Genomic DNA, 72089 nt, shown 5'->3' with positions numbered 1-72089 from the left:
ACGTATGGCCCTTAATCTATCGCCAAGAACGCCTGCCCATATGTTGGTTGAGAATGGGTTCTGATGTCTTGTTTCTTCAAGTGCATGGGAATATTCATCAGCCCATACATGCTGATTACGAAAATTCACAACATTATCTGTGCTGAATCCTGCTCATAGCCGCAACTTTTCGTTTCAGCATTCCTTGCGACGTGTCAGTATTCCATGCCAGGGGTGTCAACTACGGTATGATTATCTGGTAGCCTGCTGTATTTTAGGGCAGAAAAATGCATTGCCATAAATGGACGTCACATTGTGCACCTCATATGAACAAGTGTTCAGATCTCAGAAAGTATGTGTTGTAGAACCCTTGTTTATTATACATTTTTTTCTTGTTTTGATGCATACTATCACCTCCTAAAGTATTGGATACTTTTTTTAACACCTTGTATATAACTAAATTTCTTATTTCATTGTTAAAACTTTTATCATTTTCAAAATAATATATATATATATATATATATATATATATATATATATATATATGGTATACCCCCGGAATAAGGGTATATGGTGCATGGTTTCCCTATGTACTTATACCCTTATTCCGGGAGGTATTCAATTATTATCTTTGCTGTGGTTGTATCTAATCCTTTAATAGCAAAAGCATTTTGCTTTCTGTACAGAAATTTTCGTATTTTATTCTTTCCTTTGGGGGTATATTTTATTTACTTTAAAAATATTTGTTTGTAATCCGTCTTCAGTGCTTGTTAATTTATTAAATTTATAAAAAAAATGTCTACCACAATTTCAATCGGATATGAGACCATTCAAAGACACTTGCCATCAAAAGGAATGAAGCGGGAAGCTCAAATGCATATATGACTGTACAGAAATTAATATATGCTACAATATATGTAAACATACAATCACATTGTCTATAAACACTAACAGATTTTCTTCCTAAGCTTACCGGTACCTTAATCCAAATCAATGCTATAAATTTACCTCTCATAACCAATGAAAGTAATTACGATTGCAGCACGAAAAATGTTAATTTCATAAAACAATAAGATGGCAAAAGAATTCCGTGTTTTCTCTTGTTGAGCGTTGTTAATTCTTTAATTATTCTTGAACTATGAGTTTGCCCTAAAGTGGAGAATTAAGCACAGCAGCTTTCAACCGTGCCGTTACGATGATAGCTATTTCGAAATAAGTGCACGATGTCGGCAACACATAGGCATGACCATGGATGGCCAACTCGTGCTCACGAAGTGTTAAAAACCTTGATGTAAAGAAAGACAGACGTAGCCAGCCGCAGCAGTTACAAGTGGTTTGTAGTTGGGCTATATAATCATTTCACTGCCATGGTGACTTGAGGCGGCTCATGAAGATGGTCATGATGTCTAATCCATGATTAATTGTATTTTAGAATGATGCAGGGTAGAATAATTTTATTACAATATTTTTATATCACAGACTAAAATTCTAAACATACACATTAAAATTCTATTGTTGCCAAGCTTTCTTAATTAGAATGCTGTATTATGTAGCCTAGTACTTAAAGCATAAATTGAACACAATCCTTTCAAGCTACAACAAATAAACCGGTAACTTCAGCACTTATTTATTATTACACTATTTGTTAATATGTCTTATATGAAACATAAAACGTGAGAATTACAAGTGTTCATACATTAAAGAGTATTCCTCTATTTTCAGAAGATGTTATCCTACATTCCTAAACAGTTACAAATTCAAGGAAGTAATTGTTTTAGATACCACGAAAATGAAATAAACTTACTAGAAGCAAATATGATTACTAGACATGAGAAAAATAAGCGTAGTTTTGGAAATTCTGACTTAGATAGTATATCGAGCAGTTAGATTCTTGATTTAACCGAAACTGTAAGTGTCGTGCTGTTCTGTAGATTTATCAATTCAAGCTCCAAACCTTCAGGAGCTTTTATAGTCTGAAAGCCAAAAGAATTGCAGAAACACTGCATTTCTTGTTCATTGTCACTATCACCCCAAACCACCAGTATATTCTGTTGTAAGGTCTTGGAGAAGAGCCTTATATTTGATAAGATTTTCTTCATCACTCTTCACGGCAGTTTTTAGTGAAGGAAAGTGGAAAGTTGTTTATGTTCCGCTTGATATTGCCAGATTTTAAATATATCTACCAGTACAAATACTCTTAGCTGGTGGACTATATGTCGCGCAATTCTATAAATTGCATGTACAACGTGCGGATGACGTGTGATATCGGTCTCACCTTGTTGATATCCCATTTTAGAGTACTTCATGTTAAGAAAAAAGCATTGATTTTATAGGCCTTGCTTAGTACATTGTAGAAGCTATGTTGTATGTAGGTGTTTCTATCGAAACTGACCATTTGATGGAAGAGCTCCATATGCTCAATGCTTTTTTCTTAACGTGGAATCCCTTATAATGCTTTCTCTCTTGCAGATCCATACAGTATTACTTTACCAAAACTTCGCCATATCTATGTGTAAAATGTCTTCTGATATTAAAATGTTAAGCGTAAGAAATCGTAGCAGAACATAATATAACATATATATTCTTTACCTTCCTTCTTAGCAAAAAGTACTTTTTTCCCACTCGTCAATGAAAGGCAAAAGATCTGATCGAATTTTACTATTTCACTCATAACGAGCCGCCACTTACTGCTGACTCGAGCGAACTTACGTCTTACAAGACCCGCGTACAGACACTACAGCTGGAACAGAGTTCGTTCTGCCTGACTGAGGTTGTGTTGACTGTTTCAGAGTACGAGTTGCCCACCCATGAGCATGACGTTTATTTGTCGCATCGTTTTTTTAGTTGGTATTTAACGACACTGTATCAACTGCGAGGTTACTTAGCGTCGATGAGATTGGTAATAGCGAGATGGTATTTGATGAAATGAGGCCGAGGATTCGCCATAGATTACCTGGCATTCACCTTACGGTTGGGGAAAACCTCAGAAAAAACCCAACCAGGTAATCATCCCAAGCGGGGATCGAACCCTCTCACGAGCGCAACTTCAGACTGGTAGGCAAGCGCCTTAACCGACTGAGCCACGCCGGTGGCTCTGTGATATTGTAGCCAGAATAAATTTCTTCTCTCTCTCTCTCCCCCTGTCGTTTTTAACAGTACTGAGAGATGGATCGACTGTTTGCGACAAAGCTAGTAAGGGTTTGATGAGGAAATATATTAGTGTCAATTAATTAGACGCACTATTAGTGATAAGGTTAAACAGATTATGATGAGATAGATTAGTGACAGTGCTTCACACAAAAATGACACAAGTGAATATTAGGTCCTATGTCGTTTCTCAAATTATTCGATTTCAACGATATTCTCTAGATATCATGTTTTCCTTCGTTTTGCTGTGGTAACATGAATTCCTGTGCAATAAAAATCCGCCGTTATACTCCATAAATCTTTGACTTGACTAGTGCAATAAATTATTAAAGAATATAGTCACCAATTTTAATAGCAATATTTCGATTCTCTTTTGTTTGACATGGCTCGGTACGGACCAGTGACTAGTGGTCAGCGTAGTCGGCGCTGCAGTACTGTCGGGATTATTCACTTGTTCCTCAGATTGTAAACCTAAGTAATTTCGCGTAGAAGCATGTCATTATCAGACTGAATTGCCGCATGTTTGGATATCCCTGTTCACGTGCTGCTTTTACACACTTGAAATAGTAAGGCGAGCCCTCGCAGCGGACACGGGCAGGTACTTACATCCTCACGCCCTGAGAAATCCACTACCTCAATGCTTCACTGGCTGCAGGTCGTTAGGTTTCAGTGGTGTAGAGCGGTACAAGTTGATAGAGGAGGATGCAGAAGATAGAAAACACACGAACTACAGACAAGCATATTTCGCTTACATGTCGATTTAGGCACCAGACTACTGCCACAATCTAATATATACAGTCGACTTATTTTAAATATATTGTATGGTTTTTTGTATACGTTGAACGCAAATATATTCTAATTTTAATTCACTGTTGTTTTTCAGATTGCAATCGCCTCTTTTAAAGTTTAATTAGGTTTATTCCAAAATATCATTCTCCTGCTCACAAAACCAAAGTTTGGGGTGAATAATACATACCGCCTATACTTGTTAGGTATGAGGAATTAGGAAATAGTACTAATTACCCAGGAACAAAAATCATGATACATATTGCTATCGTTAAGCTCTTCTAAAGTATGAAAAATGTACTTACATAATTTATCTAAATTTTTCCACAGGTATGAATCATGCGGTATCAAATTAGGACAGAGATTTCAAGACTTTTATATTAGAACCCGAAGTGGTTATTTTCTTATTCTAATCTAAAACAGACTGGCTATATTTTCTTTCAGTTATTAGTTTTATCACGATACCTCCATTCTGGTTGGATGATCGTCCACCTCCGCTTCGGCATGTGGGCGTGAGGCCAGCAGCCGACTGGTCGGTCTAGGCCCTTCACGGGTTGTAGCGCCACGGATTATTATTATTATTATTATTATTATTATTATTATTATTATTAGTTTTATCGTTGTTAGTTAAGGAATGGGGATGCCGGAATTTTTCTTCTCCTCTACAATTATCAGTTTTCACATCAATATCACTCGCAAATAATAGCTGTTCGTACTCATGGACATTCACACTGAATAACTGATTGTCAGCAGGAACTTAGAAAATTCGCTTTAGCGCTAGGCTAGATTACAGTTTAACCGAATTTGAAATAAAAATACGTTGATTTTCTTCCTCGAAAATATGAATAAATGTGTTTTATTACTACAATTCTTTTCGCGTGTTTCACAAGCAACACTTTATTACGTAATCATGAAGAGCATGTTTTGCGGGGGCAGCAACGGTTTTTGTGGCATACTTGCAGGGCGTTAGAGAGACGTTCAATGTTTACATTTAACTGATGAAAAGAGAATTACTAATTAAACATTCCTTCGTGATAGTCTAGGTTACCCTTTCATCATAGTCATCCACATCATAACTTGCGGAGACTACTGTGCAATATATTTCTAACAGACCAGCTACTGGGTTTCGCAATGAAAACACTCTACAGAAAAATAAATAAAACGTATAGAAATGGCTACGATTGCTACAGTATACATGTAATGTACTCCAAAATAATTTGATAATGAAATGACGTATGTGAATCCAGTTATAAACAGAACAATATCTCGAATTTATTTAAAATAATTTAAAAAATTTATGTGGAATTAATATGAATTGAGAAAACTCAGAACATTTAATCAATTACGAGTACTTATGGGTTTTAAGGAACCTGGAGGTTCATTGCCGCCCTCACATAAGCCTCATTTAATCACTTTATATACTATAATATTTAACAAATGGCACGATTCATATTCGTGTGTAAATTATATAAGTAAAATCGTACATTTCTCCAATGAATAAATTCCCAAGTCATTTTCAGCTGAAAAGGCAATAATAAAGAAAATGTTTCTAAAAATATAAAATTAGCAGATGTAAAATAACACTTGACGTTCGCATAGACATTGAAAATAAACATTTTTAATGTAGAAGAAATTCACTCTATTTTATGTTATAGTAAATAATTATGTACTGTACTTATTGTGTCTGTGTCAGTAATAAGGATTACTTCTTTGAAGTGTATTTAAATAAAATTAGAGACCGTGATTTTCGGAATGTCCAATCTTGATATACCTACAACGGTGTTGTGTCTGACTTATTTTATATTTATTATCTGTTCAGTCTTTAAAAATTTGCATTTAGTAGATTATTACTATTATCATCATCATCATCATCATCACCATCATCATCAGGAGCAGCAGCGGCAGCATTATGTTTGCTTTAATTAAAATTTTCAGTTCGTAATATTATTCTATACGGAAAATGTTTCTGTTGAATTTTAAACAGTAATAGACATTGACTACACCTTTTCCAGGTGTATTTCAGAAAGCATCATTTGTATTTCAGATTAATCAACTGTGCTTCAGAAAACATCATTTGTATTTCAGACTCGTCAATTGTATTTCAGAGAGCTCATTTCTATTTCAGATTCGTCAATTATAAATTCAGAGTGTCATTTGTATTTCACGTTTTTCAATTGTATTTCAGAACTCGTCAATTGTATTTTAGATAATTTATTGAATCATTTGTTTTTGTTATGGAAACTATGTAATTATTTCCCATGAGTTTGCAATTACAAGTTTATTAGGCTTCATTTTGTCTTTGTTTTCCTGTACTTTACAATTTATTTTCTCAATATATACCATTGAAAAACAGTGAATTACAAACTACAGTTCCGTACAGTATGAGTGTTGTAATTTTTAAAATAGGGTACTTATGAAGTGAGACTGAAATACAATTGATAACTTCTGAAATACAATCACTAATATGAAGCTTTTATCATCTAGTCTTCTGTCAAAAAATCTGAAAGTTATAATTTATAAAACAGTCATATTACCTGTTGTTCTGTATGGTTGTGAAACTTGGACTCTCACTTTGAGAGAGGATCAGAGATTAAGGGTGTTTGAGAATAAGGTTCTTAGGAAAATATTTGGGGCTAAGAGGGATGAAGTTACAGGAGAATGGAGAAAGTTACACAACGCAGAGCTGCACGCATTGTACACTTCACCTGACATAATTAGGAACATAAAATCCAGACGTTTGAGATGGGCAGGACATGTAGCACGTATGGGCGATTCCAGAAATGCATAACGAGTGTTAGTTGGGAGGTCGGAGGGAAAAAGACCATTGGGGAGGCCGAGACGTAGGTGGGAAGATAATATTAAAATGGATTTGAGGGAGGTGGGATATAATGGTAGAGACTGGATTAATCTTGCTCAGGATAGGGACCAATGGCGGGCTTATGTGAGGGCGGCAATGAACCTCCGGGTTCCTTAAAAGCCAGTAAGTAGGCCTAAGTAAGTAAGTAATATGAAATACAAATGACGCTTTCTGAAATACAATTGACGGGTTCTGAAATACAAATGACGCTTTCTGAAATACAATTGACGGGTTCTGAAATACAATTGATGAATCTGAAATACAAATGACGCTTTCTGAAATTAAATTGACCAGTTCTGAAATACATGTGGAAAAGTTGTGGTTGCAGAATTTCCGTTTCCTATGTTAGCACAATGCAAGATTGCTGTTCTCAGTAATACAAAATAAACATAATATAGCTATAGGATGTAGATATTCATTGGCTATGAAAAACTGATAGAATTGAATCCAACGTAAGCTATTATTGTTATTACTTTTATTATTATTATTATTATTAATTATTTGTTGCATCTTATAATAATATTACGTTTCCTCTGTTTATATTTAAACTTCATTTATTGTCGTGGGAAATCTAGGACATGTGGATATATTTTCAAACATAAAACGTAATTTATACTGCTGTGAGAAAAACACAGTACATATACGTTCCATAATACGAGTAAATCATATAATGAAATTATGAAATGATTAGCCTAAAAGTGTCCCGTTAAGGACAAAGGCCTCCTCCTATAGAGGGAGAGCTCTATTTGTCATAGCGGTGAGCTACTCCGCGTAAGAGAATTTTAGAAGCTTGGAATTGTTCACTTGGTTCACATTTTGCACTGTTGGATATTGTTCGCTTGTTTCTGTCGCACTGGTTTTAGTCGCTGTTCACTTGTCTCTATGTCTTGCTCTGCTTGACCAATGGCTTCCTACACGTTCACTGAAGAGGTCGGCCCATCTTCTTCTTGGTCTTCCACGTGATCTGTTGCCAATACGGGCATCCCATAGTGTGACTGTCTGCGTCCATCTTCCGTCTCTAAGTCGTGCAACATGGCCTCCCCACTTCCATTTGGTGTTGGTGGCTTGCAGTGCTGGATCTTTAATTGCTGACATCTTTTGTAGCACTTCGTGTGGAATTCTGTCCCTCAGTGATAAGCCTAGTACCCTTCTCAGCATCTTCCTTTTGTATATTTGGAGACTGTTACGAAGTTAGGCAGTGAGAGACCATGTCTGACACCCATATAACAGTACAGGAGTTACGCAGGTCTCCAATATTTCCATTCTGAGTTTCTTGCTGAGTAGACATAAAATACTGCAACATTTTAACTCTACATCTAAGGTGTAGTGTCCAATATTCGTCCCCGTCCCCTTGCCTAAATTCGTCCCCCACAGTATTTCGCCCATAATGTGTCGCACCCTGGTGATGGTATTTACAGACTATCCCTCTTTATGCAGTAGCAAGCGTGCTTTCAGTTGGAGCGAGTGTTATTGTCTGTTTAGTTGTTATTTAAATTTCAAATATCTGGAAGGTGGAAGACTATTCTTCTTATATATTCTCAGCAGTGTTTCACAACCTAAGGTACGTTTTTTCATAACATTTTTTGCTTCTATATATAGAGTAAAGTGTGTAGTGTAAGAATATATATTAAACGGATTGGACATTACAGCGTGCTTAGAATAACATGCCCCAATACGTTTGTGGTGTACATGCCTATATTTCGTCCCGCAGGGTGTGTCTAAATTTCGTCCCCGGGACGGAATTCGGAATGCTATTCCATATCATGTAATTTCAAGGCTGTTGTCATTTATATTTCTGGTGGGTTTCAGAAGGGAAAACGGAAACTTTGGAGCAAGGAGGAAATTATATAAACCATAAAAGCTGTTAGGGAGAAAAAGGTGGGCTACAAATTGCATCTAATCGACATTAACCCACCCAAGTGATAGAATATCTGGAAACTGAATCTGAAACTTAAGATTCTGTGATCAGTCCAAAAGATATTCGGAAAGTTTCAGTGATAGAGCCATCGTCTTCCAATAGGTGTGGCACAGCACTTCTAGTAGCGAGTACACCCCATAACAATAATGTTCAGACAGCAGCAGAAAAGAAAAGCTAATAAGTATGAAAACCAAAAGCGAAAGGAGACGAGAAGAAATCTTAATGTCGACTTCTGCACCACTATCGCTTCACAACCTGCGGCCTGTTTCAACTAGAAAAAATGTACCGAAACAAACAAACAATAAAATTTCCTGCGAGTCTTCTAACGACGGAGGAAGTGATGATGAAGACAATGATGATGAAGATGCACGAGTTCTTAAAGTACGTTCCAAAAGGGATGTAGTAAGTAAGCGGGAAGATATTTAGAAACCATTTTTGTTGCATTGTATTCCCCACACTTCAATTACTTCTCAACATAGTCTCCACCATTATTGTGGCATTTGTCGAGTCGTGGCACAAGTCTTTCTATCCTCCCATTGTAGAATTGCGATGCGAACCACTCCCGCACTGCTGTTTTCACTTCATCGTCGCCATCAAAACGTTGACCACCGAGGAACTTCTTGAGGTGCAGTAAGAGATGAAAGTCACTCGGAGCCAAATCCGGGCTGTAGGGGGGAATGGTCAATTTGTTCTCAGCCTAATTTCGAGATGAGATTTTGGGTGTCACGAGCTGTGTGTTGCCGAGCGTTGTCATGAAACAACACAACTCCGTCGGTCAGCATCCCACGTCTTTTGTTCTGAATTGTGCGACGGAGCTTCTTCAAGGTCTGACAATAGGTTTCACCCCGAGGCAAGAATTCGATGATTAGGACTCCTTTTCTGTCCCAAAAAACAGTGCACATGATCTTGCGTGTTGACATGGTTTGCTTGAATTTTTTTTTCCTTGGCGATGCAGTGTGCCTCCATTCCATGGACTGCTGCTTCGATTCAGGTGTCATGTGAGACACCCAAGTCTCGTCACCTGTCACGATATGGTCAAGAAACTCATCGCCTTGCTCACTGTAACGTGTGAGAAAGCTCAATGCACTGGAAGCTCGTTTGGTTTTGTGTTCCTCGGTGAGCATCTTGGGTACCCATCGTGAGCACAATGTTCGATATCGTAATCGATCTGTCACAATTTTGTAGAGAACACTTCGCAACATTTGTGGAAAATTCAAGGAAATCGAAGAAATTGTGAACCTTCTGTCCTCATGAATTTTTTCATCAACGGCACGCACCAAACATCATTGATCAAAGGTGGCCGACCAATACGCTGCTCGTCATGCACAGAGACGCGGCACTCGTTGAACTTCCTAACCCATCTCCTGACCATTCCATCACTAATGGCATCATCACCATACACCTCACAGAAGTTGATGATGAATGTCAGCTGGTTTGATGTTTCTCGCATTCAAGAAACGGATAACAGACCGTATCTCACAGACGGCAGGGTGATCGAGCACTTTAAACATTTAAACTGATCACAACTCACCACACACACTTACTGAAGCTCTGAAACTGGATGCATAGCTTGTCTGAGGACTGAAGAAGAAAACGCACATGCGCAAAATAACGATTGCAGTGATGCGACGGCTATAATTGAAAACGGAACTTACTTAAAGAACACACCTTGTAGTATGCCCGTTTTGTGGGAAAAAAAAATTGTATACCAAAAACAAGGACAGGAATTGATAAAATGCACGCAATGCTGACGAAATGTGTCCAACTTGTGAACGCAAAAAATTTATTTGTGACTTGTGTCTGAATGGGTGAAACATCAAATTGAATGGTTTTAGTTCTATTGGACGCATCTTAGGTTAGTGTTAAACTCTGTAATTTTGTTTTGAAAGTGCTAAGAAACTTAAGAAAATAACAAAGGAAGAATTTTTTTTTTCACAAAATGTAATTTAAATAATTTTCTAAAAGCTCTCTCACGTACTTTCAATAAATATTAGTTATTAATATACATCCTTGATGTTCTGTGTTTTCATTTCATTGTACTATTGAAGTAATTGTCATTCAATATGTTAAAAAGTATAGAGGACGAAATTTAGACCGCTCTATTGGAATGTCAAAAATTGCACAATTTCATTCTTCATGTTTTATATTCTATTTGCTTCCAAATTTATGAATTTCGAATTCTGTGCCTTGTAGTTAAATGTTGAAAGTTCTTAACTAGATTCGATTCAAGTCTTCAACTTCAATGGTCTATGAATGGTGAGACAAAACTAAACGGGGACGATAATTGGGCACCCTACCTTACCGATACTGAATTTAAAAAATATCCTAACTCCGAATCATTAAAGATAGCAATAAAATAATCACAATTATACAAGAAAATCCTTTGTCACAAATCCTACTTGTAGCATTTCGAGAAACTTTCTACACAATGTCAAAATATATTTAGGCCTATATACCGGTAGATATGTTTTTACCTGATAGTATAAACTGCATTCTGTAAACATAAGACAGAATACACAGACATTAACAATCTCCTTTATTTAGATGAAAATAATAATAATAATAATAATAATAATAATAATAATAAAAGTAATAATAGTAATAATAATAGTCTTATTTTGTCTTCATAGAAATTTCATATATGCCCTTCATTTTGTGTCTCTATGTGGCGTTTTCAGCTGTGCTCTTCCACAGTGCATATAGCAAGAAGAACACTTGTTAATATTTCAAGTTTTTTCGTAATTTTCTTATAATAAGGTAGGAAGAATGAAATAACATTTTGTCTTGTTTGAAATAAGATGTAATAAAAGTGACGATTATTTTGTTTCTCATACAATGAAATGTGTACTGCACATTACAATCGATTTTCTTAAAATATTTGACACATTCGCAGAACAATTCTTTTTACTGTGTAATTACGCTAACAATAGTTCACTACCCATATATACTAAATATTTCATTAAAGAAATCATTTAATTAATGTGCAAAAGAATCTGCAACATTTTTAGAGTGCAATGGAACTCCGTCAGGGGATGAAAAAACAACTTACTCTCAAGTTCGTTAGTATTATATATCCTGTTCTATTAACTGTCTTTATTGAGAGCTGGACAAGATCATTTGACAACGTGTCTGCGTGACGTTTCTTGAGGACGTCAGTCAATGTCAAACTACTCGTGCTGCACATGTCTGTGTCAAGGTGATGTAATCGACGGAGTTTTATTAGTATTCGGAACGTATGTGTTTGAATTCAGAGCGACACAGCAAAATTCAAATCAGAATGATTTGGTTACGGAATGAAACATGATTCATTGGAACTGGGCGTGATTTAGTGTGACACTGTCAGGTAACAGGACGTGACACATTTCAAGATGCCAATCAAGGTTCAGCGAAAAATCGGTGGCATGAAGCAATTCTGTGGTAACATAAATGATAACGTGCATGGATGTGCACAGAATAAAGCTCTTAACTGGTACCGCATGCTTCCGAGTAGATTGTCTGATTCAAATCAGGACTGTATAAATGCAGTTAGGTCTGATAATGGAAAATGGCAATGTGGGATAGAAGTCTCGGTGAACTGCCGTTTCATCTACGATTCTTTACTTCAGTTATTAAGCATAAAACTTAACTTCACCGCAAAAAGAATTGCATACCAATTAAGGAAAACTATATTATTTTGAAATGATAAATATATAGATAACAATAGTAGCCTATATTGTAATATAAGTGTTGAAAGGCACTCATTGGCAATCCGACTGTGGTTGCAACCGAGTTTTACCGAGAGCTGTATATCACGCGAGGCTCGCAATGAGCCATTCAAGACGTACGTTACATACTACTTCTATACAGGGACATCATTTTATTTTTACTTCAATATTTATTGTACCCGAGTTATTGAATGTACTTCACTCCCACCTCTTCTACTAGTAAACTTCCAACCGTTCACCACACAGAACCAAGGCCGCGTATGCAGTCAAAGTCGCCTTATGGTCACAGTAAGCAGTACTGAGTTAGTGAGTATAGTACGTTCCAGAAATATGTTAGCGTTTCCCAGTGACGAAAGAGCTTTCAAAATTGAATCATATTTTCGCACAGGTACTGTCGTCCGTTTGCCTGCGTCGCATCCCGATTTCCCCTCTGCTCGCCCATCTGGGCTGGCTTATCTCTTTTACTGAAAACATTATTTTCTGTTAGGAATTGGTCGTCTACGTAATATTATACAACTGTTTAAAATAACTTAAATAAAAGGGCCGCGTTAAGTAATTAGCTGTCACGTGATTTCCCTCTTTCTACGACCCTGCGACAAAACCACTTGCATGTCTGATAGCATGTAGATAGCATGTCTGAGTAATTTTATCTTTTCGGATCAGGGGAAGTGAAGATGGAATTTACAGTACGTAAGGAATTTTTTTATAGAGTAGGTACAGAATTATTTGACCATGAGTTACTAGTACGAAGGACGAAATTGGTAATTGGAATTAAGTACAATAGTCTATAGTGCGATAATATGCTCAAAAGAACTGAAGCCTGTATCGAAATGAACGGCCACTGTTTTAAAAACTATGTTTACATATCCATATTATAATTATTTTTCAATTTAACTTCATTCTGTCTATTGTACGCTAATGTGCTATAGACAGTATAATGTACACTGCATAATGAATACGTCCGAATGGATAGCTCAGTTCGTGAGTAAAACCACTTAATGTTAATACAGTACTGTATTTTGATTAAAGAAAAACCTAATGAAAGTTATCAAACTCAAAATCGTGATATTTCCTAGTTTACGTAAATGGATGATAAGCGTGGTTATTGTAGAACTGTTGGAGAAAGCAGAATTCTTAAATTTTCGACCAAGTTAATCAGTAGAACTAAGTGAAGTAATACTCCGCAATAAAATCTCTTGCCTCCTGGTGAAATGAAAATTGATTTTCTTAGTTTCTGTCGTCTTTTTCTTATCACAGCTTGTGAAAAATATAACAATACTTCATATGCATTGTTAAAACGACATCTAAAGGTAAGGAAAATGTATGCTTTCACAGACTGTAGAGGCCCAAAGGATAGCAGGAGGTCAAAGCGCCATCTGTACATATAATCGACACCAAAATGGCAGTATCAATCTTAATAACTTCCATATTTATTTCTTTGGAGGCTTTATAAACCCGAGGGGATTACTGAGCCCGTAAGAATTAGATTATTAGAGAAAATCCACGACACTATCGGGAATCGAACCCGCGATCTTCCAGCCTCCAGCCTTATGCCTTAACCGTAACGCTACGTTGGTAGTAGTGACTGAGGAGATAAGATTGCCATAAAGCAGCTCTGTGTTTTCATACTCATATTTAACACAATTCTCATATATATATTCATAGCATCATATTTAAAGATACTTAAAATACTCACTAATCATTTGATATATAAATCATAAATTCATAACATCCATTTTCCACGCAATTTTGTAATAATATACTTCGCATTTCATACACAACATAAATCGCCATATTGTAAACAGTTAACCTCAAATCAACACTTTGGTCACTATTCCCGACCTTTTCTTCTTTTAACTTGAGTAATTCTTAACTCATAAGTTGACTAATTTTAAGGCTCTTTGTTATTTGTAAAGTTGAAATATTTAATTGATACATAAGTAGGCTTAATTGTAACACTAATATAGAACGTGTTTACATATTTTAACAAGGACTAGGCTAAATTATTAATAGCACATTTCAATATAAATACTATTGTTGGTTAAGAAATTGCGTGTGTTAAATAACATAAATAGTGAAGTTGCATCAAGACTGAAATATAAGTGCAGTGAAGTGACGTATCGTGTAGATTAACGTCGACAAGTGTTGTACCGGATAGTGAAGTGATAAAGTGTAGTGTTGGTCCATTGAAATATTGTAGTGTGGTGATACTTCAAAGTAGAAATAATTTAAAACATAAATAGTGAAGTTTCATCTAGACCGAAATATAAGTGCAGTGACGTGTCGTGTAGTTTCAACTTCGAAAAGTGTGGTATAGTGAAGTGATAAAGTGTAGTGTTGGCCTATTGAAATATTATAGTGTGGTGATACTAAAGGGTAGAAATAACCTAAAACTAATATACGTAAGTACATTAAATTGAAAAGTGAGTGAAATTGAATTTGTAAATAAGGTACAGTATATACATAATGTGTGCTATGGCTGCTCTGTCTGGAAACTGTCGTAGTTGTAGAAGGATTGTAGTGAAAGGATTGGTATGTAATAATTGTAATTTCTGTTTTCATTGGAAATGTATAGATATAGATCCTGATAATTTTGTTGACAAAGGTAGTTGGGAATGTAGTGATTGTATATATGATAGAAAGATGCGCGATCAACTGGAGAGAATCAGAGCCCTAGAATTGGAATTAGATGAGGCAAAGTGTGAAATTAATAAATTGAGAGCTTTGAAGGATAGCATTAGTGTTTCGAATAAAGAGAGATCTCACACTTGGATGAAACCGAAGAATTCCAAATCTAGGAGTAGACGTTTCTCTGCGGATGATGCTGCATCAATCAAACTGACCAACAAATTCAGTGCTCTTCAAGCAATGAATGTTGATCAGGAGAACTCAGACCCAGTATCGACACTAGTAAAGGTAAGTCAGAAAACAGATAAGGTTAATGATTGTAGGAGTAAAGTATTGATTTTAGGAAGCAGCCATGCAAGAGGTATTTCCTCACTTTTGAAGTCGAAACTGGGCGATGAGTTTGAAGTATCTAGTGTATGTAAGCCTAATGCTCCTCTCAAGAATGTTGTTGAGGATATGATGAAATTGAGTTCAGAATTTTCTAAGAGGGATCATGTAGTTATAGTGGGTGGGCCAGGTAATAGTATTGATAACGATTGTAACTATTCTATTGAGAAAGATGTCAACAACATAATTGAGATGAGCAGCCATACCAATGTGGGATTTCTCAGTCTTTTCAGCAGGTACGACAAGCCGTATCTTCACAGGAGGGTGCGGAGCGTGAATATGCGGTTTGAGCGGGCTCTGATGAGGCCTGGGGCATCACACATTGGTTTGATTGATGTAAGCCCTATAAGAAGGTATGAATATACGTCACATGGCCTGCATCTGAATGGTAGAGGCAAGGAGCACCTTTCGGTTCTTATTGCTAATAGCATCAGAGGCAGCCATGTTAAAAAGCAGAGTTGTAATATTCCTGTGTTAGTTAATGCTAGGGCTTCTCCTTTTTTAGGTTAAACCTCCCACCGGTAAGGTGTTTGAAACAAGTTCAACTAAATTGTAAATGCTCTGATGTTTCTAGTAATGAACACAGTAACTTCACTATTTTCCATCAAAATATTAGGGGATTAAAACAAAAAACTGATGAATTGATCACTTCTTTAGCAACTCAAAAGCATAAACCTCAGATATTATGTATAACTGAACATCACATGAAGCAACAGGAAATACTACAACTGTCTTTACATGGATATGTATTAGGTTCCCATTTCTGTAGACATGTCTTCCAAAAAGGGGGTGCCTGTATTTTTATCAGAGAGGATCTATTATTTAGTAAAATTGATATATCTGATTTTTGCCTTGAACAAGATATTGAAATCTGTGGAATACAAATTGGTTATGAGATATCAAATTTAATTATCTTATGTGTTTATAGGGCGCCAATGGGAGATTATAAGAAATTTACAACTAACTTAGATTCATTATTGAAAAGACTTTATAAACCACATACCGAATTTGTAATCTGTGGTGACATAAACATAGATTATCTATCAGAAAGCTCACGTAAAAGAAAATTAAACTCACTTCTTGAAACTTATAATCTTAGTCACACAGTAAGTTTTCCAACCAGAACACAAGCTGGAAGTAGTACTGCCATTGATAATATATTTATAGATAAAAGTAGATTGAATTCCTATTCAACAGTACCATTAGTCAATGGCCTGTCTGATCACGATGCACAAATTCTAAGTGTTTTCAATATGAGTGAAAAATTCCAAAGTGTTAATCTAAAAATAAAAAAAAAGGATTATAAATGCTGAATCTCTTCATCATTTAAATACATGTCTACAAAATGAATCTTGGGAAAATGTATATAGTACCGATACCATTGATATTAATACTAAATTTAATGCATTTTTCACTACATTTACGAATTATTTCAATGAATGTTTTCCAGTCAAGGTGGTGAAAAAATGTAAAAGTAAAAACACGTGGATAACTCAGGGAATTAAAATATCATGTGCTAGAAAAAGGAATCTATATTTAATGAGTAGGAATAGTGATGATCCTCATGTTCTTAATTACTACAAGAATTACTGTAAAACTTTGACAAAAGTTATAAAAGATGCAAAGAAAATGTATCTGAATGAAAAAATACAAAATTCAGATAATAAGATTAAAACTATTTGGGATATTATTAAAAATGAAACTAATCGATATTCAAAGAGTGAAAATATTACTTGCATTAAAATCAATGATAGTAAAATAGATAACCCAAAATCAATTGCAAATCATTTTAACGACTTCTATATAAATATTATTCAGAACTTAAACATTCAAGATTGTGCAGAAGATGCTGCACTTGGTTACCTAACTGATGCATTTAACACTGAGTTTTTAGGTCTCAAATTTATTCCCACTACCGCAGCAGAAATCATGCATGTGATAAAACAACTAAAAACAAAATATTCCTCTGGATATGATGAAATTCCAAGTAAAGTTCTGAAAGCTTGTTCTGAAATATTATCCCCTCCGTTAAGCTATCTATGCAATTTGTCAATGCAATGTGGTATTTTTCCAGAAAGACTCAAATATTCAATAGTAAAACCAATATACAAAAAGGGAGATAAATGTACTATTGCTAATTACAGACCCATATCATTATTAACAACATTTTCAAAAGTGTTTGAGAAAGTTATGTATAATAGATTATATCATTACCTGGAGTCCAACAATATATTAGTTTTAGAACAGTTTGGATTTAGAAAACAAAAATCGACAGAGAATGCTGCTTTTAGTTTGGTGGATGAAATACTAAATTCATTAAATTCGAAACTACATGTAGGTGGGATTTTTTGTGACTTGGCTAAAGCATTTGATTGTGTGGACCATAGTATATTAGTAAAAAAATTGAAGTTTTATGGCATTAAAGATGAGATGTTGGGTTGGTTTACATCGTACTTATCAAATAGAAAACAAAAAGTAGAAATAAATGTACCAAATAGTCATAAAGTTACTTATTCAGAATTTAAAAATATTAAACATGGTGTTCCGCAGGGGTCAATTTTAGGTCCATTGTTGTTTCTAGTTTATATTAATGATTTAGCCTTGACCATAAACAATTCATCCCATGTAATTTTATTTGCAGATGATACAAGTGTAATTATTTCAAGCAAACAATACGATCATTTTATAAACACTTCTAATACAGTGCTGAATCTAATGAATGAATGGTTCCATGCAAATAAACTAGCACTTAATGTTGATAAAACCAGTGCAGTCAAATTTAGTACACACAATAGTGCTCAGGTTTCCTACAGTATTCGATTAAATGGAACTCATCTCAAAGAATCTATAAGCACAAAGTTTCTTGGTTTAGAATTGGATAATCACTTGAACTGGAAAACGCATATAGAATGTATTACTCGTAAATTGAGCTCTGCCTGTTATGCATTAAGATCCTTATCTACTATTGGTGATATAAACTTACTCAAAATGTCATACTTTGCATATTTTCACTCTGTAATGAAATATGGCTTAATATTTTGGGGTAACTCGTCTGAAGCTAAACACGTTTTTGTTTTACAAAAGAAAGCTATAAGAATAATGGCCGGTGTGCATAAAAGGACCTCATGTAAAAATATTTTCCGAAACTTAGAAATCTTGACTTTACCTTGTGAATACATTCTTTCCCTAATGATGCTGTATATTAAGAACCAAGATAAATTCAGTACTAATCAAGACATTCATCATTTTAATACAAGACATAAGTCAGATCTTCATCTACCCTCTGTTAGTCTAAGCTGTTTTAAAAAAGGAGTTCGCTATTCATGTATAACAGTCTTCAATGCACTGCCTAATTATCTTAAAGATTTGAAGAACAACGAGAAAAGGTTCAGAAAAGAATTAACCAAATTTCTACATACTCATACCTTCTACACAATTGATGAATTGTTTATGCTTGTGAATTGAATTATTCTACTTAAATGACATGTACAATTTTATATAGCTCAACTAAAATATGTTTTTATATTGACTTAATCTGTTTACTATGTATTGTATTTTTTGTTTAGCATAACTGATGAATTGTATGTACTGTAAATTGAATAGTATACTGTATAAATCAACTGATGAATTGTTTAAGCTTATAAATTGAATTAATCTACTTCATATGAATTGTATAGCTTAACGAAAATAAGTTTGTAAATTGAACTAATTTGATTGTATATGTTTGTATAGTTTGGCTGATGAATTGTATATGTTCTTAAATGATTACTAGTCAGTGTAGCTCTACTGATGAATTGTATACAGACCTACTGTAAATTGAATGGTAATATGTATAGCTCAACTGATGAATTGTTTATGATTATAAATTGAATTAATCTACTTGATATTAATTGCACAAATTTGTATAGCTTAATGAAAGTATGCTACTTTGTATTGTATATATTTGTATAGATTTGGCCGATGAATTGTATATGCTTTAAATTGAATAGTAATCTATATAGCTCTACTGATAAATTGTTTGTTTGTAATTTGAAGTAGTTTGCATGATATGTATTATCAATTTCTGTATATCACAACTGGTTGAATTCTTTATGCCTTAAATTTAATTAAATTGTTTTGTATTATAATATAGCTCAACTTATGAATGATCGTTTGCGTTTGTAAATTTAATAATCTGATTGGCTATGTATTGTATACTTTTAGTAGAGCCATCGATGTTGGTCAGTCGACAGACTCGCTGGGCTGCTGATCCGGAGTTGCGTTCGGGCTTGGGTTGGACCCCCCTTTGGACTTTGGTTTCTTCGGAGGTTTTCCCCAGCCGTGGGACTGAAGCCGGATGGTCTATGGCGAGTCCTTGACATCAACCCCTTTGATTTGATTACCCCCTTTGATTTGATTACCTGGTTGGGTTTTTCCGAGGTTTCCCCCACCGAAAAGGCAAATGCCGGGTAATATTTTGGCGAATCCTCGGACCTCATCTCATCTCACTACATCTCGCCAAAATGTAAAAAAATGTAAAAAAAATGTAAAAAATGTAAAAAAATGTAAAAAAATTGTACAAAATTGTAAAAATTGTAGAAAATTACTAAATTGTAAAACTATAAAAATTTGTAAAAATTGTAATTGTAATATTGTAAAATGTTGACATGTTCCACATCTTAAAGCTTCATTGCTCATGTAAGATCTATGGAATAAAATAAATGAATGAATGAATGACCACGCTCTTTTAAACCCATAGGTTTAACTGCTTGTATACTTTGTGACCTGGTAGAGTGTAAGAGAAGGCCCTATGGCCTTAACTCTGCCAGTATAAATAAAGAATTATTATTATTATTATTATTATTATTATTATTATTATTATTACTATTATTATTATTATTAGGTGTTAATTGTCGAATAGCAGCTTATGTGCAGGACTTATAGATCTTTCTTATTTCAATTCTTTTCGTAGAATGTGACAAAATTATAGGTTATCTGTTAGTAAGCGAAATGCTCAGTAGCTACTTAAAAGGTTATGTCACTATGTGTTTTTAATAGAATGCAATTTTAAAAGTTTAGCTTCTATTTTTGGTGAACAATAACGGAAATGACATCTATAGAATACATTAATTTAATGTTTAATTAATTTTAAAATTACAATACTGAAAACACTGGATCTACGATAATAGCGGTACCGTACTTCATACTTTTCTTTTTTCCTCTCGTAGTTTATTTTCATATTTAAACAGTCACATTTTTCTCTCCATAGTTTCAAAACTGTTTCATTTACGGAACATGCATAATCATATTATTTTACTTTTTATATTTTTAGAAATGTTTCTCTTTGTTTCCATTGCAATTTTAGTTTGTTTGTGCAGAGTATATACTATTCTCTTAAAATTACTTCCATCTATACAACAAGCATCAGTAACGCATTCATTGCGAACAAAGTGAAACTGTTAGTACGGTACAACAATAGATATATATAGACAGTGTTTTGGAATAAGGGCGTTAACAACAATTTTGTGGTTTTACGTTAATAAACGGTTATAAATCATTTCTCCATCGACTAATTTCCTTGATGTATGAGAAATTAAAGAAAAAGTGAAAATATTGAGACAAATTAACACATTTTATGAAATTATGGATCTTAAACCGTTTTTTTAGATCTCCTGATTTTGTTGATAGCATCCTTTTACAAAACACCATCGCTATGCAGTATATCGAGCGAATAAGTTGAACGTAACTAAAGTATTTATATATTTCAGTTGCTTGTCGTATACTCCGTTATGATGTTGTGGCCGTAGCGAAATACGGCATGGCTGACCACATCATTACCCTCGCGGTCCCTTTTCTTACCGTCCAGTGACTATGCGGTAACATAAATTCAAGAACAGATAAAGTAGTCGGTAGAGTAGGTCAGGGTTGGTAGAAGGTGGGGCGGTTTTCAAATGGAAGAGGGATTGTAATTCATGGTGACTAGCTCGTGATACCCCGTTCGGGTCGACTTCAGCCCTGCAAGTGGCTTTTATCGCGACAGTAATAAACCGACGGCGATAAACCTTACCTATCACATAGTATTTAGTGACGCACTAAAAATTGTGGTCACAACCTGCAAATCGGAATTGGTCGGACATTGTTTCTTTCGTGAAGGGTTTTATATGACGGCAGTGTAAAGCATGCCAAAATTTTAGTGGATGTTAGTCGGGATAATGTGGCATAAAACCAATATGGTTTTTTCTAATAATAGCACTGAGGCTATAACATAAAATTGATGACGCTCTCAAAGTATTAAACTTATATTTTATACCAGCTGCGTGCTTGTTACCAAATCTGCTACCTAAATATATTTTACTACATCAGACTGAGGTGTAGGCCTACGTATCGGTTAATGCGTGAAGGTAACGAATTTTTTTTGGAAGTAACAGTAATGGCTTCGATAATCGCTTAGGGTATGAACTTTTATTTATTTTGAATGTGATGTCCTGTTTATTGTCTCAAGTGGCATTTGGTGACGTTGTGAACTCACTTTACCGATAATCTTGTGAATGTTTATCTTCTGAAGAAAAAATTGATCGAAATTTGACTTCGGGACTCTCGAAGTTTGGCAATGATGTCTGCTGGAATAGATTGATTCTACTAGTAATACAAATACGCCAAGAAATATTAACACTATGGGTTGCACAGAAATTTGCCAGAAAGTTGCAATATATTGTGAATATTACCATTTCAGGTTTATATATTATGGTATAAATTATGTGTATTACAATTCCCAACAAGTGACAATTCATTAACTGAAAGAGTACCTATTATTGGAGATATATGAAAGAGTACCTATGATAATGTTTTACTGAAAATGTGAACATAACTTTGTTTTAGTAATAATGAATAAGGAAAACGTATTATGTGTGTTTCACGTGTTACATTTTATTACCTTGTTAACATGTTTCGGCCTGCTATTGGCCACCATCAGAACTGGTTGTTGCTGGTCTTGGCGCCTTTTGTTTTGTTTCCTGTGGAAGTGTGTTTGTGTAGTGTAATATGGAGACAAAGAGTGTGCATGTTCTGAAATTGAGGTGTTGAGAATTTCATTTGGATGTGTTTTTGTGTGTCTGTACATTTCCTATTGTTCTAGTGTGTTTAGTTTTCTGCCTTTTTGGTTGGATGTGTAGAATTTCCATGTCTGTGTTGATGTCTCTCTAGGTGTGGTTAGCATTTGTGATGTGTTCTGCATATGTGGAAGTGTTTTGTAATTTTGTTATGGCTGTGATGTGTTCTTTGTATCGTGTTTTAAATGATCTGCCTGTCTGTCCTACGTAGAAGTCGTTTGAGGTGTTACATTTGAGTTTGTATACGCCTGTGTGGTTGTATTTGTTTGTATTGTTTGTGTGTTGAGATGTTTTTGTAGAGTATTATTTGTTCTGTATGCGATGTTTTAATTTAATTTCTTGAATGAGGTTGCAAACTTGTGTATGTTTTTGTTTTCGTATGTTAGTGTGATTTATTTTTTGTGTTCTTGTGTTAGTGTTGTATTCTTATGTTTTGTCTTTCGTATTATGTTGTCTATTATGTTGGGGTTATATCCATTTTCTTGTGCCATGTATTTGTGTTCAGCTCTTCTTTGTAATCATGTTGGTTCATTGGTATGTTGAATAGTCTGTGTATCATTGCTCGAAATGCAGATTGCTTGTGTTGTGTTGGGTGATTGGATGTGTTGTGAATGTTTGTTGTTGTTGTTGTTGCTGTTGTTGCTGCTGCTGCTGCTGCTGCTGTAAGTTGTCTGTAGACTTTGAATGTGTGTTCGTTGCCGACTTTTGTTATTGTGATGTCTAGAAAATTTATGGATTTGTTTTCAATTTCTATTACATTAAAAATTATCCCTCCATTATTAGAAATATAAGCAAATAGGCCACCACAAAACATTCCGTAAATATCTATAAACATACAACTAAAATTTCAATTTAGTATGTGTGCTTGGTGTGGTACTATAGTGAGTCCCAGGAAACGTTCCCAGTTTTTCTGTCGGCAAACCAGCGGCAGTTTCCCCACCCAGCTACTGCCGATGCTTGCAACACCGAACACAAGATCTTCACATTAGTAATATTTGACGTTAATAACATTGGGTGCTCACTCTCATCACAGCAGCTTCTGGAAGTGTTACCCATCTTGAGTTGTACTTAATTCACATCGTACCATTTACAGAACCTATTTTACTAACCCATTCACGAAAATAAGTACAATTAGTAGACCCCGTATTCCAGCTACCTATAAACTGGAATGAGGTTGCCTGTTTCGAAGTATATTGGACGTCACAGCGCAGGTACAGGTACGTTCGTATACAAAATAGTTACGCATCCTTTGCCTTCTTCTTCTAGAGCCTAGAACTGTGATGTCAACTGATGCCCATAAGAACAAGCGCGCGCTTTAGAGCCCAGGAGAGCCTGAGCGCTTTACAGAGGAAAGGAAAGAGACAGACGAAAGTGGTAGTATATGCCGCTTGGTCGAGCTATATTCAGAGATGGCCAGCACTGATTCAATAGATAAAGGGAAGAGATCTTATTAACACTGTATCCATGTTAATTTTGAGATTTGTCTGAGAAGTATAAGTGTAGTATAAGAATGTAAGTTTTAATTTTAATGCTCATTTTTCAAGAGTTTGCTTTTTTATTCAAAAGGAATATTTTCTCAAGTTTTTTACAGAAAAGTGAAATTTTCAGATATGTTTGTTTAGTAGTCTTACATGTACTAAAACAATGTTTTCGTAAATCTAATATATCGTAAATACGTATTACTGACGATAGTGTATTAAAAAGTTTGAAAATATTCGCATGGAAAATGTTTATAAGGAAATGAATTAACAAAGCAAATATTGTTACATCACAACAAAATACGTGCCTATGTGTTGGTAAAACGTCAGCTCTATAGCTTCAGCAGATTTCGAGATAATTTAATATTCTGATAACGGAAAGTTGCGCACCAATATCACCTAAAATCATAATGCGTTAAGATTTGTATTATGTAATATTAGGTACAGTTAAAACATATACCTAGATAACTTTGCTTTGTACTATAATATTGTTTTGATTACTTTTACAAGGCAAAAGATACCATCAATATCAATTTGAACTTATCATGTCATATTCAGTGTCTTTCTTTGGGATAACACTTATTTAATTTACTTAGTACAGTATAGTTGTAGTTATTATGGAATTTGTGTGAATATTTTTTCTTTACTCTTTATTATGTTATTAACGTTTACAACACAACTGCAATATTATGCTAAGAAATTTGTGTTAGTACTTTTGTTTTATAGACAATATAGAAAATAACAAACAGAAAGAAGCCATATAAAAATTACATAAAATTTCACGTTCCGTTTGAAGTTTGTACACCACTGTTTTCTTCCAACAGGCAGCTTATTCCTCCTAGCATACCTTGCGCTTAATGCCCTCGCACGACGTCAAGGTCAGAAAAATGCGCTTGCTTTGACATCACTGGTCTAGAAAGTAAAAACTGGCACGCAGTCATACCGAGTAATCTTACCGATTAATGCTCTTACTAGTCTTATTATTTAAATAATTATAGCTTTGTAGCTGATAGAAGGTTCATTGCAGAAGTAAAATGCCCCAGGTAGGACGTTCAAGCCTGTAATATTGCACGACATATTTGAGGATATTTCAACTAATATTTTCACTATCAATATAGACAACATTATATATATATATATATATATATATATATATATATATATATATATATATATTGTGTAAAATAAACGTAGAAGTGACAAAAACAGTGCATGAAAGACACTCCAGTACCAAAAGTCACAGAAAGTGTTTTGAACGTAATCCAAAAGAGGAAATATCATCACAATCTGAAAATTATGAAGATATTAACTCCACGTTTAGCATGGATTTATGTAGCCTACCATGATGTTCAGTGCCAACATCCCAATTAATAAATAAAATAATCTACAATTTAGGGAATTTTAAGAAAAATACATAGAATATTAGTGGTTTTCAGCGATGGTCGACATATGCAATATCCTAATAAAACAAGAAAAATGTCAGATATTAGGAATATCTTTTACTATATCATGCAACAATAAGGTCATGTGCCACTCACAGAATTTCTTGCAATATAAAATCATTTCAAGTGACATCCGCATATGTTCAAGTTCCGTAACTTACGAATACACGTTATTGTTCACTGCAAAGATCACGACCAAAATGAACATCTCAGCTCAAGCATGTGTTTCTTAGTGTAGCTTCAAAATGTCGGGAGATGACTGTATTCCACGAACATGCAGCGAGACGTGTATTTTATATCCTTATCCGTTGCATTACCTGTGTTCGGCGTACTACATACCCAATGTGTCTTTAACTTCAATCTTTAGGTAGCTGGAATACGGAGCCTAATACTAATTGCTTTTTTTGTTTACGGAAGAGGTCAGCCAGGGAATTTAGCTTACAATTTTGCCTTGTTCTGCCACACGATTAGTTTTTTTCTGTACGTACGTTCTGAAAAATTTTAACGCTCAAGTACTGAATATCTAACCATTGCAAAACAGAGCACATCGTAATAAAGTGCACTTATTCTAAGCTGAGTTACTGCCGGCTGTGAAGGCCATACTGCAGATTGGCACAGCTAATTTCGGTGGGACGGAAATTCACCAACCATGAAGTTTTCACCTGATGATCTCCACCTCTCTTTTCCTCATCCCCTCTATCTTGGCACATGCAAGCTGATGCCTGAAGGACAACATAAACAGAGATGTCCAATTTTCAAAAAATGTTTAACGATATATGGAGGAATATATCGTGTGGCAGATCAAGGGAAAAATTTAAACGTAAATTCCTGGTCGCCCAGTTCCGTGTACGAAGACAATATTACATTTAGTGAATAGGTTTAATGAAACAGATTTTGTGAATTATGAAATGTCAACTATGTATCACACAAGTTAGGCAACACTTTCAGCAGCTACGGAATGTCATCAATATAACACGGTATTACTCGCGAACCAAGGACAGTGGAGTCCTGCAGCCCGGAGTCGTGGCGCTATTGCTCCTGCGTTCGTAATACCGCATCGCGACAGTTCACATTACGCCCGCGGTTCCACTCGCCTTGGTCGAGTAATACTAGTTTTAATCCAGTGAAGGGCCGTGAGTTCGCGAATACAAGCAGCGGCGGTAGCGGGACCTGTATCTTGTCAGTCGACAGAAATACCGTACACGTTCGCTGTGACGTATTGCACAAGAGTTCTGTATATTTTATGCCGTACTACAACGTTCTTTCAGAATAGGAAATGTTAGAATGTACCAAAATGGTGCTCCGAAGTCTAATGAACTTTCTAATTAATTTGTAATCTCTAACGATTTTCTGCACGAATTGATGAGTGAAATTAAGGTACGAGCACAAGTATGGGAGAACTAATTTAGAGGAAATTTAGTTACAACAACAGGTAAAAATCACTATTAAGCTATGCTTTTTAATTTCTAGTTCTCTAATGAATAGCTTCAGAAAATCGCTATCAACCTACTTTTGACATTTCATACCATTGCACTGTACGATTTATTGTTGTGCTATTAATGTGTATTATAACAACGCTATATCAAACCTGAAGCTACTTGATGCCGATTGGTAGTAGCGTATAGGTTTTTTGGCGAGTTGAGACCACGAATTTGCCATAAGATTATTTGAAATTCACTATACAGTTGGAGAAAAGCTCGAATAATATCTAACCACATAGTAAGCTCATGCCAGACAGCAGTTTGGAGTCACGCACGAAGCTACCACGGTGGCTACTATTATGATAAAATACTAGAAATAGAAGTCATAACTTACACTGACTGTTGGTGACCAAAGGTGCAACACACAACTCTCGATATGAATATGTATCTTCTTTATCCACTTTATGTTCTTTATTTTAATTTTATATTTTAATTATTTAATCTTTGGTGATATTGAAAGTATAAGACTAACAGCGTCTCCTTAGCACACCAGTGTTTAGACTATTAACTCTCTTCAAAATTGTGAAATTCTTGTCATTATTTATTTATCTTGAAACTTATGGAAAACATTATTTCGGTTAGCTGAGCTGGTATGGTACACTCTAAGCTCATTTTATATCTGGGCTCGATTACTTTTTGAAAACTGCTATAATATTTAAAAAAGCAAAAACTAAAAATGAGTAGGAGCATTATATTCTCATTGATTGATTGATTGATTGATTTATTTATTTATTTATTTATTTATTTATTTATTTATTTATTTATTTATTTATTTATTTATTTATTTATTTATTTATTCATTCATCCATCCATTAATAGCTTTCTGTCCTAGGGCAGGTCTTTCACTACAAACCCAGCATTTTTCAAATCTTCTCCCTTTCCCGCTCTCCTCTTAGCCTTCGCATATGATCTTTATATTTTAATGCTATCATCTGATATCTTCTTGTACCCCGAACTTTTCTCCCGTTCATCATTCATTTCAGTGCATTTCTCAGTAGACAGTTTCTTCTTAGATAGTAACTCAGTGAATTTCTTTTTTTCTTCATGATCAGTTTCAGTATTATTCTTTCTAGACCAGTGATCATCAACTGATTTGCACTGTGCATCTCCCTAACTTGCTCGCTTGCCCCGAACAATCGAGTGTGTAGCAACGGAGCAGAGGTTCCTTACAATGGCGGTATGTATGTTTCCTAACGAGCAAAATAGTGGACATAAATGAACATTAACTTTATTATTGCATTACAATATTTGTATATTGCATAATATGCAAACAGAATAAGACATTCAATAACGGCAGCACATTTGTTACATTTTACTGGCACAATTTCAATTAAATATTTAATATTCAAATTAATGTAATTCTAAATTAAACACTGATTGACACTATATACATAAATATACATTAACTAAACCATGAGCATAACGAATGGTATTATTTAGGTTTAAAAGGAGATAAATAATGAAAATGAGAAACTATAAACTGTTTATGGAAGAAACAGAGTAAAAATAAATATTGCTACGCTACTGTTTGTGAAATACGAATATAAGTTTCCTATAAAATTGACAGCGATTTTTCGGGATTTTTGGATCCCCTTTTCACCCACAACCATAACATTTCCAGTGTTGTCCTTGGATGTACAGTACCGGTAGTTTCTTCACAGGTGAGTATGATGGGGGAGCGCGAAACTTTTAACTCCAATGAATTTGCAGGGTGCGTTTCATTATTAAACATTCAGGCTGACTGGGTAATTAGCTTCCTTTACATTGTTATTAATATAGCAACAAGAATAAATGAAATTTCAAATTGTAAGATTATGTCTATTATTATTTTTCCAAAATCATTGTCTTATTAGGCTTATATCCAATTAAGAAATAGGCCTAATTATACAGATTTATATAGGATATTGTATTGTGTTATAAAATTTGTATATGGTAAGATTACAGTGCAAATCTAGATCAAATAACTTCAATGTTTATTACAAATAAAATAATGAAAATATAATAGACATTAATATCACGTAGTACTGCAGTAATTTCCTTTACTTAGCAGAAGGAATGATCAAACCATTGCGATGTTTTATAGTATGTATAAGTTACTGCATTTACACCTTGACTAAAACAGCTGCTGTGGTTCGAATTGTATTATGGTATACGGATTTTGGAAACGTAACTAGTTCCGACGCTTGTTAGACGCTTGTTGTTATTTCGGAACTGTTCTTTGGAATTGATACTTTCTTGGAACCAGAGAACTCGGAAAATTTCCGTGAAGAGAACGATATTTTCCAACACTATGCTACGAAAATCTTAAAATTTGACTGCATATATTCAAGTGAAAGAAATTTCTCCCGAAGGAGACGACGACCGTTGAGACACACTACTTCTATTCAACATTGCAACTAGCTTCTGTCAAGAGTTGCTACTGAGCGGGAGATAGGGTTGCGTAATGTCGAGGATGAGGTAATGACCGCTTGTCCTGCACCGGAGCAGTGTTGAGCGCCCATGCTCGCTTTCGGCCGAGTTGATCACTGTTCTAGACCAACTCTTTCTAGCAAAGCTTCATTTCTTACTCTGTCTGCCCATTTCATAGGCTCCGTTCTTCTCCATATCACCATTTAAAATGTGTTCAGTAGTGGGAAACAGACTTACAACCTTCGGCTTTGTGGCGTAGTGATATATGTATAAATCATGTATTTTTTCAAATATGAATTCCACATATCTACTTAAATTGTCAAATCGTCAAATCGACTGAAAACGGGCTCGGGCGCTCAGCACTGATTCCGTGCGTGGCAAGCGTGCATTACCTCGTGCTCGGCGTTACACAACCCTATCTCCCGTTCAGTAGCGGCTCTTGGCAGAAGCTAGCTGCAATGTTGAATAGAAGTAGTAGGCTATGTCTCAATAGTCGTCAGGAATTTCATTCACAGTTTCAAGAGTTGAACGTATGATGTCAGATTTCAAGATTTTCATAGCCTAGAGTTGGGAAAAATCGTTCCTTTTCTGGAACTTTTCCAAGAAAGTAGAATACTATTTTCAAAGAACGGTTCAGAAGTAACAGCAAGCGTCTGACATAAGGTAATAATTACCAAAATTTTATATTGTTTCGGAACTAGTTCAGTTTAAAACAAATCTTAGACCATAATGCAATTCGAACCACAGCATCTGTTACAGTCAGGTGTAAGAGTAATTTATACAAACCATAAAACATCGCAATAATTTGATCATTCCTCCTGTTAAATAAGGGATATTACTTCTACATGATATTAGTCTCTATTGAAGCTTCTTAATTTGTTTGTAATAAACATTGAGATAAGTTGGGCTACATTTCCACTATTGTTACCATAGTCATTCATTCATAGTGTTCTGCCCAAGGGCAGGTATTTCACTGCAAATTCAGCATTCTCCAGTCTTTCTATTTTCTCTCTTCCTCTTAGTTTCCGCATATGATCCATATAATATCTTAATGTCGTCTATCATCTGATATCTTCTTCTGCCCCAAATTCTTCTCCCGTTCACCATTCCTTCCAGTGTATCCTTCAGAAGGCAGATGTTACAACGTACACATTTTATAACACAATACAATGCTGTATATAAATTTGTGTATTTTTTTTATTTTATGTAGTAAAACAGTTACTTTGAAATGTTAATAATAATAATAATAATAATAATAATAATAATAATATTAATAATAATAATAATAATAATAATAATGATAATAATAGGCATAATCTCACAATTTTATTTTCTTTTCATTCTTATTGCTATATTAATAGCAAACAATGTAACTCAAGCTGATTGGCCAATCAGATTGATTATTTAATATTGAAACGCGCCCTGCAAATTCATTGTAGTAAAAAATTTCGCTCTCCTTCCAACATACTCAATTCTGAAGGAACTACTGTACATCCAAGGAGAACATTTAGGCTGGAACTGTTATGGTCTCTGAGAGAGTATCTGGAGTATTCCAGACAAGATAGTTGGACCGTACATTACACAGTATTCCAGTTCCTACGAGAAAGATTCTGTCAGAAACTCCTACTGTTATTTTGGAACAGAGGGTTCCGACCTACAGTTCTCTTTTAGGAACTGCTATTTTCTGGGAAATGTTCCGAAAGTACTGTTATGTTATTTTTCCCTATCTCTATCATAGACCCATCTACTGTGGATGTAGATTGTGCTCCTGCTTAGCTTCAGCTAGAAATGACAGACTGACAGTGTGATAATGAACTGAAGGTGATATACGTACTGTATAAAAGCAGGAAAAAGTCTGTGTGATTTTTTTCACATTTTCTATTAGTCAGATTACTCAGGCTTCATCAGCAGCTTTCGACAGACTGTGCATGTTCGGATCCACATACATATACGAACATTGTTTTCTTTAATGAAAATAAGTAAATCCCAACTCAGATGTTCAACGCTTAACAACTGCGGAAATGACATTTCTAAGGAGGACTGCCGGCTACAGCTTGCTTGACCACAAAAGGAATGAACTAATTACAAAAGAATTGAAAATTACACCTATTTATGAACATCTCAACCACTATAGACAAAAATGGCTTAACCATGTCAATAGGGTGGATCGTTCCAGACTCCCAAGACAAATTCTCCGCTATATAGGCCTACCACATGGAAGACGATCTTTGGGACGCACCCTGAAAAGATAGACGGAGACCGTAACAGGCCACTAGGCCTAATACCTGCAAGAACGATGATGATGAAGTAAATCCCACCACAGAACTAGCTAATTCATCTGACTACAATCTACAAAATTTTCTCAGTTCATGCACTATTCAGGTCATAGTGCATAATACTGAGCAATCAGTACGCAATAAAAAGGTTAAAAAAATCTCGTAAAATTAGCATTACAGAAGATCAGAAAATATTTTTACTAATGGTCATGCATTAACAAAATAAAAAGAAAAAGCAGAAATTTGAAATTCAGTATACTGTAGTATTTAGTTTTATTCAGATTTCATTTCATCCCTAACTTATCAACCAATTGCTTTCATACATGAAGAATCCACTGCAAGAATGATGGATGTCACTTTCTTGTCGAAAATGAGCCAAGACTTTAAATGCATAGCTTAAGACATATAGAATGTACATAGAGAGTTATATGGCATTAACACTGATAGTCATTGTCCAGTAATGATCGGAAAATCACAGTTAAGCTTTGAGCGCTAAGCATTTCAAACTTTCAATTGCTTCTCCTGCAAAATGTATTCCAAATGACATCCATCATTCTTGCAGTGGACTCTTCACATGTAAATACCAGTATTAGGCATCCACATTACTTTAAGTTTAATTTGATCACTATGAGAAATATTATTATCACGAAAAAGCAGCCACCTTCGCAAGCCTCCGCTGTGCCCGCGGCAGCGAAACACGAGCGCAGCGGGCTTCAGAGCTGCCTGAGATGACGTCACAGGGCATCGAGTTGATGACCACTGATGTAGTGTATAAAGAAGTTATATCTATTACTTTTCCTACTATTATTATTTTCTGTTGTGTACTATCTAAGAAAACAAAAGTTCATGTATTAAAGGTGTATAATATTTTTTTTTCCCATTCACACAACCTTTCTAAACAATACTTCAAAGAAATAGCATAAAAAGTAATACAATTTGGAACATGATAAAGAAACCGAATTGTTGCAAAACGCAGAATACAATAAAGACATTGTTTGATCTTCGTAACATGCACTTTTTATTTTAAAGGAATAGTGTTACATTAAACCCTAGTCAATTATTATTGTCAAATTTAAATCATGCCGCCAGCGAAACATACGGGTACAGATGATGAAATATGGATAGAACAGAGAAAAATTCTCTCCGACACCGGGCCTCGAACCTGAGTTTTCACCTTTACGTGCTGACGCTTTATCCACTAAGCCACACCGGATTCCAGCTCAGATGCCGGATTGAATCCTCTCATTTTAAGTTCTATCTCTCAGTTTTCCCTTTGGTGGCCTACGAGGAAGGTAGAATATTACATTCTAAGAGAAGCAAACCTAAGAATTTTAGCCACTTTAGAACCAGTATTTCTATTGTCCTGATGATAATATGATGTATCTTTAAGTACAAGGTTTCTTAGTCTAGAACTGGATAATCACTTGAATTACAAAACACACATAGAATATGTTACTTCTAAATTATTGAGCTCTGCTTGTTGTGCATCAAAATCCTTATCGTCTATTGGCGATAAAAACATTCTTCAAATGGTGTACTTTGCACATTTTCACTCCATAATGAAACTCGGATTAAAATTCTGGGACAACTGGTCTCAACCTAAACATTAATTTTAAATACAAATGAAAGTTTTAAGGATGACGGTGTACATAAAAAGATAACTTTAAAAAATTCCCCAAATTACAAATTGATGGCCCAGGACCAGACTGTTCCAAGTCCATTTTACTTTCCCCCCCCCCCCAGGAGAGCTATTTTAAGCTCCTGACATTCAAAGCTTGATGAAACAATTTGGAATAGCTTCATAGTAGCCTTATGGAGAGGACTATTTACAATTTTGTGCGATTCATATATGTAGACGAGATCTGGAACACAATGAAACACAGATTTCTTTCTTATAAAAAGTTGGACTTAGAACAGTCTGGTTCTCAGCCATCGAAATATAGAACTTGTCTTGCAGATATATTGTATTTGCTTCTTAATGTTTTATATTAAAAACAAAGAAATCATGTTTAGTATTAATCAAAGCATTCCTAATTTTAATGTAAGACACAAATCAGATATCCAGCTACTCTCTGTTATTCTCAGCTGTTGAAGGAAATGAGTTCAATATTTATATGAAGAGTCCACTGCAAGAATGATGGATGTCATTTGGAATACATTTGGAGGAGAAGCAATTGAAAGTTTGAAATGCTTAGCGTTTAAAGCTTAACTGTGATTTTCCGATCATTACTGGACAATGACTATAAGTGTCAATTCCATATAACTCTTTATGTACATTCTATAAGTCATAACCTATGCATTGACAGTCTTGGTTCATTTTCGACAAGAAAGTGACATCCATCATTCTTTCAGTGAAATCTTCATATATTACTGTCTTAAACGCACTGCTTAACTTTCTTGAAGCTTTTCAAGGCGAAGAGAAGGGTTTCAGAGCAGAATTACCAAGTGTATAGTCGTACCATCAACTCAACTAATTAATTGTTTATGCCGTAAATTTAATTATTCTGTTAGCTATGTAATGTATATTTTTACATAACTTTTCACTTTCCCTACATCACAAAGCTACATTATTGATGTTAGATCTGAGAAATGCACTAAAATAAATAAAAATGAGATCCTGTTTCCAATGAGATTTTCTTTGTAAAGCTCATATAAATTTAGAGCCTGGTATTTTCGAAATAAATAACCTCAATATGTAATATGTAATGAATTTGTACTTGTTTAAATTCTGGATTTATTACAAGATCTGTTTCATGTTTGTACTATTTCAGAACATCTGTCTTAAGGTGTAACAGTTCGTAATTGTTTATATTCTGAATATAATTTTATGGTTGTTTCATGCGTGTAATAATCGAGAACATATATGTAAAATGTAATCAGTTTGTACTTCTTATATATTTTACAATTATTGTTAAGGCTGCATTATGGCTGTAGTAATTGACATCTATCTAAGATATAATCAGTTCGTACTCTTTTATATTTTGGATTTACTATTAATGCTATTTCATGGCTGTAATAATAAAATTGAGAACATTTTTACAATGTCCGAATTACAGAATTTATGAAGGAAAAGTAATGTAAGATAACTCGCAGAATCAACATCAATTCTGACTCCCTGTCTTCCATCCCTGCACGAGGAAGCTGACCCAAGTCCCAGGAGGGAAAATACTCCGGAATTCCAATCTGAATCTTAAATCTCCCTGTGTGGGAAAGCAACAACGGGGTCGTTTATATTGCTGTATTTTCCTGTCAACAGACAAGACCCGCATTCTTTCTCCGTATGGGTTATTCAAAGTCTACCCAGTTGTCTGGAAGCGAGCCTAAAGGCGGAGTGTTCTCTTCGGACTTATACAGAGCGTTCATCTGCAGAAATTAGGCGTTATTACTACCGATCATTTAGTGTTATTTGTGGAAGGTAGTAGGAGTAATTATTGTAGTAACAACGGTGGTAAGAGAAGCAGCGAGAGAAAAGTTAAGTATACATAGTATCGTTGTTGTTTATTCTTCACCTGACGTAATTAGGAACGTTAAATCCAAACGTTTGAGATGGGCATGGCATGCAGCACGTATGGGCGAATCCAGAAATGCATATAGTGTTAGTTGAGTAGCAGGAAGTAAAAAGATCGTTGGGGAGGCCGAGACATAGATGGGAGGATAATATTAAAACGGATTTGAGGGAGGTAGGATATGAGAGTAGAGATTGGAACAAGATTTCTCAGGATAGGGACCGATGCGGGCTTATGTGAGGGCGGCAATGAACCTACGGGTTCCTTAAAAGCCATAAGTTGGAATGCAATAGTAGTATTGACAGGAGTTTGAGCTATATTAGCAACAGCAGTAGAATTAGTGATGTTAGTGTTAATAGTAGGCCTACTAGTACAAGAAGCAGGTGTATTTTTAACAGCAATGATCAAACATATAACTGACAGTAGTAGTAATAGGAATGTGATAAGTTGTAACCATAACAGAGAATTATTGATGATAGCAGCGGGAGTTTAAATAGCAGTACCTACAGAGTACCGGTAGTGGAATTATTACCAATATTACAGTAACAGTACTAGTAGAATTACTAATAGGCCCACCACTAATTGAAATTATTAAGCATTAGCAATTGTAGTTGTAGTAGCAATAATACAGGGTTGTTTCCGATCTCTGATAACGAATTTGAATGACATTATGTGCGTCAGGAGTCACAAGACAGCTGAAATGTGGCGCGAGGTGACAGTCCAGTAGTGAGTGATCTCATTGTCAGAGTGCACGGCGACTCACAGCAAAAATTCACAAGAAAGTCGAGCTTCTTTGCGAGGGGTACATTACGACCCTTTCCAATGCCAATGCTAAGTATAGTTAAGTTAAAATAAAAGAAGCCGGCAATAAACGAGGTTTCGTTATCTCTAAGAAAGGCATCTTCTGTGTACTTATTAAGATTGGTAAAGCTCGAATGAAATTAATTTGTATCATCTCGTGGGGTGCGGCGACTTGTGACGGGGGGAGGATTTGCTTGATTTTTCTACTCTGGAATTAATCCCATCCGAACTTTATCAGTCTTATTAGGTACATAAAAGATGCCTTTTTTGGAAATAACGAAAGCGCGTTTTTTGCAGGCTCCTATGATTTTCACGTAACTGTACTTGACATCAGAAAGAGTTGTTAGGTACCCTTCTCAAAAAGGCTCGATTTTCTTGGACATTGCTACTGTGATACACCGTGCACTCTGATTATGAAATCACTCACTACTGGTCTCGCCGCAATTCAGCTGTCGGTGAGATTCCTGACGCACATGACGTCATTCAAATTCGTTATCAGAGATCGCAAACAACTACTGCTGCTTATGATTAGGTTTTTAGGTTGTTTGTGCGCTTTCAATCGGAGACCTCCGGTTACCTCCGATTGATGCCACGTAGGTTGTATATGTGCTGTGGCGCAAACATACACTTTCCGCTTAGCGTTCCTTTAATCGGATCAGGTAGCGATTGGAGTCCGCTGACGACGGCGTATCTTTTAAAATAAGAGTGTAATTTTTTGTTGTTTGTTTTCTCTTCTTTATATACCTCTCTCTCTCTCTCTCTCTCTCTCTCTCTCTCTTCGGCTTTTCTTTTTTCCTTGTTTTGCTTGAAGTACTATGTTAGCTGACAGATTTTTTTTTTCTAGTTTTGAAATTCATAGTATATGTGGAAAGGCGTATTAGTTTTAAGTCATTGATCAAATTAATAACATTAAAATTAACTGAAATCTAACGCAGAAGTAAAGCTTTTCAGTAGCTAATGTAAACATTTATAATTTTCCTGGAAACACTCGTTTATTCACAAAGAATTTTTGTCAATTATTATTCTAATCGGTTTAGTTTAACGTAAAATATATTAAGGGAGTTTCAGAATGGAACAAAAGAAACGTGTGGTATCAATGGGTTAAAGTTTACAGTCCAAAATAATTTATTAAGATTCTTCATCAGACAGGATTGTGATCATTGAGTTAATGGGTGTCAGTATTTGAACTGTCTCTTCTAAAACGCGTCACTCTTCCTCTATAATAAAAATATAAGCGGATATCAACTTAAGGATAATTGTAATTTATTACCACACGTTTCTTTAGTTTCAGAATGAAACTCAATATTTTAATCTAATAACTCAAGTCGCCTTTTAAATATTCCATGTAAATTATGTATGATTTTTATTGCCTCGAAAGTTACGTTCTATAGAAATTTCAAGACTTGTTTTTCTAGACGTGGACCTTTGGAACAATAGCACTAAAGCAGTTAAAAATCGTATCAAACGTTTTGCCTAATTTTAAAACTACGAAAACGATGATATCACTAATTAATCGTCAATATGTATCTGAATGGTAATAATTTATTTTTAACAGTGCCTCAACCGCGGCTCTTAATGTTAGCCTAAACATTTACATGCCTACATTTTAAAATTTAGACCTACTCAGAGAATCTATCTAACCTGGTCCACGCCATAGAGATTTCCAAATACTGACTTGTTAGCGTCCTAGGAGCGTTTGGCTCTTCTGGCAACACAATCACCAACTCATATTTCATTTCAAGTAAGCGGCTCATCACTGAAGTTTGGAGTTTCATCTCGTAACAATATGCTGGATCAATCTTAGAGGTCCTGTTTTGCTGAAATTCTTCTGCTTTTCAGTTTTTTATTCGCAATGTTACTCTGTCTGCACACAAAACCACGAAATTATTTATTAGAAATTTTATATATAAATCAAAGTAGCACGCTTTTTAAAAGGGTTCAAAAGTGTATTGAACAGTTAAATTTACTTACTTTCTTCAAGTTCGCGATTGCGACATCGCTTCAAATGGTCTAACAAATTCGAAGTACCACCACCCTTAGAGTAAATTCACCCACATAGTTCACAGCATGCGACTTTATTATTATCTTCAACTAAATTAAAGAATGTCCATGCGACGGATATACGATTTGGTGCCATTTTATTCCACTCACAACTACCCTAAGTCCGTACGCGCCGGTCGTCCTTGAGCTCTACGTCCTCCAACTTCGCTTCGCTCCGAACCACCACATCCCTCCGTTGTTCCCTGTTCCACCTACGATAGCACCGGAGATCACCGGTGGAGAGCTTTATTCGTAAACTCCGATTCCTCCGCGGTAGTAGTCACTCCGATGAACAGCACTATAAACAACCGTCTGCAGTAGAAACAGCATTAGTAATAATTGTAGCATGAATGTTAAGAGTAGCAACAGCAAAGGTATTAATAGCAGCTCTAGTAAAAGTTATCGGAGTAATGATAGTAGTAATAGTGGTTTTAGTAGTAATAGCATTGTATGAGAAGTCCTGCTAATTAATGCTTGGCAATTCTGATAATAAAATATATGAGAGTAGATACTGAATTTAAGAGCAACTCCTTACCAAGAGGGCCAGTGTTATCTCTCAGGGGTTTCTTTCACATAAAACCATGATGTGGCCCTTCGGCAGGGTACTACCCACCGAGCTATTTAGACCTGGTGCTTACGTGGACAAGGTCATAAATCTCTCAAGTGAAGCTTTCCAAGAAGTTCTCAAATTCGTAGCCTATATCACAGAGGATTGGACAATTACCGTACTAGTAACTGTATTGAAAAAAAAAAAAAAAAAAAAAAAAGGAAACAAGATGGACTCCAGGAGTTCCCGTAGAGTTAGTATATTACACAACGGGTTTATACCACAGTAACAGAAAAGCAAGTACACATAGTTAGTACATGTAGAGGCGCCTGGTCTACTGCGCAGGGTATCAAGATTCAAAACGTAAGTCACGTGACTTTGGTATGCTACAGACGATTCCGTAGTGTTTTTATATTTGGGATCTTGCTTGTGATTCCTTAATGAAATTTATTCAAAGTGAGATAATAAATTATGATGTAGGCCTACCGATTATAGCCACAGTTAATGCGAATTACTGCTGTTGCACGCACATAACCTCACTTGTGAACGTCATACTGAAATTTTAGTTTCTAATTCTCACACATACTAAATGATTTATTATCATCATTCATGCTTCATTTTCACAGTTTCTATAGATTTTTTTGAGAAATTTATTCTAGGATTTCTTTTTTTCTTCCGTGATATTTTTCTAAAATATTGCTGACTTTTTATTCCAGTTCTGAAGGTTTTTATGAGTTTTCTGCACTTAATAATCTTCCTTGAACCCTAATTTTATTTAATTCTTCTTATTTCTAATTTTAAAATGGACATTACTGAACATAGACCCCTTCCATTTGTAAACCAAAGACGAAAATATAGCATTTAAACCAACAAAACTGTAGTTTCATTCCCTGTGATGTATTCTACGTGCATTTTTTTATTGTACGAATGTATTTCGTTAGTAAATTTTCCCCTTCTTAAGTAGTCCCAAATATTTTTTTAGTCCTGAAATCATAATATTGATGTTACAAGTCACTCAGGAGTGTTCAATATTAGTCATTAATTCTTTTTCATATATTAGAGGTATGATTAAGGCAGTTGAGACAAAAATGGACTAGTAAATCCAATATTTTATTGATTATTTTTTCAAGATGTTTATAAATCCTCTTCTTTGATTATGCTCACAACAAAATTATCAGTAGCTACTGACTCGATAACGTGACATACGCTCTCAAATTTTACAGTTTGTAAAATTTCATACCAATATAAAAATAAATGTAAAGGACGCTCAGAATTTCAGAAAACCGTTTATTGTTTATAAACAACAGAATGGCATATAAGAAATAACCGAAAATGTAAATGAAAATAGTCTGAAAAGAAATGGGTAAATATTTGTTCATAGTTAGGGTTTGATGGGAAGAGAAGGCGAAGTTATGAACTTTGTAGAAGTCTCGTAGCGTTATAATAAAGACTAAGTAGGGTAATGAAAATATTTGTTTTCATTTAACAAGGTTTAAGAGTAGGCCTATGAAGTTCGTAGTTATAAGCTCACCATCAACTAGTTTCATTATAGGCCTAATATTTGTATATGAATCGCGTAGAATCGAACTCCACTTTCTCCTAATTATGAAATATGTCTTTAAGACATGTTTCAGTGCATTATTTTGCAGGGAATGTGATAAACTGCTCGTCTGGAGTCAAACTGCAATTTATTTACCTTAACGTTAGTTGTAAAATCACCATTTGGAGTCTAACTGTACTAGTTTTTCGTCTTTTTGATAAAGTGCAATTTGATATATTACTAGGAGACTAATATATTCGACATTATTAGTGTTTAAAACACACATAACTGTTCAATTTGTACCCCTCCTCATAATGATACATCAGAAGACGTTCTCCTTTCCACTAATTCTTCACCAGCATGTGTTTTACACGAAAACTAATATTACAATGAATTGTTACCATATAAATAATGCAGCGTCATGAAACACTTTGAATACAAGTCTGAAGGTGAATTAAATTGGAATGTAAACAACCAATGGTCTTATATCAAGTCCAAGTGTCTGGGCATTAAGTTTAATAAATAATAATAAATTCTCGGACGAATAGCAGAAGTTTAGACAATCAGTGAATTTCATTATACCTAGGTGTAATAGGAACAACGTAATATTTCGACTTATTGTGCTAGATCGAAAAAATCATAGCATTTTCTATGAAAAATCTTTACGCGCCTATGTCAGTCGATAGAAATAGGCTGCGTTCGTCCCAAAGTCATGTGACTCGTCATTGTTTCGATGTTGATACCCCTCAGTAGCCTTCTGCGCAGCTATACACGCTCTCTATGTAATGGTATTTGACTGTCGAAAAATAGTTTCAAAATTGAAAAATAAATTGAATCTACTTTCTTGTTTACCTTGGTTACATCCAGATCAGAAATTTAAAATCCTCAACTCTTCAATCTGTCCGATATTAATGTACCAATTTTTCTCAATTCCTCTCGAAAAAATCCACATTGCTTTCCTACAAGACGCAGATAAAATGATTAAAACAACACTGAAAGAAATACTATGTTTACCTACAGATACTCCAGATTCAATTATTTATTCTGACAGTAGACATAAAGGCCTTGGTCTATTTCGAACTACATGGGAGACAGTACTGCAACAAATTAACAGTTGTCAAATTTTGATGAGTCAGATAAATAGTATATTGCCTACACAAGAGATTTAGAGAGTGAACTGAAAACTAACCTCGGAAAGTTACCTCTGGAAAACAATTTGACCTCCCCAGACATCATTAAGAACAAAAGAGGTCTAATTGACTCAAGGAAAGTCAGGAAAATTTTGAGCCTTGAAGAATATAATAAATGGTGTCAACTGCCACAGAAAGGTAAAGGGCTTAGCTTATATGAGGCGTTCAGAGCGAAAGTGGTGTAAGTCAAAATTGGGTAATGAGGTTTAAAGTAAACATTCTGTAAAATACAGCGCAAAATAGCAGTTAATATGTCCTTCGTGCTGTCCACCGACTACTAATAGTTTAAATAAATTGAATATTAATTGCTACTTTGCGCTGTATTTTACATAATGTATACTTTAACCCTCATTAGCCATTTATGACTTACACCACTTTTGCTCTGAACGGCTCATATCAAGACTTCACTCCCGCAAACAGCTGGGTCAGACATCATACAGACCTTTCTAGCTCCGAGTGGAGAGATGCGCTAAAGTTGACCCATAATGTTGCTCCTGTACGCGCTGTTCCAAGCATAACTCAAGACAATAACCAGTGTAGGCGATGCCACATGAGATTGAAATTTTGGCTCATGTCTTGGGTTCATGCCCATTTGACGAAACTCTTCGTAAAAGCAGACATCACAAGATCAGGTCTGTAATCGCAACATGCTTTACGTCCAATGGCTACACTACCTATGAAGAAGTCCATGGAATAGCGGATACCGGAAGTCATCGGCGTATTGATATCATAGCATTTAAACCTGGACAGACAAAAGGTTATATTCTGGATCCAACCATCAGATTCGAGACTCATCAGAATCAACCCGAGGAGGTTAATCTAGAGAAAAGAACAATTTATGAACCAATTATCCCTTATTACAAAACTTCATATAAACTCAGGGATATAGAAGTCATCGGATTATTGGTGGGCGCTAGAGGGACCTAAAGAAAACAAATCGTGTCATTCTGTCATAAATTTGGAGTCCCAACAACAACAATTAAGGAAATTTCTATGGTAGCTTTGAAGGGTTCTCTGCAGATTTTACGGCGACACTTGTATTTTAATTCAAACTGAATTTTCTCAATCTATTTTTATCTGTATTTTTTATTTTACTGCAAATTTTCATTATGTGAGATCTGCAGTGCTCGGGAAAAGTGACATAAGTCAGTTTCCACAAACCTTATGATAATTATTGACAACTTACACTGGTTTATGTCGATTTGATTTTTTTCTGTATGAATTATTGTAATGGGAGAAATTCTTATGTACTTTTTCCAAGGAAGCAGATGTTCCGTAAGTTGTCAATAAATTATCAAAAAAGGTTCGTGGAAACTGACTTATGTCAGTTTTCCCGTGCAATGCAGAAATATTATCTACTGTAAATTTTAGTTTATTGTAAACAAATTTCTTGTAAGACATTCTTAATGTCATCTTAAATGTTACTTTTTAATATTCTTTGTCTTTGGCAACCTCACCAAGTTGAGGAAGATTGAATAAATTGAATACATAGTAACTCTATGCAAATATATCCTCTGAAACGATGCTCTTGGAAGCTTAGAAAATAGCTTTAGATGTAATAGATCATAAATCGATGCAGGCTTCACTGTGCCTCAATGCACTGAGAAACACAGAAATTTAAACCTTGTAAACTGTTGGAGCTTTCATATATTATTATAAAACAGCTCTTTATACAAAGATTCGGCGTAAGCGTTTTGAAATTTTTCCATCTAATGGAATTCCAAACAGTCTCCTAAATGCTACAAAAGGCCTTATATGAGGCAAAGGTAAAGGCAACTCCATGACAGGCTAGGACAGTAGGAGTGTCAATCCTACGTGACTGTCGCCTTTACCACCAAGGAAATTCCCTGGTACTCACTTCTGTTAGAGGCTGAGTAGATACAAGGGCCTTAGTGCGGCTGGAAGGATTAGAGCAATGGAAAAATACATTATTCATATGGAATCGAACCCACGACCTACCGGATTTGTAGCGTTACGCCTTAACCTCGACGATACCGCGCGCCCCAAAGACATATGGACTTTCAAAATAGTGAATTGAGTAAGGGAAAAGACATGACACAATAAAACGTAGAGCTACACAAACGTGTTCCCTCTCTCCCGTGTTTCTTTTTGCGACGAGATTATCAAGTAATGGCTGAATACTTTAAAATATAATTCTGTAGCCCTACCTCAGAGTGAAACGGATGGAAGTCACAAAAACATAACTTTTCAGGAAAGAAAAAAAAACCCAAAGCAAGAGAATGAAGAGTAATGTTCCTTCCATTCTTTGACATCTGAATTTAAAGAGAATATCGTCACTTAAGAACCAATACCGCGTAACTGACAAAATGTAAATTTTACAGGAGAAGGAAAAAACCGAATAAAAACCATAAAAATAACGCAATAGTCTTGAAAAGTGCTGTTTGGCTATGAAATAGCATAACTAATTTGTAACTAAGTGAAAATGGATGATCATGGCTGTAGACATTTGGCCATGTCACTTACGCGGTATTGGAACTCTGCCGTTGACTACATTTTGTTAGTTACGCGGTATTGTGAGACAACTTTAGCAGCTTCAGGACACATGCTGACAAGCGTTTTCTTTGCGTGAAAACTGCCTTCTGGAAATATTATTCGTGCTCTTGTATATGTCAATGTGTTATCTGAATTGTTGTCCTACCATCTGACTTGAGGTCAAGGTCGGTAGGCTGTAGCTTGAATCAGCATTAGATTACGTTCCAGACAATGATTGCTGCATTCTTAGTCAATCAAATGCTGAAACTATGGGAAAGAAAAAAGAAGATACAGTTCAATGTTTGTTATAATAATAATAATAATAATAATAATAATAATAATAATAATAATAATAATAATAATGACAATCTGATACCAGGTATTTTATTTTCACCCTACGTATTTGAATAGATAAGTAGAATTGTTACTAAAACGTTGCTAAAAATATAATTTTATAATAAAATAATGAATAATAATATTACTCTATTATTATTATTATTATTATTATTATTATTATTATTATTATTACTACTATTATTATTATTGACAATGGACTTGAGTGACTTGCGAATAATGGAAAGAATCGTATAAAAAATATAATAATGATGATAACTTTTCAGGCACAATATTCGTTAAGCACAATAAAGAAATAATTATAGGCATATGCTGAAATCACAAAAAGTAATCCTTGAGTAACCCTAGTGTGGAATACTATCATAAAAACTATGGCACAATCGGTTCTATATACAATAATGTGACGGTAATTTAGGCAGGCTACTAATGCTCTTTTTTTCTGTGCTTTTGCACGAGAACATGACTTTTTTTACTGAAGGGACGCCATCAGTACTATTAGCTAACTGATATCGCACAGTTCATTCTTTAATTTCCAATGTACACAGAAACATCTTTTTCCAAATCTGAATTTTTTTCTCATCAAGTTTTAGGTTGTAGACAAATGTTCTCTTTCTTCTCGATTCAGAATTTGTACTGCCATGTCTTTTCGTAGGAGTGAAATCCACAAGATTTGATACGTAATCGGTCCTCTGTTCCCAAGTCATAGTTTTCCAGAATGCCTGAAAGATGTGTCTTCTCTCATTAGAAATTAAATTACAGGCCCTTACTTTCGAATTTTGGCACATTTTATAACTACACTCTGGCCCTAAATTCCTTGCATCTCTTTCCGTATCATGTGTCACTTTGCCATCTTTCGATCTCTTGTAGCTAAGATAAGCTTCCTCTTCCATTCTAAGTTTTCTATTTTTCATTTTCTGCCACTTACCCATTTGTGGCTTTGAACTTCTTTTTCTTTTCTGTCAAATTTCCATGAAACACTTGTACGAGTAGATTCTTCTCTTTACCTTTTTCTGACGAATGTAAAGATGTAGAATAAGTAGCACTCACGAATTCTTCGGAGTCGTCTACATCTGAAGATGCATCCGAAATTTGGTGTAGATCCTTTCGTTGACGGGGTATTGTCTTCAGTTTCTGTCCTATCCTATTTCTAGCTGTATTATGTTAATAGTATTGCTTTAAATCATACCAGGCTGCATAATACGATCATAACCTTACCGGTAACACTGGACGGATAATCCCTGATCAGCAGCAGCCCATTTTCAGAAGGACGGTTTTCTTTTGCATTTGAATTATCAGGCAGTACACCTACGAATAAGATGAGATTACTTGTGTTTATAAATGTGATATAAAGGGATTAAAAACATGTGTAGTAAATATTATCATCAATTTAGATCATCCTCCTACCGAAGGAAATGGAAGGAACCACGCTCAGCACCATTGAATGTAGCGCAAATTATTTTACCGACCCATTGATGATTATTTATATTAAGTACTTAAATTAAGTTTGCTGTTATGATTCCTTAACTGAAGAAAAATAAACGCTTAATAACTGTGATACTTCTTATGCCATACCTTCGTTAATGTTCACATAAGTTTCTCCCGTCTTGAATCCAGAACATAGCACAGATAGGATTTCGTTCTCGCTAAACTGACTATCGTCTGATTCATTATCCATTTATTTTCTTGTATCTGTAGGCCTGTATAATAATAAAATATTAAATGTACTATATTTCAATGAATGAACTTGCAGTAAGATTCTGTGGAAATTCAGCTCAACTAATATTCAATTGACATTAGCGAAATAATTCTATTATATTTACCTTTTAAATAATTGAAACTGAACGCTTCTTTAATCTTCTCAGAATATTACACACTGTTGACACAATTTTACAAGGCGGTAAGGAGAACCAGCTTCCGTACTGAAGGCGCTCAGAGAGTAGACATAATATCTGTTGTCAGATACGCGGTATTTCCTACAGACTTCTCGTGACTTCAGATACGCGATATTTTACCCCCTCCTTTGCACGCAGGCCATTCATGCAATCAAATTCCCGCGCTTGTCAATGCATGCAGATGACAGTGGAGGTACCATCTGTGCGAAAAGAAAAAAACAGTTTTGACCAAAAATGTCAGTTACGCGGTATTGTTTCTTAAGCGACGATATGGATTTTGTGCACTTCTATTTTTTCCAGCTGATAGAGGAATACATTCTGATCAAAACAATGTACTTATCTCAAAATCAGTAAAATTGGACTTCCATCCTTTTCCCTCTGAGGTAGCTACAGAATTATTACGTACGTATAAAACTCCTCAACACGTTACTTGACAGATGACCAGATTCGGTTTGCTGACAACGAGGATAACCTCCAGTAATTGTACCTAACTCCGAAGAACTCTAATCTAAATTCAATAAAAAGACCAAAACCTTGCATTGAAGACAGCTCATAACATCACAGCTAAAATGGTAATAAATAGGCCTAATATCACAGTCTAGTATATAGTCCCGAATCTCAATACGCAGTAAATATTCATCCATAGATAGTTGCTAACCACTAGGATCGCTAATATCGCCTCATTACAAACTATTCGAAATAGTACTGGCACAGTCTTTTGTTCCTAGCACCCTCACAACTCAAGCTTCGTGACTGTATATACTAGACTGTGCTAATATTTTATAACAGATAAACTCTTATAATTGTTTACGGTGTTTCATTATAAATGTTTTCGCTTATAGATGTGTAAACAAATTCACGTAAATCCCAGAACCTTGGTAACTAGATGACAGAGCTCAGGCTTATGATGACCGTAGACCCGAGTTGAATTCTCACCAATCGCGGAGTTACATTTTTGGTAGACAAGCCATGGTTGTGAGGGTTTTCACGGAATTGCCCCGTTTTTCCCAACTCATTCAACCAACACTCTTCACAATTTATTTTCATTATCATCTCCGTCTTGAAAAATAGGTCACCACTAGTACACCATGGTAGATGTTTCTTGCGGTTTATCTAAAGTTTAGTAGATGGCAATGGAAGTGGATTCTAAACAATACATTAATCCGAATATGAGGCACCGGACTCAAAGGATTTTCCTTGCCTTACGTGGACATGATGGCTCACTGATGTGCAAAGACTACTTAGATATCAATGATGAAGAGGACTTATATTTCTATTATTAATTTTATTTAATTTCTTGTATTGTATGCTTCGCAAAATTCAAATTATGTAACTTAAAAAGATGTGTTATATTAACCAGAAACACTAAAAATTGAGGCCAATAAAGGGAGTCACTTTAATCATTTAAGACGATAAGCACACTGGTCTTAGCAACTTTTGGGCAATTTCTAAAATTTATATGAGTTTCGAAATAACGAAAAGATTACGGAAAAACATTTCCTACTAAGGTTAGAGGATGTGAAAGAAGACATTATGAAAAGTAAAGTATAGGATATATTTTTAATACTTATATTTATCAATTACAAAATTGAAAATATGTGGAATATAAATTTTAGTACATTCACAGTATATCAAATATGCAAACCAAATTTAACTCTGGGACTGCAAGAGAAGAATACAGACGTTGACCAATTTATGAAAAAATCTAATCTTCAAATATTAAAATCCTGGATTCAAGAAGAAGAATAAAGTCATGATGATTATGCTGATGATAACTACAGAGTTAATGAATTTGTTCAAGATTATCATTTTCAAAAAACCGAAATCAGAATCACAAAACATATGAAATTAAGGTATCCATATTATCGACAATACTACACTTTTTATACTATTTTTTTGGTATTAAATGCTTCTTAAAAGTAATGTCTATCATTATCATTCACTATTTTGTCCAAAATGTTTATAATCTCTGAGTATTATGCAGATTAATTTCGTTCTATCTGCATAATATGTTGATTAAACTGAGAACCAGAGGATTCAAAGCTATTGTTTTGTTTCCCCTCGCATGTTTTCTTTGTTTGTTGACATAATTTGATTGTATAACATGGAAAGTGAAATACTGTCTGGAGAATATGATACTAGCGGATCAGAATACATTCCGTCCACACCTGTGGAGTAACGGTTAGCGCGCCTGGTCACGAAAGCTGGTGGCCCGGGTTCGATTCCCTGTCGGGGCAAGTTACCTGATTGATTTTTTTCCGGGATTTTCCCTCAACCCAATATGAGCAAATTCTGGGTAACTTTCGGTGCTGGACCCCAAACTCATTTCACCAACATTATCACCTTCATCTCATTCAGATGCTAAATAACCTAAGACGTTGATAAAGCGCCGTAAAATAACCTACTAAAATTTAAAAAAAAAAAATATTCCACTAAGGAAAATAACTGGAGTGGAAAAAAAAAACATGTAGAAGGTTAGACCTGCTAAATAAGATTTTCTATTTATAACTTCCATTTAATGTCTAATTTAAACATTTCTGTAGGCTATTTAATAAATAACAGTTTTATTTGGAGTAGCGTAACTTATGTCAATCATTAATTGGTGAAACAATTTTTTATGATATACTCGTATTTGCACTATAGCCTATGGTATGAAGCCATGTGTTATAGATCTGGAAACGACATTGCTAGTGCTGTTGTTAAAATTCGAACTAAAATATCTTTGATGTATCCAGAAGTTAAGGAATTATACTTCAGACAGAGTGACAGCTGTGTTTCTCAAAATAGGAATTCCCTGATTTCTTTTGCTATAGATTCTTTTCTTCAAGAAAATTGTGTGATAAGAAGAATTACAATGAAGTTCTCAACTCCAGGACATTCTTGTATTCAACAGATTGATAACATCCATTAAAAGATAGAGAAATAACTAAAAACAAGAGAGAAGTTTGGTCTCCAGTTTCTCTAATTAGACTTAAAACAAGAGATTGCCTTATACAGTTATTCAGATGACAGTATCTGATTTCCACGTCTATCATACTCAAAGTAAAATGTAATACGCCGTAGGCTACGTGAAGGTATCTCAGCTACAACTCCTTGCAGATGATCTCTCCAGCATTTACTGTAACACATACCATGGAGATTAGGCATGGAATAAAGATAATTTAAAACCAACATCGATAAGCAGCATATCCTACTTCCAAAAGCAAAAATTTCAGTTCCAGGGAAAAATATATCGAAGGAGAAGGCTACATACATTCAATCAATAATCAAATGGTTGCCTACTGTCTCAACAAAACTATTATGAAGTAAATAACTTTATGGTTTTGAAATCTTGGGTTATATTCGGAGTCAAAATTTTCCATCTGCGTGCAAAGTTTATGTAAATTGATAAAATATCAGTACATTTCCTTAATCTGTGCATTAACTAATTAATGCTTAATAAAGAAAATTATTATCTATAATTTGAGATATTTTATCAAGCAATTTTATATATACTTCATCCCACATTTAGTCCCAAACTTTAAATCACTCTCCTGAAAAAATTACTAAAATTCAGATAGAACCTTCTGGTTCTAACCTCACGAATAGTTATTGTAATGTAAGATTTTTTTCCAATATAAAGCCTTCTTAGTATGGAATTCTTCACTGCTATGTCATTTTTCACTGCTCCATTTCTCTGCTACAGAATTTTATTTTTATAGTACAAGCGCAGCCACTAAGAAAGCCCTTGGTCTGCACATAGGTACCCTATTGATTGCTCGTTGGCATAGCAACTAACCGCTCCATAAGCATGTCGAGGTAAACAAAATAGCCTGTTCCACTGATTCCACGATAACAAAAGAACGTGCTGCTTACTTGAGAGGTTTAAAGTGAGACCAGACTAATTGCTTGTTCTCGCCCCATATTGTTAAAGAATTCGCTAATGTTTCTTTGAAATTAATGACATACAATGACAAAATTGATACTAACTACTCAAATAATATTTTACATCCCATGTTTTAACTTATTTACCATTTGCCTGCCGTTGTGTACGCTATAATAGCAATATTATTGCTTTGAGTTGAGTGTAATGCCTGGTAGTTGGTTCAAAACTCCTTAGTACTGTATATCGCTATTTATCCATTATTAATATAACATCTATTATCTTAATTGGAGAGCCGACAGGGTGTCTGCCCACATTAAATCACAAGTCATCGTGTATATATCTACTATCAGTAAATATATTTCTAAGCCCTACATAACTGTAGTAGTAGTAGCAATCGTATTAGTAGTAGCAGCAGCAGCACTGTCAGTAGCAAAAGTAGTAATAGCAGCACAAATAGCAGTAAGATAGTAGCTGAGATAATAATGCTTTCCTCAATGTTCTATATACACTTTTAACACTTTTTACAGTATAATCACTATTAACTTTGTAACAGGATTCGGACAATGAAGAATACCACTTCGAAACTAATCAGCGAGATAAAATTCATCATATTAACACAGTAAAAAAGTTACACAGTTAATCAGTAATAAAACTTTATTAAGATTTTTATTTATTTTATTTATTTTTGTAGGTAATTTTACGAAGCTTTATCAACAGATTAGGTTATTCAGCGTCTGAATGAGATGAAGGTGATAATGCCGGTGATATGAGTCCAGGGTCCAGCACCGAAAGTTACCCAGCATTTGCTCATATTGGGTTGAGGGAAAACCCCGGAAAAACCTCAACCAGGTAACTTGCCCTGACCGGGAATCGAACCCGGGCCACCTGGTTTCGCGGCCAGACGAACTAACCGTTACTCCACAGGTGTGGACTAAGATTTTTAACTACAGAGGTTATTCAACCAGAAATTTAAAGGGTAAATTTCAATTTTCCTCTTCATTTTAGTTGCATAACCTAAATGTTCAGTGTTTTCGTTAATCGATCTCTCCGTACCTTCCTCTTCATCTTTATAACACATTTGGTCCTGACCATCCAATTAGGTTATTGGAAACTAAGACGTTGAGGACTAGTATTACCTTCCAACGTCTGTAGGTGTCTTCCGTGACATATATATTGAAGTACGATCTTTTCGTTACACAATTTATTATACTGCTCTTTTGTATCTGAAAGATAATCTCATTCCTTCCTCATAATTTCACTCTCTTAGAAAACAACTTTTTTATGCCGATAGTTTTAAGTTCCCATTATCATGCAGTACACAAAGAAGTACGGTAATGATTTTGCTGGGAATTTATTTATAGATTTTTAAGCAAAGATACACTTTCACTCAAAATCCAGCACAATTAATACAAGAGGGTGGAAGCGCGTTTTCTAGCGAAATTTATAAGCTTGTACATACTCTTTGCGAAAAGGAAATTGTACCAGAACAATTGAAGAAGTCCATATTTGTAGGGGGACAAGAATAACTGTAGTAACTTTCGAGGAATATCACTTTTGTTGACGTCGTACAAAATTTTGTCGAATATTCTTTTGAGAAGATTAGCTCCATATGTAGACGAAATTATTGGGGGACCATCAGTGCGGTTTCAGGCATAATAGATCGACTGTTGAACAGATTTTTTGTATTCGACAGATATTGGAGAAAAAATGGGAGTATAAGGGTACAGTACATCAGTTATTCATAGATTTCAAAAAGGCATATGACTCGGTTAAGAGAGAAGTATTATAAACATTCTTATTGAATTCGGTATTTCCAAGACGCTAGTTCGATTAATTAAAATGTGTCCCAATGAAACATATCAGCAGAGTCCATATAGGCCAGTTTCTGTCCCATGCTTTTCCAATTCACTGTGGGCTAAAGTAAGGAGATGCACTTTCACCTTTACTTTTTAAATCTCTCTAGAATATGCCATTGGGATAGTTCAGGCTAACAGACAGGTTTTGGAATTGAACAGGTTACATCAGCTTCTTGTCTATGCTGATGACGTGAATAATTTATGTTAGGAAAAAATCCACAAACGATTAGGGAAAAAACAGAAAATGTACTTGAAGCAAGTAAAGCGATAGGTTTGGAAGTAAACCCCGAAAAGAAAAAGTATTTGCTTATGTCTCGTGACCAGAATATTGTACGAAATGGAAATATAAAAATTGGATATTTATCCTTCGAAGAGGTGAAAAAATTCAAATATCTTGGAGCAACAGTAACAAATATAAATGACACTCGGGAAGTAATTAAACACAGAATAAGTATGGGAAATGCCTGTTATTATTCGATTGAGAAGCTTTTGTCACATTGTCTGCTGTCAAAAAATCTGAAAGTTAGAATTTATAAAACAGTTATATTACCGATTGTTCTGTATGGTTATGAAACTTGGACTCTCAATTTGAGAGAGGAACAGAAATTTGAGAATAAGTTTCTTAGGAAAATATTTGGGGCTAAGAGGGATAAAGTTACAGGAGAATGGAGAAAGTTGCACAACGCAGAACTGCACGCATTGTATTCTTCACCTGACATAATTAGGGACATTAAATCCATACGATTAAGATGGGCAGGGCCTGTGGTACGTATGGGCGAATCCAGAAATGCATAATAGTGTGTTAGTTGGGAGGCTGGAGGGGAAAAGACCTTTGGGTAGGCCGAGACGTAGATGGGAAGATAATATTAAAATCTATTTGAGGAAGGTAGTATATGATGATAGAGACTGAATTAATCTTGCACAAGATAGGGACCAATGGGGGGCTTATGTGAGGGCGGCAATAAACCTTCGAGTTACTTAAAAGCCATTTAAGTAAGTAAGTAGGATTCCCTATCTATGTGGGAAACAAATGACGATCGCAAAGTATGTTTTATAGTACCATAAAGATTTTGCATTTTAAAATGTTGGCAAACAAACAAATGCTAGAGAAGTGATAAAACAAATGCTAGGGAAGTGATAAAATTGTAGTGATAAACAGCCATGATTGGTTGAAACACGTCCTTTTGTACTGTTTTATTGGTCAAAAGTAGTATGACTTAGTAAAAGTGTAATAGTCTAATTAATTAGATTTCATAAAAACATCATAGCGATTTACTCAGAATCGGATATAGAGTTTTATAATGATTCTGTTTAGTACGTGAGACTATGCGAAACATGAAACTATATTAATATTTATATTTTCTTTCTGTGTTTTTCTGTAACCTCCCTGTTGTAGGACTTAAGACAACAATGCCTATAGAGAAGGGGACGATTTTATGAACCACATACTAGACATTGACACATATGTGAGCCCTTCGTAGCCTGGGGTCAGCGGAGCGTTTGACTTCCACAGATAGACCACACACACACAGAAGACAGAATATTAACGAAGAGTATCAACCCATGCCCGAGGTGGGATTCGAAACAACGAACCTTCGGACCACGCCGCCTATGAGTACGGACGAGACGAAGCCTGGCTGCTAGCCTGACTGGTTGTCTTGCTGAAAGGAATTCCTAAACGTTACTCAATGGAGAAGTGCAAGACGAAGGCTGTTCTGTCGATTGTTACCTAGACCGTTAGTCCGCTGGTTGCTGGTAGAATGGAGCTCCTTATTTTTTTAAGCTACCAGCGATCTAAATGCCTTTACTGCGCATGTCTCCTGAGAGTTCGTAAAACTTCCTCACGTTCTAAACTCCTTCTGCTCTTATTTCGACGCATATAATGGACTGATAAAGAAAAATTTCAAATATTTACAATGTTTAGAATCAGGCTTATCCCGACCACCAAAACCTATATCTTATTGTGAAATTGTGACATTAAGTAGGAGTTGAAATGGAGACCAATAAAGATAAAAGTAGTCCTTTACTTGGCATAAAGGCTCTTGGAGAGACATGGATGTAGAATCCCATGCTTTTTTTACCTCTGCACTAGTATGATGTGGTGTGAAATGGACACCAACAGTAAGTAAATTTCTAAATTAAGAATTTATGTTTTAAGAAAGTGACGATTTTAGGAACTTGAGATAATTATCAGTACTGACCTTTTGGCAATTAATAGGCCTACATATTATTATTTTATCAATGTTCTATTTGAATTAGAATGTACTACATTAGGCTTATATGGGACTTAATGAAAGAGTTTTATTATGACAGCAGACGCTGTCAAGAAAAGTGGAATTATTTAGCTACGTTATTTCCTTCCGCACTGAAAGTGCCAAAATATCTAAGGTATGTTTAGGAGATCCTGGAGACCAATACGATTCATCCTGTCACTTTTACAATTGTTGCTGTTTTTTTACGACAATTTGGAAAGCATAGTAAGTTCAGCTACACTCACTGGCAGATGCAAACAAGCTTCGTTTTGATCACCCCGACTTTCAACCTAGCGACCAACTAGGTTACCAGTGACGAGCTCGGTAACCAGCTAGACTTCGTTTTGTACTTACCCTAAGGTTAGCGCTCCTCAGACTACGTAGCCACTTGGCACGACGTATAATCCGAATCAGCTTACTTAATACCCTAATGGTGAAGTCTAACGCTTTTCTCCCATTACTACATATATTAGTGGATTATGGTAATTTTCTAGTTTGAGGGTTGAATTTTCTTTTGCCAACTTCGTTTCTAATGTCGGTACTGAGAAATACTACAACTGGTAGTGATTTTCTAACTTATGTTGGCAGCAGGAACAGCTGTTGTCGTTAGTGGAAATTATGAAAATTCAAATTGTTCTAGATTTCTGAGCTGATCACTGGAAGCTAATGAAATTCGAACATACTAATAATTAATTAATATTAGAATTATATTAATACATACTAGTTATTTTATATGTTGCGTTGTGGTTACAATTCAAGATTATGGTCACGTAAGTGTAAATAAATATAACATGTGGTGTGATACATGCGCTTGGGTGATCGATAGAAAATGCGTACGGATATAGCAATTATAACTAAAATTGCAAAATTATTAGGCGTAAGTAGATATTCTTAAACATACAATTTTAAAATGGCATTCGATTTTCGGAGTTTGTACTAGTCATTTCACGTGATGAAACAAAATACATTTTTAGGTTAGGTGTCGTGAATCGTAAACTGTTTAGTCAAGGCAATGAATTTCATGTTGTCACACGAAATACATTTTAATATTAGATCATAATATTAAATATAAATTATTTTATTTTTTATGTTAAAATTATTTTATTGTTTTTGTATATATTGTTGATTAAATTTGTTCAATTATAGTTTATTTTTACTGTATGTGATATATTTATTATATTTCCAACGTAACATGAGAGAGGTCCAGGTGGAAAATATAGGCCTACTCTTTCACAAATTATTGAACCAACACCTCCCAACATAAAGATGAGATGTGGTAAATAAATAAATAAATAAATAAATAAATAAATAAATAAATACATAAATAAATAAGCAAGACATCGTTATTGTAAATAGTATATTATTATTATTATTATTATTATTATTATTATTATTATTATTATTATTATTACTCATGTCATTGTGAGTTTATCCTCTTTGGTGATAACTGGTATTAGTTGGCAACACTGAAGAGACGGCCAAATTATTCTTTTAGGAACTGCTCTTACATGATCCTCAGTATATAAGTAATGAATTGAAAAACGTTGGATAAATTATTATATACAACATTGCATGGAACAAGCAGGATTTTAAACCTTGATGGTGATGGTGATAATGATGATAGCGATGACTATTATATTATTGAACCTCCAATCGAAAACTTCTTCCAAACTATTTTAGGACTCAAGGACATCTATGTGAATGTCTTTTCAAACTTGTTGTGTACTCTGTATCTGTAGCTGAATTAATGGATAGATAGGTGTTTTAATACAGGAGTAAGCCTCGCATTGGAATTTTACATGCATAAATTAGGGCTTCTTTCAGCACCTCTCTGTGAGAAATGTGATTTTCCCTATGTCAGGATAAAGTTCCTCACCGGTGAAAAGTGTAGGAGGTAGTTAAATCTTGGGAGTAAGCGATCTGCAATATTTTCCCTTTCTATGCGCAAATATTGAGTTTGTCGCAAGCAGAGCACAAGTGTCATATGTGATTTGGGATTTAGATGAAAGATTAATATTATGTCTAAAAAATATATTTGTGCGTTTTAGTTACAGTCAGAGTTGTGTTATTGCCGTCCTTCTTAATTACTGGATATATTAACGTGAATACTTCGCAGATATAAACAGTTTCCTATATATCAATATGCACTATGGCCTCCTGAGTACACTAGGACGAGTTAGATTAAAATACATTGTAGGTCTATTTTGATCGAAATAGTGTTTACGTTTGTCCTTGAGGCAAACGTTTTTTTTTTTCTTTTTTTCTCCTGTTCAGCCTGTATTACAACAGTTCCAACTGACAAGGTGTGTATGAGTGAAGAGAAATATCTTACCTGCTGTTCTGTAAACACTTTTTTTTTGCCGTGTGTACGTAACTTCAGAGTTAATGTGCCTCATTTCGTAGTATAATTATTAGGCAGGACATTTCATTTGACCATATGTCAGAGGAAGAACAACACCTAATTGTTGTATGGGTCAGGGTGTAAATTAAGATTTCTGATGAGGGGGGATAGAATCCTAGCTAGAGAATATCATATAAAACATTATTATAGCTTTTTTCGATACAGCTAAACGCTTGGTCGCATTGAGTTGCTTGTCTTGCATCTTCATTATATTAATAATGATGAGCAGCCTTAAGATATGATGTGTAATTCCTAAGTTATTTATTGTGATGATAATACATCATTATTATTTTCTTTGCTTACTTTATACTTTATAAAGTGTACATACTGGTATTAAAACAATTATATTTTGTGAAGGTGGCTAGAAGTTATCCCTGGCAGGGATGTTCATATGATTTTATGACAGGGAGATAACTTTCCAACAGGGGGAAATTCCCCCATCCCCGTTAATTCGCACCCTGGTATAGGTACATCTGAAGTTTGATTAGTATAATATGTTACTAATCAGCGATGTATGCACTGGAGGAGGAAATGAACTGGGCACCCTACACCATAATCTCCTGACTTAATTGCCTCATGAGTAGTGCTTTATTGATGTCACTTATGAGGTTCCAACCTGCCTTCGAATAGTTGACTAAACAACAATAACTGTGATGCATATAACAAGACTTAGCTTATATATTTGACTATGCTTTAAACAGGGACACGGCTCGATCACTTCGACCGCTGTTCTGTCCTGAGCTCATTTATTACATTTGTATACTGAACAAGGTTGTGTGTAGGGCGGTTTAGATGAATTCCTTGATTTCTGTCGTCTCTATCATTCTTTCTTTGCCTACTATTGTAAAATGAAATTATTATGTTTACTATAGTCTACCTTCATCCAGGCTACTAAGCTGTTTCTACTGAAAAAAACAGAGCCATCTCTTGCAAGAAATTCCTAGACTCCTCTCTCCTCTTGGTATGTTGTACTTAAGAATTCTGACTATTCTATATTCTGGTTCTTTACAGATTTGTTCTTTCCATTTGAGTCTTGTTTTGGTGATCAATATAGCGGTGCCTATTTTTAGGCTCCCACATTTGGCGTGTTTATTTTTAGGGACAAATTTGTATTGCGTACCTTCAAAGAGGAGGTTATTTTTCTGAGAAATTGGTGTCATTTTTCATGTTTTATTGACGGAAAACATGTTTTGGCTCAATTCTATAATCTAGGCTCACGATTGTATACGGGCTGACAGTTTATAATGAAGTCAGGATGAGTATCACTTGCTGCGAATTCAGCTTTTCCCGGGGTATGTAATAATTTGAATTCCCACGAAGTTCGTTATATTTGTACGTCTGTATTGTAGAGCTGTTCCTACACTTGTTACTTTTCAAATGAAAAAGTTAAAATCGTAACCTGTTGGAATACCGTACGATACGAAAATCTAAATATCGTCAAAGGAAAACAAGAGGTTACAGAGTGCCGCACAACAATGGCGAATGATGGAATGTAGTAGACTGCAACGAGCGACTGTATCGAAATGATCTAAATTAGCTCGCTTCAGATAACAAAATGCTATCCACCATATTTATATATAACACAGGGTTGCCATGTTTTAGCGTTTTACATGACGAAGGGTAATTTTGAATGAATTTTTCATGCTCTATGAAAAAAATAAATTAGTTTTCGTCAAACACCCACAGTTTTTATGTAATTCCTTAGGTGCGCTACTTTAAATTTCGCGCGTAATCTTATACTGCAATCGATATAATCTATAGTAAATTGCGTATTCCAAATCTCACCGGATCGATTGACATCAATGACGTCACGCTGCAGCGTAATAGAAACAAAACTGCTGGAAATTCAATGGCTATCATGGCGGCTGCACAAGTTGTTATTGTGCTACGCTAGCAAGATTTTGCTAAATTTCCATACTGTTATCCTGCTCAGAGAAAAGAGAGCATAAAGAATTTATTTCTTGAACCAGTAGTAATATCTGGTCCGTTGACGTGTTCGTTCATAAGCCATTATCATTTTACGTTTTGCACATTACTAACAATACAGCAGAACACACCGCAATGACACAACAGTGCACGATGTCATTCGTCTGCTAATTCCCGCCTTATACAAGAACCAATCAGATTCACTGATGGCGGCTGATGCATACTGCCACCACGTCTGCAAGCTGATGAAACCGGTGCGATAACGGTTGAGCATCAGTGACGTCATCGCTGAAATTCGGAACACCGTGATGCCATCAGATTTCTCAGCGCTGAGATTTGAAATACGCTCAGTGACTGAACACGATCGACTGTGAAACAATCGATACTTCTCAAGTTGTCCAGAAGCACACAGAAACATTACAGTCTTAAGATAATAATTTTGAAGTGAAATTTATATGTATAAATGTTATCAGGTTATTTCAAATTGGTCAAATGATAGCGACTTCGTCACGAAGATCATGTGCAAGTGACCCTAACGTGTTGGGCTAGAAGAGAGTGGCCTGATAGGACAACAATGAATTCCTTTGAGAAAAAATTAAATTAGAGAATATCTGGTGAAACGAGAGAAGATCATCTTGACGGCTCTTCACATTAAACTGGGAATAATGAAACAGTTTGTGAAAGCATTGCATAAAGATGGTGATTGTTTTAAATACGTAAGTTCTAAATTTTCCTCTCTCTCTGGAGCTAAATTTAAGGAAGGAATATTTGTGGGACTCAACATAAGAAGTTTGATGAAAGGTGAATAGGCCTACTTTGAAAATTTAATGATCGATGAAAACGACTAGCTTGAAAACGATTTAAGTATGTTGTTGACATTTTCTTGAGAAATAGGAAACAACCAGATTTCAAAAACATTGTAGAAAATATCTTAGTACCTATGAACAAATTTAGGATGCAATATGAACATTAAAATCCATTTCCTTCATAGCCATCTTGACTTCTTCTCTGATTGTCTTGGAGATTACAGCGGAAACACGGAGAAAGAGTTCATCAAGACATGAAAGAAATAAAAAAACCGTTATCAAGGCGGTGAGATGAAGTGAGGTTGGCTGACTACTGTTGCTCTACGAAAAGAGACAATGTGGAGCTGGAAAATAGAAGAGAATCTCGAAGATAGAACTTCCAGATGAAGAGGAAACGGTATTGAAAAATGAAGTGTTTGAATGGGACTTGGAATGTGTTGAACCTAAATTGTTATTATGAAAAGATAATGCTGTTTGATTTTGTTTACTGTATAGACATTTTCAAAGATTACTTGATTTATGTAGTATTTAATGTTAATATTGCATGAATGGAGCTATAAATATGACAATTATTCAAATAATTATATTTTTTGATACATGATTGGCAAAATCTGACTTCAGATCCTTCAATAGAAGCAAACAATTAATCAAAATCAATCTTCGATATTAAAAGCCTTGAACCAAAATTTAATTACGCAACCCTCTGTAATCGGTTCTGTACAATGTCGGTGTATATTTTCAACTCCACTTAGGCCTATAGTCCATAGGGGAGAGTCGGGTAGTATCGGGCATCGGGTAATATCGGACAGTGAGTTTCTTTCATCTACCACACGATGATAGTACCTGATTGACATGGTTACGTTTCTGTGATGTCGCATAGAGAAACGTAAACATGGCATTCAGGTACTACCATATGGTGGTAGATGAAAGAAACGCACTGTCCGATACTACCCGACGTCCGATACTACCCGACTCCCCCCTAAGCTCTTTGATACAACTTCCATGTCAGGCGGAATCAACGAATTGAAGATGATTTGCTAAAAATTTAGCTATATTTTCCTTTCAAAATATTTTTGGAATGTATAAAAATATATAGTTTTTTTTTAAACTACGAAATGTGTGTTTTTGCATTAATTAAAGTACAAAATATTCGTAAAAATGTTATCTCAAATGCGAAGAATACTTACTTACTATTTGGATACCTAACTACTATCTAGGATCTTGGATTTTTAATATGGTTGAGCCTAATTATTTTCGTAGCTATTTTTCTTAGGATACTAATTTAGATCTTTCCACCATTTGTTCAGTTTTATCAGAATCAGCATATGTTTCAGCTGTTCATGTGAAAACTGGTTTTACAGTTTATAATAATAATTATTAATTTTAACCACGGGCCATAATTTCCGATCGATTAGGGCGTAGGATTTCGCATCGCAAACCAGCGTTGAAATTGCGGTGCATACAAATGAAATTTGGGTCAGATTTGTAGGGTATTGCTGTTTTCATTTCCCGGTTATTACAGATTCTTTATTAATTATTATTTCCACCATGGTGGAACATAAATGTGCAATCCTTTGTGCACAATGAGCACAGCTTAATGAGATGAAATTATTAAGGAACCTCTCGCAAATATACGTTTTGTAATTATTAAGTACCTATTTGGTTAATCAGAAAATTAAGCTGAAATTCTGTGTAGTCTAACAACAGCGCACCGCCAGTTCACTAAAGAATACACACTAACTCACGCCTTCAGCATTCCGTCTCTTTGTCACTGTAGTAGGATTGCGAAACATCCTAATGGTTGGAAATAACAATACGTGTTAATTTTACCATTTAATTTTGAAGAAAATTGTCCATTTTCTTTAAAAACTGCAAAGCGATAAAACATTTCTCATCAGTTTATCTAATGATAGAAGTAGATAATTATCATCATCGTATTACTCAACCGAGGCCAGTGGAGTCCTGCAGCCCGAGCGCCATTTGTACTGCTCCTGTGGTCGTATAGCATCATCGCTATAGTTCACATTACGCCCGTGGCTCCACTCGCCTCGGTCAAGTAATACGGATAGTACTTGTCTAGTATAGCAGTGTTAATATTTACGGGAAAATAATTTATCTGAGAAATGTATTCAATCGGAAGTAATAGGTATTAAATTTTTTTGTTACACTCTATCCAAAGAATAAGCAGTTAAAATCTGTACAATTATATTACATCCACCTTATTAATGATTTGTAAGAATATTATTAGTTTGAATTGTAAAAAAAAAATTATAGAAAAATTAAGACTAATGACATTAAACTTCTGAAAATTAGACTATGCAAAATCTACTATGCTACACAAACAGAAAAAAGCAATTACGATTAATATTGGCACATGTCACCTCAATAAAAATTATTAAAGTATTTAAAAACTAAGATTCATTCAATAAGGATGATTAGGCTAACAAAATAAATCTTAACCCATAGGCTATCACTAAACAACATACAGGATTATAAAGACAGAAATAATGAAAAAGCCTATTAATGTAGTTCATAATTAAATAAACAGTCCACACCTGTGGAGCAACTGTTTGCGCGTCTGGCCGCGAAACCAGGTGGTCTGGGTTCGATTCTCGGTCGGAGCAAGTTACCTGGTTGAGGTTTTTTCCGTGGTTATTCCTCAACTCAATATGAGTAAATATTGGGTAACTATCGGTGCTGGACCCCGGACTCATTTAACCGTCATATCATCTTCATCTCATTCAGATGCTAAATAACCTAAAATGTTAATAAAGCGTCTTAAAATAACCTACTAACAATACATGATATAATAAAATAATAATAATAATAATAATAATAATAATAATAATAATAATAATAATAATAATAATAATAATAATAATTGCCATTATTATTACTGCATTATAATTTGTGTTGGTTTCACTATTCCTTAATATTCATTAAGATATTTCGGTGCTGAAGAGACAATGCAGTTAGGAGAAAATGGACCTTCTGATTGTGTGGTCAGCACAGTGGAAGTTTATTAGTTTAAACAATTGGAGACAAGTACATTGTAAAGAAATATTCTCAGTTAATATGAAAGGATCTAAACCTCTATCTTCATGTCGAGATGTACACCGGGATCTGTATTTATAGTTCAAAATCCTATCACTTGATCCATAAAAAGTAATGGAAGACACAAACACTACATTTTTAATATGAAAATAAATTAATTTCGAAACAGAAGTTGATCTTTAATATCGTGTGCGGCAAGTTTGTTTAAGTTACTGTACTTTCATGAATAAATGCATGCATTGTTTTCTGCAGCAGACTGGTCATGTTGCTGCAGACGACCGAATGAGCTGGCTTCCTCGTACGCTGGAATATCCGACGATCTGGATTCATGGCCGAGTAATAAAAAGCGGTTTCCTTGCCGTGTTTACGACGTGGCAATCGACGCTCTTTTAAGCACCCGCTTGTGGTTTGCCAAGAAATATACAGAATTAACGTCTAAGCTAGGAAGCAGGGAAAACAAAATGCGCAAAGAGTCGTCAGATAAGGGTTTACAACTTTGAGACCTACATTTACAGAACTTTATCAACAAATCTGTGGGATTTGCAGCGTAGTCATCTGTCCAATATACTTCACAGAAGAATAATTATGAAGGAATATTTACGTGATGTGTTTCTCTTCGTTTTCAACATCATTTGGTACAAAAAATCTTGTTACATATCGAACATATTAATTCGATTTTCCACCTCTTTCTTGGTTGTGATAATTATGTATCCTTTACCAGTTTATTTGCAACTGATCGTTGTGATATTCTCTTTGAAGATATTCTTTACACAGTCGAACTGTTTCATCTTACTTTGCTTTATAATTTAATTTGAGCTTTGTTCTTTTAGCTTTCATTTAGTACCTTCATTTGTCACCTTATTTATTTGAATTGTTATGCATTTGTTGAGATAAGCGTTGAACATAAATTTCATTCTTATTAGGGCTCGGATTTCTATGACATGTTATATTTTTTATCTTGGTCTCTTTTTAGAAATTTAAGCTAAATTAAACATATTTATGCCCTTTCTGAACACCATGACATGGTTTCTATTGGTGACTAGTCACATTGTGATAAGTGCCCACTTACTGTAGGGAAATAATTGGTATGATTATGACCGGAATGATTATAATTGGTATGATTGTAATTAACTGACATTATTAATACTGTAAATCTAAAATGTATTCCATCCTCATAACTCGTGCAGACTTCACCTAAAATTTATAGTTTGAGTCATGTATGTACTGGGGTTAATGACTAAAGGATTATCTGTCAAAGTCCAAAGGCAGGTCATCGCACTGGCCATGGCGTGGGTACGCCATTGAGTTGACGCGAACCACGAGGACTTCAAAGGTCACCGTAGCGTCACTGGCGCGAGCCGATAAAACGGCGCGGCGAACTTTGGAGAAGCATTATTATTATTATTATTATTATTATTATTATTATTATTATTATTATTATTATTAGTATTATTATTATTATTAATATTATTATAGCTCTATAGTCACCAGAAGTGCTGGGAAGGCCGACGAGTGGCCCACGTGGCAAAGAGTAATCATCATCATCTTCATTTCATCACTTGTACTACGTCTTGTACTTCGAGATTGATTAATAAACTTAAGTATTGGTAGCCCTTGGTTGTTTAAAGGACTTAGGTCTTTTGCTAACCCACTTAAAATTCACTCCAATAGAAGTTATTCCAACAAACTTCATCACAACATCACAATAATTTTAATAGTTCTCCAAGTATTATTGCTTTGTGTTAATAATGCCAAGATATTTATTTTGAATTTCCTTCGGTCGTTAAATAAAGAAGTCTGAAGGTTAATGCTTTCGCCAGAAGTAAATTATCAAAACACAAAGGATAATTTTCTATCATACTGGTTGAGTGGAAGAGAAGGCCGAATGGCCTGGTCGTTCTCACGTTCTCCCTCTTCATTCTTCACAAATATGCGACAATTTAGTGTAGAGGTTCCAACCCCGCTCTTACTAGGTAGTAATTCATAAACATCTAGTGGCCCTGTTAAGATAGCTGTAAAATAATTAGTCACGCAGAGGACAGACATTACATTGGACATTGTTCACCCTTCTTTTCCCCTTATTTTTATAGGCTGAACAGTCCACTATGCCAACATAAGGAGTTAATATTCACAAAAAAAAATTTTGTGCTATAGTGAACAAAGTAGTTTTTTGGTAATATTTAATGTGTTTTGCGCCATATTTCCAAGTTTTATGTCATTTTTCTAATTTTAGAGCATAAGTGCATGCATATTTCCAGACATTTCAAGTTAAACAAATCCGAAAAATATTTATTAACCCTCCAGTACTCGCGTGGGGACACCTGTCAACCAGCGTGTTTCTTTTCATCGTTGTATTTCCTAGAAGGTATTTACAACAGTGAGGTTTTAGGTAGGACTACCTTCAAAACCAAGCTCAAATGTTGTTTAGTCAACTGTCCGAAGACGGGTCAGAACCTCACGAGTGATACCAAGAAGGCACCACTCATGAGACTACTAGGCCAGGAGATAATGGGGTAGGATGGCCAGTTCCTTTCCCCCTCCATTGCATACATCGCCGACTAGCTACATATTACACTAGTCAGACTTCAGATGCATACAAACAATTGCTCTTCCTCTGACACATATCGTCAAGTGAGATGAACTGCCCGATAATAGATAAACAGTGGACTCTCGTATTATCAAAGCGAATGGATTTCATCCTCAAGAACATCCTACAGTACCAGTAATAATAATAATAATAATAATAATAATAATAATAATAATAATAATAATAATAATAATTTGTTTTGTGGTGGACAACGGACAACAGCATTAAACCAGCACAGTGATACAGTTAGTACAATAATAAAATGAACAACGATACAAATTAACTACACAACTGTGACAATAACAACAAACTGAAGAACATGGATTACAATGGTTAATTTACAACAAATAATACTATTAAATTTTATAGAAATAAGTTAAATATTACTGAAAATATTATTGATGTGTAGAAAAGTTTTGCAAATAATATAAAAGCAAATGACACTGCCATTTTCTAATACCGTGGACTCTCCTAAGTTCGACTGAAGAGAATTGAAACATTCAGTCCAATAAGGGTAGTGGGTGTGGTAGGTGAAACGAATACAAATTCTTATTGGTTATCCATCAACGAATACAGTACTGTACTTGCATTTCCTGCCCGCCCCGAGACTTGTGTATGCGCTTCTAGTACCACAGTGGGTTTCGACAGTTCCGTCTCACAAACGGCACAATTCTCAAATAGAGAAAGAAGAGTTCATTAATTTCAAATCAGTGATTAAATATGAATGTCCTAATCAATAAAATATTCTGTTTTCCTTTAACAAATTATCACTACAAGACACAGAACCAATTCTCAATCAAATGGCAAACCCATTTTTAGTGCCCGTATAGGGGCGTGTCTAATTCTCTTACGTCGAACTATGGGATGTCGAACTTAAGAGCTTCCACTGTACATATCAGCCAGAACCTCAATCAAAAGATAAGCTCACATAATACCATTATTTAGTTTCAGTGTTGATAAATCCAGATGTCTGATATGGGCAGGGCATGTAGCACGCATGGGCGAATCCGAAATGCATATAGAGTGTTAGTTGGGAGACCGGAGGAAAAAAGACCTTTGGGGAGGCCGAGACAAAGATGGAAGGATAATATTACAATGGATTTGAGGGAGGTGGGCTATGATGATAGTGGATTAATCTTGCACAGGATAGGGATCGATGTGAGGGCGGTAATGGACCTGCGGGTTTCTTCGAAGCAATTTGTAAGCAAGTTATTGCTCGTATAGGTTGTGTGGCTAAGGTTTTATTCTTCTGCGTGACAACTGTCAACCGCACGACTTGTTATGCTACGATTTCTGCAAAGTTTCGGTAAGCATTTATTAACATTTTTGTGAGTTATTTACTGTCTCATTATGGATAATTTGTTCTATTGAACTTCAGTTTTGTAAATTTATGTTTGTTTCTAACGTTGTCTGGGAACTGATAAAGCCACAGTTTCAACGTAGGTCTACAATCCCTCAAATTCTTTCAGAGATCAGGAAACGTTCTCAAATATTATTGGGAATTCAAGAATCTGCTACGCCAGTCCCACAACAACGGAATGGATCCAGAAGCCGTGTTACGAATGTGGTAGGTCTTGAGACGAAACGACTAAGAAATGTGTGAAATGTTTAAAATGGACATGTGCCCACTATTTGAGGGATATGTGTGTAAATTACTTTAAATAACTATGCATTGTTAAAAGATGTAAGTAGAAAATATCCAGGAATAAATATTTTTAAAGGACAATCCCAGGACAAAAGAATAATAGGACAAAAGATATTCAGGTAGACTATCATTATATAGAAAGGTATTCACAACAAAGCAAGAATTATACACGTATTTCCAGTGTTAAATTTGTAGGTAAATGCAGAAAGTATTAGAAAATTTACACATAAATAAACATCCATTAACTTAAAAATGAACTAATTGTTTTAAAACTATTTTTATATTTATTTATTAATAAACTGTGTATACTCCCTAGTAACACATTGAAAACAATGTTCAAAATCATACTCTAAACCTTGAGTGGCAGCTGTCCCCCACACGACTGAACACGTTACATAAAAGTACGCGAGTATTGAAGAGTTAATCTCGATTTCGTGTCCTAGTATCACATTCACACAAGCTGACGATTAGACTCATTGTTTCATATACAGGGTGATTCATGACCTCTGCACCAAACTCTGGAGATAGATCTCGCAATGAGGATCATTTTTCGTAAAACAATCCATGTTCTCTTATGACTCTTATAGGAGCTACGCGACATCAAAACAAAGACAGGTTTTTAGTGACATTTAGAGTTAATTATGAAATGAATTATTTATTTATTTCTTCAAGTACATTTTCAGACAGGTTACAAGTGTCCTGTAATTTTACTGCCCCGTTTGAATGGAACTTTCTTCGGAACACGCTACCGCTGCTCATGGAGGATGTACAGGGACATCATTTTATTTTTACTAACATTTTTAATATTAACCTGGCTATACTTTTCTATTAAAGATTGAAACAGGAAACACCGTTTGCTACCCTTTCCACGACGGAGTTCGATGATACTGGCGTAAAATACAAATCACTTTACTAGGTATAGGAGGGAAGAAAAGTAGTTCATCCATTTATGTAAACTAGGAAATATCGCAATTTTGAGTTTGATAATTTTCATTGGGTTTTTCTTTAATCAAAATACAGTACTGTATTAACACTTAGTGTTTTACACACGAATTGAGCTATCCATTCGGAAGTATTAATTATGCAGTGTATATTGTACTGTTACAGCACATTAGCGTACTATATAGAGAATGAAGTTAAATTGAAAAATAATTATAATATGGATATTTAAACACATTTTAGAAAATGGTGGCCGTTCATTTCGATACAGGCTTCACTTCTTTTGTCCATATTATCGCACTATAGACTATTGTACCTAATTCCAATTACCAGTTTCGTCCTTCGTACCAGTAACTCATGTTGAAATAATTCTGTACCTACTCTATAAAAGAGTACCTTACGTACTGTAAATTCAATCTTCACTTCTGCCCGATCCGAAAAGATAAAATCACTCTGAAATGCTATCTACTGTCCGTTCAAGTAGTTTTGTCGCAGGGTTGTAGAAAGGGGGGGGAAATCACGTGGCAGTTAATTACTTAACGAGGCCCTTTTATTTAAGTTATTTTAAACACTAGAATAATATTACGTAGATGTCCAATTCCTAACAGAAATTAATGTTTTCAGAAAAGAGCTAAGATAGCCCAGCTACTAGACTTTACAAAGGGGCGAACAGAAGCAGGTGGGGGGAACCGGGATGCGACATAGGGAAACGGATGACAGTACCCGTACGAAAATATGATTCAATATTGAAAGCTCTTTCGTCACTGGAAAACGCGAACATATTTCTGAAACGTACTATACTCAGTAACTCAGTACTGCTTACGCGCCCTCGGCTCTGTGTCGAGAACGGTTGGAAGTTTACTAGTAGAAGGGGTGGGAGTGAAGAACATTCCAAAACTGAGGTACAATAAAAATTGAAGTAAAAATAAAATGATGTCCCTGTATAACCCTTCACGATGTGAGGGGACATGTGATTCAAAATAACGTCACAACGCACTTCAACCTGGTTGTACGAGCACATCTGAACAACATCTACGAGGAGCAATGAATACAGAGAGTCGGACCTGTTGTGTGGCCAGCGTGATCACCCAACTTCATGCCCTTAGTCTTTTTTTTTTTTTTCTTTTGGGATATGTTAAGTAATACATCACTCGAATTGACACCAGAGAGGAACCGACTATGCTAGTATTACCTGCTTTTGATCAAATTTGACACAGGGCGATAACCACTGCTACATCAGTTTCAGGCCAGACACTTTGAACACTTGGAAATTGTCAGCAAACAAACTTGAAAAATAATTAATTTCACAGTTGTTAATGCCACTAAAACCTGGTCCACATCTGTGGAGTAACGGTTAGTGCGCCTGACGAGAAACCAAGTGGCCCGGATTCGATCCCTGTCGGGTTGGGGTTTTTCCCTGAGTTCTCCCTCAATCCAATATGAGCAAATTCTGGATAAGTATCGGTGCTGAACCCCTGACTCATTTCACCGGGATTATCACCTTAATTTAATTCAGACGCTAAATAACCTGAGATATTGATACGGCGTTGTAAAATATCCCATTAAAAAACTAAAACTGTCTTTGTTTCGATATCGCTTAGCTTCTAAACGAGGCATCCGAGAACGTGTTGTTTTACGAAAAATGACCCTCACTGTGAGATTTATCGATCCTCAGAGTTTGTTGCAGAGATCCTGGATTACCCTGTATATGAGTAATTTCCAAATTGCATTCCAAAGTTTTTTTTTATTGCGCAATTATGTAGTTCAGTGTGTTTAGAGTTACTCCTATATAAACGTTGTCTCCAAAATACTCAAATATTGCTAGATATATTGACAAATGTAAGAATTTTTTGGAAGTCGAGATAAAGTATTAATAATTATGTATGTAATTTGATTACTGAACTATTGAAACTTCTTATTTTTGTGGATAATATTAAATTTTGCTATTTTTAGTTGTATCTCCGGATATGTTATATAAGACATTACCACAGTCTAGTATATACAGTCACGAAGCTTGAGTTGTTCAGGGTACTAGGAACAATAGACTATGCAGGTACTATTTCGCATTGTCTGTGATGAGGCGATAGTAGCGATCCTAGTGGTCAACAACTATCTATGGATGCATATTTACTGCGTATTTAGCTTCGTGACTGTATATACGAGGCTGTGATATTACTTTTTTCTGAAGATTGTAACTATTTTACTACTGAATCACCTTTAATTTGTAGTCAGACTGTCAGAGTGACTTAAATCAATACCAGAACAATCAGTAGCGTAGCCTATTTTACAAAATGAGTTCACATATCCAACCAAAGTTTAACAATGAGTTGAAAAATGGAAGTGCCATTGTGTGTGTGTATTCAACAGTCCGAAGACAGGTTTGAACTTTATTAGTGACACCAATAAGGCATCACTAATGAGAAAACTAAGTTCCTTTCCCCCCTTCACTACATACATCGCTGACTAGCAACATATTACACTAAACAGACTTCAGATGTATAGTAACAATTGTTCATCCTCTGACACATATCGTCAAGTGAGATGTATACTGCCTGATAATAGATGTACGTATCAGTCATAACTTCATGCTCATGCATTACAGTTTGAGCTAATTGACCTCCAAAATAATACACAGCTAGAAAATAGATGGGTTCTACTGAAACCTTCGCAGTTTCGGTGGTCACGTTGTTGCACTTTTCGGTTCTATCTATACTTAGGAAGAGTTCTTCAGCGGGTTAAATTATCGGAAAAGCAATAGGCGTAGTAGAATTGCTGATAAACATCTGGTTCCTTTATTGCTTGTTACTTGTTATAAGACACAAGCTGAATTTGACAAGATCGATAGAAAGAAATGCCACAGTATAAATGGCGGTTTTGAGAAAAAGGAAAATGAAGTATCAATCTCCGATATTCATTATGTTTTAACTGAGAAATGTCCAATATGATTTATAATTCAGCAAATTGTATTATTATAAAAACGGGATATATGACATATAATTACTTACATACAAATGGCTTTTAAGGAACCCGGAGGTTCATTGCCGCCCTCACATAAGCCCGCCATCGATCCCTATCCTGTGCAAGATTAATCCAGTCTCTCGCATCATATCTTACCTCCCTCAAATCCATTTTAATATTATCCTCCCATCTACGTCTCGACCTCCCCAAAGGTCTTTTCCTTCTGGTCTCCTAACTAACAATCTATATGCATTTCTGGATTCGCCAATATGTGCTACATGCCCTGCCCATCTCAAAAGTCTGATTTAATGTTCCTAATTATGCCAGACTGCGTGCATTTCTGTTTTGTGTAACTTACTCCATTCTCCTGTAACTTGATCCCTCTTAGCCCAAATATTTTCCTAGGAACCTTATTCTCAAACATCCTTAATCTCTGTTTCTCTCTCAAAGTGAGACCAACCATACAGAACAACCGGTAATAAAACTGTTTTATAAATTCTAACTTTCAAATTTTTTGACGGCAGACTAGATGACAGAAGCTCCTCAACCAAATAATAACACGCATTTCCCATATTTATTCTGCGTTTAACTTCCTCCCGAGTGTCATTTATATTTGTTACTGTTGCTCCAAGATATTTGAATTTTTCAACTTCGTCGAAGGACAATTCTCCAATTTTTATGTTTCCATTTCGTACAATATTCTGGTTACGAGACATAATCATATACTTTGTCTTTTCGGGATTTATTTCCAAACCTAACGTTTTACTTGCTTCAAGCAGAATTCCCGTGTTTTCCCTCATCGTTTGTGAATTTTCTCGTAATATATTCACATCATCCGCATAGACTAGAAGCTGATGTAACCAGTACAATTCCAAACCCTCTCTGTTATCCTGAACTTTAATAATAATAATAATAATAATAATAATAATAATAATAATAATAATAATAATAATAATAGAAGTAATATTTTTATTTCCATAATTACATTAATTTCAGATAAATTATATAACTGATTATACTATTATATTCGTTTTCTATTATAAAATATAAAAATGAAAAACGATTAAATTAAATCACAGAGTGATAGTGTAAGGAATACGCACTGAATATTTATATTAAAACTTCGACCGCTGCATGAGGTTAGGACGGATAAGTAAAGCGACGAACAAGCAAATCCACCTTGTTACTGAAGACATTCACTGACTTCTTCTATAGGCCTACACTATTTCCTAATCACATATTTACCTAAATCGCACAATCGTTACCAGCAGCACCATCTACTCGGGACTAAATTGTGTTACTCAATTGAGCGTCTTTCTTTATAATTGGAGATTCAAATAGAAAAAGCAAATATCCTAACACTCTACAATAAATCACTTGAATTCGGAATTTTTACCTGGAGATTTTAAAATCTTGTCCAATCAGTAAGTGAATGTTTCTCTTAATATCACATTATACAAGATAATATTACTCTAAATTCAATAACATTACTAAATTTAATTGTCATTCCTATTTCAAAGGAACAAATTAAACATGTTAAAGGGGTAACGGGGCAACACAGAACAGGAAGTTGCTATAGTAAAGTGAAAAAAAAATTCTTCTTAACGCTAATAGCTCAAAACTTACTTTTTAATTTAATTATGGTCATAATAAGGATATCTTGCAAATGAGAGATTGCACTAGACCGCTAGAGTATAGTCTACCAAATATACTTAACTTTCAGAACAATGAAGCAATGAATTCACGTCATATCATCACTGATTCTCCAGTGAAGACCGAACAATCTCATGAAATTTGCAGCAGTCTTGCTACAGAATCTTACCTGCAACAATAAACAAAAATATAGATTTAATTATG

This window comes from Periplaneta americana, chromosome 8, assembly GCF_040183065.1.
Source record: "Periplaneta americana isolate PAMFEO1 chromosome 8, P.americana_PAMFEO1_priV1, whole genome shotgun sequence".
NCBI lineage: Eukaryota > Metazoa > Arthropoda > Insecta > Blattodea > Blattidae > Periplaneta > Periplaneta americana.
Note: the sequence above shows the minus strand (reverse complement) of the source record.